Source organism: Macadamia integrifolia, unplaced genomic scaffold, assembly GCF_013358625.1.
Source record: "Macadamia integrifolia cultivar HAES 741 unplaced genomic scaffold, SCU_Mint_v3 scaffold2601, whole genome shotgun sequence".
Taxonomy (NCBI): Eukaryota; Viridiplantae; Streptophyta; class Magnoliopsida; order Proteales; family Proteaceae; genus Macadamia; species Macadamia integrifolia.
Window position 1 is genome coordinate 3043 of NW_024868825.1, and position 54515 is coordinate 57557.

The 54515-nt window shown below is 38.8% G+C and overlaps 1 protein-coding gene, 1 long non-coding RNA gene and 1 other non-coding gene across 4 annotated transcripts; 1 reads left to right on the forward strand and 2 right to left on the reverse strand.

Moving 5' to 3' along the window:
• The first annotated feature begins 2139 nt into the window (after positions 1 to 2139).
• On the forward strand, positions 2140 to 4253 carry LOC122066815. The gene is made up of 3 exons (XR_006136477.1): positions 2140 to 2254; positions 2857 to 2945; positions 4022 to 4253. It is a non-coding gene; the product is annotated as an uncharacterized LOC122066815 (long non-coding RNA).
• An 11145-nt stretch (positions 4254 to 15398) lies between these two features.
• Positions 15399 to 41326, reverse strand: LOC122066816 (serine carboxypeptidase-like 20). Of its 2 annotated transcripts, XM_042630648.1 has the most exons (15): positions 41199 to 41326; positions 40247 to 40338; positions 40001 to 40146; positions 39653 to 39729; positions 39330 to 39452; positions 38896 to 38998; positions 38780 to 38817; positions 38589 to 38690; positions 38334 to 38414; positions 37985 to 38227; positions 20323 to 20388; positions 20085 to 20203; positions 17221 to 17334; positions 16909 to 16954; positions 15399 to 15615 (listed from the first exon to the last, which is right to left on the reverse strand). In XM_042630648.1, exons 1-15 carry the CDS (start codon positions 41232 to 41234, stop codon positions 15532 to 15534), a joined length of 1470 nt encoding a protein of 489 aa, XP_042486582.1. In that variant the 5' UTR covers positions 41235 to 41326; the 3' UTR covers positions 15399 to 15531. The 2 variants fall into 2 exon arrangements, with proteins under 2 accessions (XP_042486582.1, XP_042486581.1); XM_042630647.1 differs by lacking the exon at positions 41199 to 41326 and having other exon boundaries at positions 40247 to 40413.
• On the reverse strand, positions 25592 to 25698 carry LOC122066817. The gene has a single exon (XR_006136478.1). It is a non-coding gene; the product is annotated as a small nucleolar RNA R71 (small nucleolar RNA).
• Positions 41327 to 54515: the final 13189 nt, after the last annotated feature.

The following is a 54515-nucleotide window of genomic DNA, read 5'->3' on the forward strand; positions in this document are numbered from 1 at the left end:
TTTAGGATTTTAATTTCGATCGTTACATTATTGCTATCCCTTTCCCCCAAGGTTCATGGCTAGTGTATGTGTTGGCTTTGCCCCTCCTAGCCATAGAACCATCAATTTATTGTTTTTATTTTAATTGTCTCCCTTTCCCTAAAGCCAAGTAGAGTAACCCTTGTAAGAGTGACTCTCTGGTCAAGTAGAGAAGCTCATATTATGATGCATCCCTCGGGGCTAAGTACAGAAACCTACTTGTGAGTCTCTCTCTAGCTTTCTCCTCTTTCTTTTACTTTATTTTTATTTCAGCATTTTTTCTTTTATTTTTTTTTAAATTGCGTGGGTTGTTTGTTTTCAGTTAATTATTTATTTAATTTTAATTGCGTGGCTTGTGTCTTTAAATTCTTAGATGACAAATGATTAGGACGTTATTTTAGATACATATGTTTAGGACGGTAATTAGAATTAGATTACAACCATTAATCGGTTTACTTTCGCATTATTAAAAGAAGTAAAAAAATAAAGTGGCTGCTCTCCCTGTGTTTGACCCGTAGCTACACAAATCCGTACGCTTGCGGTTACATTTAAAATCTCAAACATGTACCAATTATCATCATCTCTGATCGAGATCCCAGATTCACTTCCAAGTTCTAAACATGTGTCCAGAAGGCTATGGGAAAACAATTAAACTTCAGCACTGCATTCCACCCACAGACCGATGGACAATCAGAGAGGACCATCCAGACATTGGAGGACCTACTTCAAGCATGTGCCTTGGACATGAGTTACCGTTGGGATGAGCACATCTCTCTTATTGAGTTTCCCTACAACAACAGTTACCAGGCCACTATCAGTATGTCTCTATTCGAGGCATAATATGGTAGGAGATGCCGGAGTCCTTTGTATTAGGGCAAAGTTGGTGAACGACACATTCTAGACCCGGGCTTGATACAGGCCACTAGTGAGAAGGTGAATGTGATCAAAGAAAGAATCAAGGCAGCTCAGTCAAGACAAAATAGTTATGCATATGTCAGGAGGAAGCATCTGGAGTTTGGGGTTGGAGACAAGGTATTCTTGCAGATCTCCCCAGTCAAGGGAGTGATGCGGTTCAGTAAGAAGGGAAAGTTGAGTCCAAGATTTATGGGATCATATGATATGCTGGAAAGGATTGGACTAGTAGCTTACAAGATAGCTTTACCACCAGAGTAAGTGGGTACACATGATGTCTTCCATGTATCCATGCTGAGGAAGTACATTCCCGACCCCACTCACGTCTTGACTTACATACCACGTGAGTTGGATGAGATTTTGCTTACGTGGAGTATCCTAAGAAAATTATTGATTGGAAGGACCATGTTCTCTGCAACCGCATCGTTTCCTTTGTCAAAGTAAAATGGATGAATCACCCAGATAGAAAGCATCATGGGAGCGAGAAGATGAAATAAAGAAGTAATACCTCTGATTGTTTGATTTACCAGGTACGTTCAATTTCGAGGATGAAATTCTTGTATGGTGGGGGGAATGTTACACCCATGTCCTAACTCGGTCTAATTTGAACTGTTGTGATAGGTCTTAGATCGAAGGTGGAAAGTACTATCGGGTTTTGGCTCACGGTTGCCCATTGCAAAAGGGGGAGAGATGACCCCACATGCTCATGTATTGCTTGCCAATCCAACTAGAGGCGATTCAGACCTTCCGATCCGAGACAGTAAGTGACTCGACACACCACACCCGAATCTTGGTATGCACCAAAACTATCAAAATACCATGAGCACAGCCTAGGGTAACAACCTGTGCAAGACCAATGGATGGATAGGAAGCAGTCAAGACAGAAAATTGTCTTGACCACTAGAAATATGCCACCGAAAGCACTTGGGCTTGAATCCAATGGCTATCTGTGTTGCTGAACTGGCTTGATGCCTGTGGACCCCACCCCCACATCGGGAGTAGCCCTGGATGAAAACATACACCCACTCACATTTTCCCCATGACTTGTGTTTCTTATGAGTCCAAAGAGATGGGCCCACATGTCCCAAAAGTTGGATTAACCTACTTGGACCGAACTAGGACAAACCAAACAGGCCCTAAGGACATAACTTTATAGAAATAGGAGAGGTGAGTTCATTTCTCACCTCTCACTTGTACAAGAACGTGGGAGGGGGAAAGAAGAGGAGAAAAGGGAAGAGAAAGGAAGAAGAAGAAGAGGTAGCAGGAGGAAGGAAGCTCACCTTGGTGCCGGGTGCCTGCCTAGTTGTCAGAATCCCTGCCGGAGGTAAGAGCCACCTCTCTTACCACTCTCTCTCTTCATTTTGAGCTAGGTTAGGGTATGTATGGATGTGAACCTTGACCTCCCCACACCCCAAGCTTGGGGAGTGCATATTCCACCTCCCTGATGTGAATGCCAAGCTCAAACCAAGTCCGATGAGCTCCGGCAACGCCTGTGGCCAAATAACCATCTAGGGTTTTGATCCTTCAATCGATGTATCTCCCAAATGGCTTGATGGAATTGAGATTTCTTTAGCACAAAATGATGCTAGAAACACCCCTACAAACTCCATAGAACAAATCCCAGCAAGCAGACCCGAGCCAAAAAGCCCCAAAAGCCACGGGTAATTTGTGTTTGCCCCGAAAACACTGGACCTGGATCTGGTAGCTTTTTTGGTGAAGTGTCTGAGTTTTAGGAGCTCTCTGCCAAGGCCACCTGATTTACATCTGATGAATCCGGTGGGTTCTAAACTTGTTTCTAGTGACTGAATCTGGTGACCCTCCTAATGCTGTCAAATTTGACAATGGTTGTACCCTTGGGGGTAGACCTTGTGGGTCCCCCTCCAGTGTTTTTGACACCTGTTAATATCCGATTACCTTTATATCTAGGACAAAGATGAGCATGTACCTCGAGGCCGAAATTGAATTGAACACTCGGTGGCCGTACTTGGAACCCGATCCGTTCGAACTTAAACAAGGTGAGGGATGGTCAAATTTTATTTTGGGATTGTTTAATTATTATAGAACTGCTCACATGTGTAGGATTTTCATATGATATTTAAAGTGCTTAAATGATGATGATGTTCTTTAACATGTTATATTTTGATGAAAATGGTATGAGATGAATGTTGTGAGGCGGAATCCTGTGTGGCTGAGGTGGTATCGGTATTGCAATTGCCGTACGTTTGTTGCATTCATTCATGTATTGATTATGTACACTAGAATTAGTTGTAATTGTGGATTACACTTTGTGGCCGATGTGTTCCCGGTATCATGTACTCTAGGACTGCATTTGGAAATGGATACGCTTCGTGGCAGATGGGAATCCTGGTGTTGCGTAGTCCATACTCAACTGCTATGCATGCTAGATAGGTATATAGTCGTGGGTTACACTTTGTGCCCGATGTGTTCCCAGTATTGTATACCCTGGGACTATACTTGGAAATGGACCCGTTTCCTGGCCGATGGTGATACCGATGTTGCATGGTCCATACTAACTGTATCATTATGAAAGGCATGTAGAATATTATGGTTAGGTGACATTCCCCATGCTACATCCCCTTGCTAACAGAGGGTAAGGTGTAGAATAACCCAATGGTGGTATATTCGATGAACCTTCTCAGAATGCCACACCCACAGTACGATGTGATTGTTGCCAGAGGAAGGAACCTGTTTGGCATGGCCGATGGTGATACCCGTGTCGTGACTTCCAGGAGGGGGTTCACAGAGGTTTACTAGGTGACCGATGGTCACATCCCAGGCTAGACAGGCTTCTAATCACAGCTAGGGTTTGTATCACTATGTAGTCGGTAGTGGTTTTGAAACTAGGGATATAGCCTAATGTGCCGTAGTAGCATTACCCGACTTAGTTGTATTGCTAGGTGGATTAATAATCAAATGGACTGCATTATTCACATTATGGGCTATGTGTTTAATTTTTGTAATCATGTTACCATAAAAATTATATATGTGAATGCTTGTGCTTGATTGTGCATGAACCCCACCCCTCATTGAGCAAGTAAGAAGGTCACCCCATGTATATGCCCCCTCTTAGATGATGATGTAGGTACGGTTATGCCTATGGCTTGTGACTCTCTTTCCTCTGGACCCGAGTACGAAGTGAGCGACTAGTGGATGCTGGGAGCAGGGGAGCACCAGGACTGTGCTTGCGATTATTGTGCATACGCAGCACCATGAGATGCCCAAATACTGAATTGTGAATGGTATATTTTGGGCTTATTATTTATAATTCATGGATAATTGTAATAGAATAACTTGGTTATTTATATGATATCACTAGATGTTTCCCCATCTTAAAGTTATGATTATGCTATTATACTCTGATTCCGCCACTATTGTTTGGTTTGTGTTGTCAGATTGATTATGTTAAGGTGCTGCTATCAGAGATGTTGATAGGTTTGTAAGACGGGTACGCGTCTTACTCACACCACCGGTATTCCTAATGGTAAGTTGGGTTTACTGGAATTGTGGTGTGACACTAAATTTCCAGAAAATGATGGAATATAAAAGGTCCTCTCCGGATCCAGGATATGACAGTCTGCAGAATAAATCTATAGACACCAACAACCTCCACTTGAGATCGTATCCTATTTCCAGAGTACACCTGAGTCTCATTTATCCTCTGTGGTCTTGTCTCTAGAAATCCATGCATAGTATTGACAATATGGATTGTACAATCTGAATCAATCCACCGATTATGATTGAAATCAACAAAATTAGGTTCAAAGCAAACATAACTAAATGACATACCTTTCTTCTCCTGCCACCCCTTGAGTGCCAAATAGTCCTCCTTGAAATGGCCTATCTTCTTGCAAAAGAAGCCTTTCGGTTCCTTCTTGCCTTGTTTCTTTTTAGGCCTTTCCCCTTTCTTCTTATGTAGAGTTTTTCTGGACTACCCTTTTTCATTTGTTGTCAGGTATGTACTTCCATCTTATCAGATTTCAGCCTCTCCTCTTGAACACACAGTCAATAATTCATTATTGACCATTTCTCCCTTTGTATGTTATACGAGACTTTGAAGGTTCCAAACTCCTTCGGCAGAGAATTGAGAATAAAGTGCACAATGAAAGATTCTGAAATGTCTATGTTCATAGTTTTGAGTTTAGCTGCTATGTCTCACATCCATGTAATGTGCTCACACACTCCTTTACCTCCATTGTATTTGAGAGAGCAAAGTTGTAACATTAGGGTGTTTGACAGGGCCTTCTCAGAGTTCACAAACAGGTCCTCAATAGCCTTTAGGTAGTCCTTGACATTCCCATTTTCTGGTATTGAACTTGTGATGCTTTTGCTCTCATTGCCCTTAATAAGCATCAGACTGAGATGGTTAGACCGCTTCCAATGTTCATAGTCGACCTTCTCTTCTGGCGTGCTGAAGTCTGTGGGAGCTTCAAAATCATCAACATGGAGCACCGGATCAAAGTCCATACACCCTAGGGGTTGGAAGAGCTTTCTCTCTCCAGTCGTTGAAGTTATCGCCAATAAGTAGAGGAAGTTTAAAATGGTTATCAAGCAAAACTACATACAATGCAAACAAAATGCATTTTATTTACATGGTGTATGATGGAAGAAACTCAATAGAATGGTTGCTAGCTTCGAGGGTAGCTCCTCCAGAGAGAAAATAAGAAGAATGAAAGAAGGCAATGATATTCTCCCCATTTCATTATGCCAGATGTTCTCTTATACACATTCTTTTTGTCTTTTACTACATGTGATAGCCAATCATAATTCCCCATATCCCAACAGAATTATTCCCCCATTTTACACATGGTTCCTTAATGTTGAAGGATGTTTCTTCTCTCTTGAAGAATGTCGTGTGGGTCCTAAAGCTGTTAGAGACTTTGCCACATCTTCTGTTGAGGTGTCCAGCCCTTCTTCTTTAAGAGGAATCGTATCATTGGTATCCCCATCAAGAGGAACCTTGTCCTCAAGGGTCAGTTGTGAGTATAAACGTTGTAATACCGATAGATCCTCCCAAGATGTGTCCTCTATGGGTAAGCCTTCCCACTGTATCAATGCTTGAGAAACTTGGTGGCCACATTGAAGTAGGGTTCGGTAACTCAAAACAGCAGCTGGCGTTGGGGTCATAGCAGGGTACGATAAGATGGGCGGTAGTGGTTTCGGCTACAGTGGTGGTGACCCAATGTACCGTTTAAGTAGGGAAATATGGAACACCGGGTGGAGGCATGCCGAGGTGGGTAATTCCAGCTTGTAGGAAACTTTCCCTACCCGAGCCACGATTTGAAATGGCCCAAAGTATCACTTCCCCAGCTTTTGATGTGTTCTCAAGGCCATAGACTTCTACCGACATCGGTGGAGCTTAACCAGGACCCATTCTCCTTCTGTAAATTCCTCATCAGTTTGACTCTTGTCATCTTGGATTTTCATCCTTGCTTAAGCTTGAACCAGATTGAGTTTGAGGGTGCACAATACTTTGTCATGGGAGTGTAAGTCTTGGTCCATTGCGGCATTGAGGGACGTATCTGGAATATATCTCTGTAAGGTAGGGGGTGGCCGGCTATAAACTACCTAGAAAGGGGTCATCCCTATGGCTGAATGAAAAGAAGTGTTGTACCAGTACTCGGCCCAATGAAGGAATTTGACCCAAAGCGAGGAGTTGTTCGATGCAAAACTGCACAGATACATTTCAAGGCATCAATTAAGGACCTCAGTCTGGCCATCGGTCTAGGGATGGTAGGTGATGAGCACATTTATGTGTGAAATCTAGGGTAGTAAAACATGCATTTTACATATTTATAATGGAGCTACCTTGGTTTTTACTCTCTTTTTGCAGGTTTTATATTTTCAAGGCCTTAAGGACTATCGGGCGCTATATCTTCAATTTTACACGTAAAGAGGTCCTATTTCTTTCCATGGTTGCGAAGAGGACGAAATTCTGAGCAAGATGGACGTGTTCAATTAAAAGTACACATTCGTTTGGTCACCCGTACAAATGATTATTCTTTTTCGGGTCAGAAAAAGAATAATGGATCAGAACTGAACCGAGATGCAGAACCAGCCCGTTTGCAATTGTCCCAGAGGTACAAGGAATACTCCAAATGCCAACAAGGATCGACGGACCACATCTTTAAGTGATTAAAGATTTGTTTTTGGTAACAACAACTACCTAGCTTAGTTGGTGAGCTATGGTGTACAAAATTCCCTTGCTCACCAAGAGGTCTCAAGTTCGAATCTCATGGTTGTTTTTTTTAGAGAATTTGTTGAAGATTTCCTGCTTTTCACTCACTTAAAGCACTAAGGGCATGGAGGGGATTTCCACATCAAATTAGAAGCAAGCAAAATCGTGGAAGGGTTCTTGCACAAGAGAAGAAAAAAAAAAAGGAAAGGAAAATCGTGGAAGCAAGAAGAGAAGAAAAAAAAAGGGAGAAATAGAGATTGTCCAAATCTTCTCTCTCCTCCACATCATCACCAAAGATTGTCCAAATCACACAAAGGAAGAAAAAAAAATCGTCCCTAGGAGAGAGAAAAAAAGAAAAAAAATAAATTAGAAAAAAAAAAGGAAAGAAAATAAGCAAAAAATTATAGGAAATTTCTCAAAATTTATTTTTCTCTTCTCTCTCCTCCATCTTAGCACTTTTGGACTCAAAAGATCTCACAATCAATTGTGGGTTTCTCTCTTTTAGGAAAGAGAAAATTGTTACCCTACCTCTCCATTCCCTATAAATACAACTCATGTAAGAGAAGGAGACACAATTCATTCTTCTTCTAGTTTTTTTTAGTTGCTCTCTCTCTCCCTCTCTCACTCTTTGGTTTTAGTTCTTCTCTATTTTTTCTTTAATCACTTTTGTAATAGTTTTTTTTTATGTCAATTAATGCAAGCACTCTTTTATTTTTATTCAGTTCTTTTTATGTTTATGATTTATGCAATTGAGTTGTAATTTTTTAAGTTATAGTTCTAGGCTTAAATCTAGGTGACAAGATCACGAGCCGTGGAGCAACTTTTTTTTCAAGTTCAAGCATTGATTCAAGTAAGTAGGCTCCTTCAGTAGTCTTCTCTCCCCCCTCTCATTCCCTCTTCTGACTACCATTTCTTTCTTAATTTAGGATTTTTATTTTCAGTCATTACATTATTGCTGTCCCTCTCCCCTAAGGTTCATGGCTAGTGTATGTGTTGGCTTTGCCCCTCCTAGCCATAAAACCATCAATTTATTACTTTTATTTTAATTGTCTCCCTTTCCCTAAAGCCAAGTAGAGAAACCCTTGTAAGAGTGACTCTCTGGTCAAGTAGGGAAGCTCATATTATGATGCATCCCTCGGGCTAAGTAGAGAAACCTACTTGTGAGTCTCTCTCTAGCTTTATTCCCTTTCTTTTACTTTATTTTTATTTCAGCATTTTTTTCCCTTTATTATTATTTTTTTTTAATTGCGTGGGTTGTTTATTTTCAGTTATTTATTTATTTAATTTTAATTGCGTGGCTTGCGTCTTTAAATTCTTAGATGACGAATGGTTAGGACGTTATTTTTAGGACGGTAATTAGAATTAGATCACAACCATTAATCAGTTCACTTTCGCATTATTAAAAGAAATAAAAAATAAAGTGGCTGCTCTCCCTGTGTTCGACCCGTAGCTACACTGATCCGTACGCTTGCGGTTACATTTTAAATCTCAAACAGTAGGCAATGCTCATAGCCAAGGTGGTGCCTCATAGTCGGAAAAACTCACGCCAAAAGCTACTGATAAATAAGGGGTCACGGTCACTCACGATAGAGTGAGGAAGCCCATGTAGTTTGGTGATGCTAGCGGCAAAGACTTTGGCAACCTTAGTACTTGTAAAATTGCTAGATAGAGGACAGAAATGAGCATACTTTGTTAAACGATCCACCACTATCAGGATGGCGGTTTTTCCATCGGAATTGAGCAACCCAACAATGAAGTCCATTGAGAGATCTTCCCATATTTGTTCAGGAATCGGTAAGGATTGTAAAAGCCCTGTAGGGGAGGTTGAGAGAGATTTCATCTGTTGGCATATAGTACAAGAAGCAACATATTGCTTGATATAGCTGCGCATTCCCCACCAAAAGAAGTTGGTAGCCATTTGTTTGAATGTCTTGAGAAACCCAGCGTGCCCTCCTACAGGAGACGAATGGAACTCCTTGAGGAAGCCATCACGAAGAGGGGAGACAGGTGGTAATACTAGTCGTCGCCTGTAATACAGTAGTCCGTTTTGAGCTAAATACCCCTTGTAAATAGTGGGGTTGGTGAATAAATCTTCGGCGATGGCACGTAGTGCTGGACTGGCGGCTACCTCTACACCCAACTATTTTAAAAAATCAGGTGATGGTGCAGAGAATGATAAGAACACCGTGGCATGCAATGCACTCTGGGACAACGCATCAGCGACAATGTTGTCCTTGCCGGGGTGGTAACATATATCAAATACAAAGCCGAGGAGTTTTGACAACCAGTGCTGCTGCTCTGGGGTCTGAATGGTCTGCTTGGTCAGCTCCTTCAGACTTTTTTGGTCTGTTTTGATGATAAATCTCCTTCCAAGTAAGTATTGGCGCCACCGCATGATGGCTTGGGTGATGGCATACATTTCACACACATACGTGGAAGTGGCTTGCATCCTTGGTGACAGTTTCTTGCTAAAGTATGCAACAGGGTGATTTTCTTGTGATAGAATAGCACCTATACCAACCCCTGAGGCATCATTCTCTACTGTAAAGGGAATGGTGAAGTCCAGTAAGTGCAAGATCGGTGCCGACATCATTGCTTGGCGTAGGATTCCAAAAGTGGCCTGAGCAAGTGGAGTCAATGAAAATCCCCCTTTTTTTACTAGATCTGTAAGCGGTGCTGCCTTGTGTGCATAGCTGCGCACAAACCGTCGATAATAGCCCCTGAGCCCCAAAAAGCCTCTGAGTTCCTTTACTGATCGGGGAATGGGCCAATCCATTATGGCCACTATTTTATTAGGATCCATTTTCACCCCATGGGCTGACACTATGTGGCCCAAGTATTCTATGGATCTCTGCCCAAATGCACATTTGGATTCTTTGGCATATAAGTCATGGACCTTAAGAGTGTGGAGGACCTCTCCCAAATGTTGTATATGGGCCAACCATGATGGACTATACACCAAGATCGTCAATAACCAACATGAAACGCCTTAGGAAGGGTCAGAATATGGAATTCATGGTGGCTGGAAAAGTGGATGGGGCGTTGGTGAGGCCGAATGGCATAACAAGGAACTCAAAATGCCCATCATGGGTTCGAAATGCCATTTTATACATGTTCTTTGCCTGAATCCGAATCTGGTGATAGCCCGATCTCAGATCTAGTTTGGAAAAATACAGTGCACCATGCAACTCATCCAGAAGCTTATCTACAGTTGGAATAGGGAACCAGTCCTTGACTGTCACCACATTTAGGGCCCTGTAGTCTATATAGAACTTCCATGTCCCATCTTTTTTTTTTTTTTAACTAGCAGTACGGGTGAAGAGAATGGGCTAGTGCTTGGTCCAATTATACCGTCAGCCAGTATGTCTGTCACCAGGCGCTCGATTTCCCCCTTTTGAAAATGTGGGTAGCGGTAGGGCTGCACATTCACTGGCTATGTCCCTGGCAATAGATGGATGGCATGATCTTGTGACCTGGTGGGTGGTAGGCCATGTGGCGTAGCAAACACGTAGCATATGAACTCAATAGGTCATGCAACTCAGTATTTTCACAAGCAGTTGGTGTGGCTGATGGTTGCTACAACTCTAATTGAAATAGGGTAATGAACGATCCGGTATCCACAATACGTCGCACTTCCTGATAACAGAGCTGGGTGGGTATAAGCGACGAGTTGCCGATCAAAGTCACCTTCTTATTGCCATCTCTAAACTCCAAAGTCAGTTTACTATAGTCAAAGAGTACTGGACCCAGTTGGGCAAGCCATTGAACTCCTAGCACTAGGTCTGCACCAAATAGAGGTAACACATATGCATCAATTTGAAAAGAGTGATGATGTAACTTAACTGGCAATTTTCTGATCAGTCCTTCGCAAGCCAGTTGGTTGCCGCTACCAACCATGACGATGATGCTTGGAGATGCTTCAATGGAAAGGCCCAAATGCTGTGCAAACCGGCTCTTTATGAAATTGTGAATACTGCCTCCATCAATCAAGATTTGAATAGGGTAACCATCAACATACCCCATGAAACGGATCGTAGTCGACGAGTTTCCCCCTATCAAAGAGTGGTGAGATAGCTCAGTGGTGGTCTCTGCTATTGGAAGGGTAACTCCGTCGGAAATTTGCTCATCCAATTTTTTCGGAGACTTAGCCAACGTATCACCCTCATCATACTCTAGTAAGAAAATTTGTCGAGTCTTACAGCAATGTTTTGGTGAAAATTTCTCCTCGCAGTTGTAGCACAACCCCTTTTCATGACGCTGGTGGTAGCCTCTTGATCGGAATCCGAGTTTGTGGGGCAGGAAGCGCCAAAGGCGCCTGCGGAGGAGCAGGGAGTAATCCTCTTGGTGGTGGCAATCGAAAAAAATTTCGTTGTGATTCCATCAGTTTAGCCTCTTGAAGGCAGGCAAGTCCAACTACCTGGGACATAGTGGTTGGCTAGAATGCCATTACCTCATTCCTAATGTCTGTTCACAACCCCGATATGAAGTAGCTCACCAAAAAAGAAGGTGGAATAGCAATAGTGCGATTTGCTAATGCTTCGAATCGAGTTTGGTAGTCGGCGACGGAGGTTGTCTGAGTAAGCTTGGCAAGAGTCGCTTGAGGATCATCAAATTCCGTTGGTCCAAAACGTACCTCTAGAGATCGGGTAAATGCAGTCCACATCGTGAACTGGTTAGAGCAAAACATCCATTGGAACCACTGGAGGGTCGGGCCATCCATGTGAAAGGAAAAAAACAGTCAAGCGTTGGTCATCTGGCGTGTTATGATAGTCGAAGAACCTTTCGGCCTTGAAGATCCAGCCACGACGACCATCGAAGCATGGGAAATCCAGTCGTATGGTGCGCATATGGATGGGGTTCGTCACATGTGGAGGAATCGTTCCAACAGATGACAGTGTGTTTGATGTTCCCAAGCGTGGTTCTCGGAGTGGGGCGGTAAGGCGGAGAGCCTGCTCCAGTCTTCCGTCTATGGTAGTGAGTCGTAAAGCGAGCTCTGAGATAGAACGTTGCTACTCTACAAAATGCTCAGTGAAGCTAGTCTAAAGTGAGTCCAACCGCCCTCCTTGTGCCGTAACCGTATCTCCCAATGTCTTGAGGGTTTCATCCACCTGTCGCAGCCAAGTCCCTTTTGCCATGTTCGTTGCGACCTTCAGAGGTTCTCAGTGAAAGCACCATATTGATGGAAGAAACTCAATAGAATGGTTGCTAGCTTCAAGGGTAGCTCCTCAAGAGAGAAAATAAGAAGAATGAAAGAAGGCAATGATATTCTCCCCATTTCATTATGCCAGGTGTTCTCTTATACACATTCTCTTTCTTTTACTACATGTGATAGCCAATCATAATTCCCCATATCCCAATAGAATTATTCCCCCTTTTGACCCATAGTCCCTTAGTGTTGAAGGACGTTTCTTCTCTCTTGAAGAATGTCATGTGGGTCCCTAAGCCGTTAGAGACTTTGCCATGTCTTCTGTTGAGGTGTCCAGCCCTTCTTCTTCAAGAGGAATCATATCAGCGTACTACTAATTTTACTAAAACAATCCATGTTATTTTTATCACAAACAAGTGTCAACTATAGCCTTCCTTTGAAGTTGACTATAATTAACAAATGTTTGCACTTTATTAATAAGACTAAGATACTATACATCTATGTAGGAGAAACCCGTACCTGTGTGCCATGAGAATTCCCTATCAAGACTCGATCCATTTTATTCCAACTTCATACATGAAAATGAGCACTTTTCTGTGGGGATTGTGCCCTTTTGCACACATTAGTTGCAAGTTTTTGACACCAAGTCCCTATACTTACATAACTACCAATTATTTGGTACTTAGTGTGCTGTGGCAACTCACAAGGAAATTTTGTAAATTTGGTATCCTACTCAATTTAATTAAAATGTCATAGAGACATCATATAATTGAGTTCACATTAGTCTATGATATTGTGTCCAATGGACAATAAATAAAGCTCAAAACAATGAAATCAATACTGAAAACGGATTTCATTTTGGCCTTAAAAGACCCTTAAAGTGAGGCTTATTAAAATGCCTTAATAAAAATTCAGAATCCAAACAAGCCCTTGTTGACCATTTCAAAAACAGCAAACAAACAGAACCTCAAGCACTATTCACAAAAGGGCTAGGGAAACGGCCCTTTAGGCCTATATTATGTAAGAACTAGTCAAAAAAAAAAAAATCCTTAAACAGAATCTGAAGGACATAAATGGTCCTCCCATTAATCAACAAATTAATTTATTTATTTATTTTTTGGTCTGACACAAATTAAGTGCATGTGTTATCAATATATGGGTGCCTCACACCATAGCAAGATTCAAAGCAATTAAAAATGCAAGGTACATGACAATTGTATACTAACATAACACAAAAGCATTAAATGTTTCTTACTGTTTTGCTGAATGTTAATGCCACAGTGAGGTGTAGGTGTATGATAGCACCAGGGTTAGGTGTAAAATAGCATGAACCATTCATTCATTGATTTAATAAAAAAATATAAGTATGATTTTCAAAACTGTTTAAAAAAAAAGGGTATTCTATGGTAGTGATCATAGCCCCAGGATAAGCCCCCATACGATGTGATGGGTTGAGGGCATTTTCATCACCACGCTACCAATCCCATTGGTTGGTTTTCAAAACTATTATTACCATGATAACATCAAAACCAAATTGCACAAAAATAAAATAAAATAAAATAAAAACCCAAAACCACTTACAATTCCAAAGTTTCTAAAGACGGTTTTGATAAAATAAACAAAACAACATTGCAATATAACAACTCGTATAATGGTATAACATCCCAATACTTTAGCAAAAGTGGTAATTCCAAAAGCACTATTTTTTCTTAATCATAATTGAGAAGGAATCTAAGGGAATATTCTATCTTGCCTTCCCAAAAGTCCTCATAGTCCAGACAACTCAACAAGTCATAAAACGAATAAAACCCGCCATTATTTGCCTTTCCACTATGACAACAACTTGCGCTACTAGCAACCGCTGACCTTGTAATGACTAAAGCCATTAACCGATGATGGTGTTTGGCCTTGACCACTCTTTGGCAGATAGTTGTTCCCTTTTTTTTTTTTTTTTTTTTTTAATCATAAATGATATGGATTTACAAGGATATATCTATTGGATGCCGTAGCTCTTGAAGCTGTTCAAACAAGACAGCTCCGACGGCAAAAACTCTTTGCACAACTTCGATCATTCATGCTATTACCAAAACTTAAACAAAAGAAATAAACAACATTCTCATTCTTGTTGTACATAGTAGTGGCCGCACAAAACTAGTTTGACTGTGTGCACAGGCTACTGCCATGTGTACAAGGCTTTTCGGCCATAACAGGGGCTACCATCTTGTTCGCTGTTTTCTGAACAATTAATCTACGATTTTATCCATTAACCGATCATGTGTTCAAAACACTCTCGGCCAAGGTGAACGAAAGGTGAAGGGCCCGCTCTGACACCACCATGGAAGTAAATATACGATACAAGCAACATGGTATTTCTTTGCATAGGAAGGAATTAATTCTTCTTGCATGAAGATATAATTGCATTATTCAGTATCTATCTTTGCCATGTTAAACAGTAATAATCTTATGTGATCTCTCTTGGAAGGGAAGTGGGTATTATCGCTCTGTCAGTATAAAGTTAACCAAAATAAATAAATAATAAAGTTAAGTTGGTTGCAAACCAAATTTTTTAGAGAGATGGAGTAAATGCAGCCATAAGTACTATCAAGTTTCCCACATAGTACAATAAGAAATTTACATGTTAAGATTTTTTAAAGTTCAAATCAATTTACTACTGTTCTTTCTCCCAGAATCTGCTTTTATTTTTTTGCTGTTTCTTCATACTTAGATTAGCAATAATCTTCTCAGCAGTGATATGAATAGTATTCCTATGATATAATTGCTCCAACGTTCCATGGAACTTTGGGTTTATATGTGTCGAGTACTGATCTGCTTTTGTGCAGTCCACCAACCATAAAATGGAAAACAACATGCATATCCTTGTTTTGGATGCATGAGGGTCAAGTTACCCTTTTATAATGCTGTTTATTCCCTATCGTTTGCAGCTAGAGCTCAAGAAAGATCTGCTAAGTAAATTGACCACATGCACGCACAAAAGACACTAAGCACGCACTTGAAAGGAACATCTCTAATGTTCAAAGCGGTTCTATACATTTTCTGATGCAAACGTGACAATCCAACCGATTGTATCTAACATGTGTATTCATTGGTTGCCTAGATAACATGGAGTTTTAATCAAAAAATGAATCTCTTTATTCATTATAAATCAAGACGTCTTCTTCCATACTCAACATAAGGATAACAAATACAGGGAGAACATTAATAATACTGCTCTCCCGTATATCCAATTCTTCAAATTTGTTCATATTTTTTGTCCTTCCAACCAACGGCTATAAAAGGCCAATGCCTCTACTGGCTTGTATTCAGGTACAGTATGTCCAGAGCCCTGCAACAAGAGGAAGAATTACAGTCACGAATTATATAAAGATGTTTTGAACAAAAAATAATACTAAATTATCGCATTTTTATTTGAAGTGCTAAAGTCATTCCAACCCTGTTTGGGTCCCCAAAACTTTAATTTCAATAATAATGAAGAAGAAAAACTTATGTAATTGTCTTATTTTACTAGGCTAGCCACTTGCAAATCTTTGTAAAAATATTGTGATTGCAGTAAGTATCATTTTACTGGAAATTGAAGAACTATAGTATTTCAAAATATGAATAATTAATAAGGTCAAACTTATGTAGGGGTAACCCAAGGAGTAAGCCAGCCAAACAGAAAGAAAATATCCTAACAGATTGCTGTGAAACATCTACCAAAAGGGTTTCCTGGTAATTATGAGAAATTTTTCCAACAAACAAAAAAAAATCCAATTATTGTGCTTCAGAATATTGAGGGAAGTTCAGATATTATTGTCATTGGCGAACCTATTCTCAAAGATATCCTGTGGATGTAGCTATGGAGGGTGATCATTTTGAGATACTGAAGAAATGCTTAAAAAGTTTTTAAAAAAATGGTTCAACTATAACCTTATCCCAACTAAATGGGGTCGGCTACATGGATCCGGTAGCAACATAAATAGTAAGAAAAGAAAAGGCAATAAGAGGTAATAAAAGAATAGTGAAGAAGTAGAAGAAGTAAAAAAGAGGTAAAACACAAAAGTCCGCAGCATCTTGGGAACATCCCCTTAAAAGGGGTTGGTTAAGCCCTAGATTTTACATATCTTTTCTTACCACTTCACCTATAGTCATTTTAGGTCCACCCTTTCTACTTTTAGCTCTTCCATTTGAATATGGTCACTCTTCCTTACTAGTGCATCTATGGGTCTCCGTTGCATATGACCATACCACCTCAAATAGCTCTTGCAGAGCTTGTCCTGGATTGGTGGGACCCCCCAATTGGTTATGATATAATCGTTCTTTACTCTATCTCTCCTTGTCTTATCGCACAATTTCCCTCAACACTCTCATCTCTGCTACGCCTAGTTTGTTTATGTTACTCTTCTTGACTGCTCAACATTCTGCCCCATATGTCATACCTAGTCTTACCACTGTCCAATAGGATTTTTTCTTAAGCTTAATAGGCAAGCGTTGTCACATAACATTTCCATTGCACCTCCCTACTTCATCCAACCCACTTTACTTATGTGGAAAGCATCATCCTCTATATCCCCCTCATTTATTTTTTTGATAATAAATTTTTATAAGATGATTATTAAGGAGATTTCATTGTACAAACCTTTATAGTGAGAAATGTGAGGTTTTTGGCATAGCCTTGGGTGTACCTACAAAAGATCAATTCAATCCAATTGTAAGAAAGAAGATTTATATGCAGCATCATTGGAACTTGACAGGCCAATGGTATCATATGTAATGTAGAAGCCAGTTCCAGTGGTTGTGATATAATTTCACAAAATCAATTCTTAGCAACCAAAGGTATCTATTTAGAGTAAAAGTCAGCGTGGTAGTTTCTATAGATTCCACCCTTGTTCTTCCTACTCAACAGATCAATGACTCCAATATTGACAAAGAAAAGTTGATATTAACTAACCCGGCAACTTGCTCATTGCAATACCAAGGCCTCCATTCATCTATAATTTTATATCCAAGTGATCTAGTCCATACTTCGCTCCCAGTATATGGAACGCACATATCATGATCTCCACTGCTAGTAAAAAGTACATTAGCTAAGAAGATTATAAATTATTGAAAGTAATCCTACTAATTTTAGAGGGTTTCCAATGAACAAGGCGAAACAATTGTACAATATTTCCATAATTTATGTGGAAACAAAAAAATAGATCATGCATTGTAGCATGTCATGCCCAAGAGAAGGTCCAGAAAAAAATAATACAGATATGATGCATAATAATTGTGTAAATTAGTAGCAACCTCTAGAAAAAAAGCTGTGTGAATGTAAAATATAAATAAAAGAGAAAGGGTTTCAATCAGTCACAGAACTAAATTTAGCTAGAGAAAATTATACTAATTTCAAAGGTTTCAAACATAAAAGGGAAAACATTTGTACAATATTTCCATAGGATGCATAGTACTTGTATGAATTAGCAGCAACCTCTAGCATAAACATATCTCAATGTAAATCACAAAGTCACAGAGAGACTGGGTCTTGATGAGTCCCAAAACTAAATTTACCCAAAGAGAATTATTCATGTATGGTAACTTATAATGCATTCACTATAAAAATTAGTGTTTTCATCCTTTTATGAACTTAAAAATCATGATACCATGCTATTACTGGAATTCATTCCTCCAAAATCTTTGAGTGATTTGAAGCAAGTAGGGAAAAAAAAGCATATCCTAATTTCCTAATTCAGAAATGGGTTAGATCTAACTAAAAGTCATGCAACACATCACCTGGATTAGAGAAAATTTACAGACTAAAATGGTAACTCTATTTAACTATCGAATTATTAATTGTTGTACACTTGCCATTCCTACGTATCATTGTTAATCAATTATTGTCTGAGAACTGCTACATTGTTTTTTCTATTCATCTCCATATACACAACGATGAGGGAACTTAGTTCAACTAAGGATTTCTCTCTTTATTTTTATTTTTTTAATCCCCCCACCCACCACCCCCTCCCCCACAAAAAATCTTCAGTCAGAGTGTTTCTTTCACTATAGGAGAACTAAAATTTGAAAACAATTAAACTACGAAAAGGGCATCAAAAGGTGAAAAAACTACTTCAATTTTTCATTTTTCTTTTGTTTCTTTAAATACAGAAAGCCTGTAAGATGTACTGTTGATGTGGATCATGAACATTGTGATACCAAAACAATCACAATCTTGGTCCATTAGAAACATCAAGCAGTCTAATGGAAAGATTATGTTTCTAACTACAAATAGAAGATCCACCTTCGTATAGGAAGGAGGAAAAACATTTGCATTATTACCTCTTTTAAATTGAATTTAATAAATTAAAGATTATCATTTTCCTGTAGTTTAACTTTCATACTTTTATTTCTTATTATCTTCCAAAAATTTATGAATAAAATAACCCAGATTACAAAATTAAATTAGAAAACTTTTTAATTTTCTTCCATATGTAAATAACACATAGGGTACCTAATGTTTCAAGAAATTGTAGCTAAGGTATCCAATGTTTCATATATCATGTTTGGGGTACCTTCGTCTGTCATCCCATGAAGGTGTATTTCAAATAACATTCTTCTTCGTAATGAGATTGTCAGAGGTTTTGATAGAAAATCCCACCATTTGACGGCCCTCATGAAGATTGACATCCATAAAGCCTTTGACTTCTTGAGTGGGATTTTATTTCTATGGTTATGCTTAAGATGGTGTTTCCCCATGTAAACTTTGTTCATTGGATTATCTATTGCATTTCCTCTCTTTGCTTCTTAGTTTTGGACCATGGCAAACCAACTAGATATTTCGCCTCAACTGTGGGGATCCTTCAGGGATGCCTTCTATCTCCTTATATCTTCACATTGGCTCTTAAATTCCTCTCCCAGAGTATATAAAGTTGCACAGATCAGCTATTCATCTCCACACAGATGACCTTATGATATTTTCCAAAGCATATTGCTTCCCTGGAGACCATTATGTCATGTCTTTAGTTTTTGAGAATCTATCATGCCTCTGCATAAACCCCCAGAAATCCCTTTTGTTTATCTATTGCTCAGGTCTCACAAAGCAGTCTATGGTAGCTAGGGGTGTAAGTTTGGCCCTGATGGCCCAAACCCACCTTGGCCCGCCCTGAGCCGGAACAGGGCTTGGGTTAAGATTTCTGACCTTAAGGGTGGATTAGGGTTGAAAAACACTGACCCTGGGTTAGGATTGGGTCAGGCTGGGGTTGAGGCATAGGCGCAGCCGGCCTGACCCAACCCAACCTAGATTTTAGCCATTATTTATGTAATATAATTTAGGGCCATCACCATATCCTTTCATTTTGATAATGAAATTTGGGTCAATGATTCTTATGGTTAGGAGTCCTGAACATCTATTATTATGTTGAACTTCATAGTTTTGGGGATCTAGGGTTGGGCTAGGGGTTTAAGAAACACGGCCCTATTTCACCCCTAATGGTAGCTAACATCATTAGCCTTGGTTCTTCCCCCCCCCCCCTCGGGGCCTCCTCTGCTTTGCTTGCTAATATGTGGAATGCCTTACCTTCTATTGCCTTAAGACCCCAAGGTAGGTGAGACCAATTTTTAGTCTCCTGTCCCAAAGAGCTGCCCAAGGCTATACCACGTTGAAGGTAAGTAAAATGGATGGAACATTTGTTGTTGGAGAGACAAAAAACAGGAAAATATTACAAGGGGTAAAGAGAAGGGTTAAAGAAAAGAAAAGAAAACTTCTAAAGAAATTCCCCATTTCAAGCATTCCGGCCATGGCCTAACTCAGCTAAGCATCATAGTTATAGAGGATACCTGTAAATAAGAGCTCGATAACCGAGAGCAGTGAGTTTCTTGTGATACTTGATCATGCTTCCAGCATCATGAATATAAATGAGATCTACACATAGTGCCCATGCACCAATGACGCTCACCTAACGTACATGAAGAGATATATAAAGAAGTTTAGATGGTGGGGCATGCCAAAAAACAACTTCTTTCAAATTGAGGTGTAGATGATGCAGAGACAAATCACTATGAACTATGAGACTACCTGTTCAGCATGAATTGCTTTCCTTACTGTTGCATTGTTCAGCCATTCAGTTGCAACACTAGCATCCTATATTTTCAAAATCATCAATAATATTGGAAATGACAATGGAGTTAAGAAACTACACAGCAAAATAATTCATGTCCTGTGATTTTCCCATATTTATTCTACAGAAGAATCCAGTAACTATTAACTATATATAGTTAGGATATTTGCATCATAGGCATCATCTCGAGGACTGTTGCACCTTTCAAGTGATGCAAATTAATAACCAAAATAGGCTTGTTTTATTAGGAATAAGCCTAGGGTTGGGTTCCATACATGTTGGGCCTTTGATCCCATGTGTTTTGAGTGTAATAGACCACTTTTATGGGTCTAAAAGGAGTCTCTAAGGATGCATATGGAATTACTAGTTAGTTTTCATTTTTCATTAGTTTCCTTTCTAGTTGGGTTGATTTGAGTTATATTTGTATCCTTAGGAGGCAAATTATTAGTAGTTAGTTTCATTTTTCAACTGGTTTCTAATTTCAATTTTTAGTAACTACTTTATTAAGATAATATTTGGTTTCTTTTTTAAGGAACCTTCTATTTTGTAATTCCCTCCCCCATCAAAATTATAAATAAAGAGGAGGAGGCTCCTAAAAAAAAAGAGATGATTTTAATAAACAAATTAATGGCTGCTACTATTGTCTTCTACATGGAGATTTGTCTTGTGTTTGATCAAGGCTGATGGAATTGGTGTTTGATCCAATTGACTCTTTGCGGTGTGAAACCCAAGAAGTTCCTTTCAAGATTTCTTCTCTTTCAAGCTATTTTTCTTGCCTTTTCTAAAGTATACAATGTGTTAAGGTGTTGGTCTACTATTACAGGTATTTAAATGAAATTTTTATCAGTTTTGTCCAGCGATTGAGAAAGTTCTGTGAAGGATTCTCAGATTCTGTCCAGGCCTATTCCCTTGTCCGTTTGGTTTGAAATTTTGACTAGATATTCCCCTCACTTGGGATAGAACTCGATCCACAGAGGTTACTATTCTGATCAGTGGTTTGCATGATATTGGAAATCACCATATTCTATTTTGTAGTGCTAACGATTCTGTTTTTAGACTTGAAACAGAGATCGTTGTCCGTTTGGTATGAAATTTTGGCTAGAGATTCCCCTCACCTAGGACAGAACTCAATCCACACAGGTTACTATTTTGATCAGTGGTTTGTATGATATTTGAAATCACCATATTCTGTCCTATAGTGCTAACGATTATGTTTTTAGACCTGAAACAGAGATAGGTTTACTAGTCTACTTACCTCTGATTATCAGAAGTCCGGTTATGTGTGTTGAGTGACATTTTGGACTTAATATTTTGTACCCTAGCTACCCTCTTTAGCTAGTCCTATTCCAGTCTCAGAATCCATGATTTCTGAACTCGACAGAATTGGTTTCCAGATCTGAAATTTAATTTGATTTAATTTTTTCTTTATTTTTTGGTAATGAATCTGATTAAATTTATGCTGCTGTTATTGGCTATTCTTTGATTTAAAAGTTTCTGCAGTTTGAGACTTGGTTAGACTCCCTATCCTAGTCTACATTATCAACGCTTAGATTGAGCATACATTTGCATAAAATTATACAGATGCATATAGCTACAGCTTGATAGATCCAAGTGTGAAATGTTATTCAAGGAAACCAAAGGAAGAATCCACAAAAAAAAAAAAAAAAAAAAAAAACAGAACTGTGTGTGGGGAGTTGGAAACTAGAAGAACATGCCATAAACACTTGAGAAGGGAAGGTTTAAACAGGGGGGAGGCTGCCAGGGAAGTTGTAATCTACTCAATGATGGAGGGCCGGTAGAGGTAGGGAAGAATTCCCTGAGATGGGTCTCAGAGTCGCAAGGGAGAGGGAGAAGTCACATTAAGAAGGGGGGAAGAAGGAGAATCGCAGACAAGCCCGTAGGCATTACTCAATTCATATTTTCTATTCTCTATCTAATACTTAGGTTACACGCCTTTATATAATAAACTCACATTAAAAATTGCCTAATGAAAATCTAAGACTGAAATAGCAACTCCTAATTTGCTTCCTAAATTCTAACTAATCAAATTAGAAGCAAAATAAAATTTAAATTGGTAACTCCCTAATTGACTAAGAACTACCTAAAAATAAAAGATTACATATCTTCCCAAATTAAAAAACTAAATACTTCCTAAATAAAGTAACTCCTAAAATATCCTACTGATTTCAAAAATCTAATCGGACTCGACTCGTCTCGGTCTAGATTGCCCAATGGATCAACCCAGTTTAGCCTCGATTCTGCATAAACTTCCCCGATGTTAAGAAAAACTCATCCACGAGTTTTAAAGAATAATGCTCATCATCTGCATCATGAATGAAATCTATAAGGTGAAGCTTTGGAGGTGCAGTCAAGTCAAAAAAATTATGAGAAAGAACAAATTCATGATAGTGAACCACTGGCACTAAATTGATGGTCGTCATTACCTGATCCATGATTTTCTCACTTTTTGTTGTCATCTCTTGTTCCACAACAGGGTGATCGTCCACTTGTGTTGATACCTCTGGTTCAACTTGTGGTTATATTAGGGGTATCACTTTCTTTGATGCGACCAATCCATGAAGATAAAAATTTTTATGCATGAGTGAGGAGCACATTTATGTGTGAAATCTTAGATAGTAAAGTATACATTTTACATATTTAGAATGGAGCTACCTTGGGTTTTACTCTCTTTTTGTAGGTTTTATATTTTAAAGGCCTTAAGAATTATTGGGCATCATATCTTTCCAACAACAACTACCTAGTGTACTTGGTGAGCTATGGTGTACAAAATTCTCTTACTCACTAGGAGGTCTCAAGTTTGTATTTTTTTTGGAGAATTTTGTTGAAGATTTCCTACTTTTCACTCACTTAAAGCACTAAGGGCATGGAGGGGATTTCCACCTCAAATTAGAAGATTGTCCATCTTCAAAGCAAGAAAAATCATGGGCGGGGTTTCTTGCCCAAGAAGAGAAAAAAAAAAAAGGAAAGAAAAAAAGGGAGAAATAAATCTTGTCCAAATCTTCTCTCTCCTTCACATCATCACTAGAAGATTATCCAAATCACACAAAGCAAGAAGGAAAATCGTCAAGGGAAAGAAAAATCGCCCAACAAGGGTTGCGTAAGATTTGAAGAGAGGGAGAAAAAGAAGAGAAAAATAAATAAAAAAAAAGGAAAGAAATTAAGCAAAAAAATTTTAGGAAATTTCTCAAAGTTTATTTCTCTCTCCTCTCTCCTCAACCTTAGCACTTTTGGTCTCAAAAGATCTCACTTACTAATTGTGGGTTTTCCCCATTTAAGAAAGAGAAATTTATTACCCTGCCTCCCCATTGCTTATAAATACAACTCATGCAAGAGAAGGGGAGAGACTTCATTCTTCTTCTAGGATTTTTTTTTAGTTGCTCTCTCTCTCTCTCTCTCACACACACACATACACTCTCTTTAGTTTTAGTTCTTCTTTGTTTTTGCTTTAATCACTTTTGTAATAGATTTTTATTTTAATTAATGCAAGCACTCTTTTATTTTTATTCAGCCTTTTATGTTTATGATTTATGCAATTGAGTTGTAATTTTTAAGTTATAGTTCTAGGCATAGATCTAGGTGACAAGATCACGAGCCATGGAACATCTCTTTTTCAAGTTCATTTTTTTTTTCAAAATTTGTTTTCTCCAGGCCTAGAAATTTTAGATTTGGTTCATTCCAAATCTGGTTTTTAGGGTTGGCAGTATCTCAAATCACCCAAGCTCTCAAGTTCAAGCATTGATTCAAGTAGGTAGGCTTCTTCAATAGTCTTCTCTCCCCCCTCTCATTCCTTTTTCTGACTACCCTTTCTTTCTTAATTTAGGATTTTAATCATTACATAATTGCTTTGCTTTCCCTTTCCCCCAAGGTTCATGGCTAGTGTATGTGTTGGCTTTGCCCCTCCTAGCCATAGAACCATCATTTTATTATTTTTATTTTTAATTGCCTCCCTTTCCCTAAAGCCAAGTATAGTAACCCTTATAAGAGTGACTCTCTGGTCAAGTAGGGAAGCTCATATTATGATGCATCCCTCGGGCTAAATAGAGAAACCTACTTCTGAGCCTCTCTCTAGCTTTATCCCTTTTCTTTTACTTTATTTTTATTTCAGTATTTTTTTTTCTTCATTGCTTTTTAATTGCATGGGTTGTTTATTTTTAGTTATTTATTTATTTAATTTTAATTGTGTGGCTTGTGTATCTAAATTCTTAGATGATGAATGGTTAGGACGTTATTTTAGATACATATGTTTAGGATGATTGTTAAATTAGATCACAACCATTAATCGGTTCACTTTCGCATTATTAAAAGAAGCCAAAAATAAAGTGGTTGCTCTCCCTGTATTCGACCTATAGCTACACTGATCCATACGCTTATGGTTACATTTTAAATTTCAAAAAAGTTTTTGGCACTGTTGCCGGGGAGAGAGTTCCATATATTTTTCGCTTTCTTTTGGTAAATCGGAGTGCTTTGTTTGCTTTGTTTTGTTTTTATTTTTTTTTCTATTGAATTCCTGAGAAGAAAAACTTGCAATAATAGTTGTATCGGTGGAGGTCGCCAAGCCTCACATTATGATAAAGATAGGTTTTGCCCTATAGCAGTACCTCAAAAATTGACCTAAGCAACCCTGGATCCCTGCCGGTAAGCTCCCAAAAAGCCAAAAAAAAAAATTTCTTTATATTCTTTTGTGCTTGTCTTACTTTAGTTATGGGTAGTTTTCTATTGCATGAGTATTAGGTGGGTACGTAATACTAAGAATCGGTTAGAAAGAAGAGATCCAACAAGTAGTGACCTTATACGTTTGCTCTCTTTAAAACCTTTCAATAGGGGAGACCAACAATGAAACCCTCCACCTAAATCTTTGAAAGATAGGTTCTACCCTGCTAGAACAGCCCAACCTTCCTGCATAATTCTACTATAAGCCCAAGGTAATAATTTTGAGCTCAAATCTCAATATATCACATGTTGTCCCACTTCCATGGGCTGACCTTTGAGGATGCATACCTATTTCTAAGGGAATTTGAAGAAGTATGTATTGTAATTAAGATCCAACAGTTTTCTGATGATGCTGTTAAGTTTAAGTTCATCACTTTTGCATTAAAAGACCAAGCTAAGAAGTGGTTGTATGGGTTACCCATAAATTCCATAACCATATAGGAGAAATTTATAATTGCCTTCCTCAAGAAGTTTTTCCCAACTCACAAGACCAATAAGCTTAGAAGTGATATCGTTTAGTTTAGGCAAAAGCCTAATTAGTCATTTTTCAAACTTATGGAGAGATTCAAGGATCTACTCCAAGAATGCCCTCACCATGGCCTAGACTTATGGCATTTATGTCAAATAATTTATGAGAGTATTGATTACCCAACTAAACAAATGATAGAGTCTATGTGCCTTGAGGGATTCACATCCTTTATAGATGAAGGAAAGGTATGGGAATTCTTACTTGACTTAGCTGACAAAATCTGTGGGTGGGAATCAACCCAAGAGAGTGAAAGAACCATAGGAGGGAAAGGATATTTTGTGGATGGGATAGTAGCCAAGGAAGCCCATTTGGATAGCCTAATCAAGAGGATTGAGGCTATTATTCCTAGAGAGTCATCATCAGTCAATTTGGTTAAGATTTGTGCTTGGTGCCAGTCCCCTGGACATGTCATAGAAGAATATCCCAACACCTCTGGGGACACTTCCAATGAAAGTGTGAATGTCTTATATCAGAATAATCCATATAGTAATACTTACAATCCAAGATGGAGAAATCACCCAAATTTCTCCTGGAACCAGAGCAACCAAGCAGAGCCTTCCAATTTTCATAATCAAGGTCAACTTGGAGGCCTCCCTTTGTACAACAATTTTTTTCCCAAAATACTTTTCCTAGGCCAAATGCAGGATCTCAGGCTAGTTTTTCTAGGGCCCCTCTCCTATCATCTTATCAGCAACCCCCTGGGTTTACCAACATTGGAGAGGCAAGTAGAATAAGTGATTTGAAAAAAAATATGACCCTCCTCATGACAAGCCATCAAAATCTTATGAGAGAACTCACCCAAGTTATCTCAATTATGCATGAGAGGGAGAAAGAAACTTTACCTAATCAACCAAAGCCTAACCCTAGGCATCATCAGCCTATTAGTTCACAAGCACCAACTAATGCACCATTGAATATAGTACAAGGTTAGGCCCAAAAAGGGCCCTCCAACCAATGTTATGTTGTTTATGCCCTTAGGAGTGGTAGAGAGTACCAACAGAATGTTCTTAAATCTTCCTCATCCATTACTCCTACTAACTCTCCTTCAGTTGAGGACACAAGTGTGCCTCTTATTCTAGGTTCGTCTGATGAACCTAAAGATTCTTCTGAAACTAAAGATGGCTTGATTGAGGAAACCAAAAATGATTCTTTTGAAAAATGACAAATCCCTAACAGTATTTATTTTCCTCCTATCCCATTTCCTAATTGCTTGGTAAATAAAAAGAAGATTGCTTCCATGGATAAAATTTTAGAAGTCTTCAAAAAGGTAGAAGTGAACATCGTTCTATTGGATGCCATATCCCAGATCCCCGCCTATGCAAAGGTCCTAAAAGATTTGTGCACTCACAAATGTATCAATATTATGCCCAAAAATGTGTTCTTGGCAGTAATATTACTCAGCCTATAGCAGGCAAGTATAAGGATCCAGGGAACCCTATCATAGCTTGTGTCATAGGCAATACCTACATTGAGCATGCCTTACTTAACCTTGGCATAAGTGTGAATCTTTTGCTTTACCATGTGTACAAGCAACTAGGATTAGGACAATTGAAAGCCACTGGAACTACTCTTCAATTGGTAGATAGGTTTATTAGATTCCTAAAGGGATGGTTGAGGATGTCTTACTAAATGGGGGAATTTATTTTTCCTGTTGATTTCATTGTGTTAGATACTAAGCCCTTCTCAACTAATGATGAGATCCCCATAATCCTAGGAAGACCATTCCTTGTTACCAGTAATGCATTAATCAATTACCGAAATGGTTTCTTAAGGTTATCTTTTGGCAATCAAACTGTTGAGTTTAACATGTTGAGGATAGACAAGCAACCACCTATGGAAAAAGAGATCAATATGCTTGAGGTATGCATGTTAGGCAATGATAGTGAAAATTACCAACTTTGATATTGATTTTGATTCAGAATTCTAAGAGTGTATGGATGAGTTAGGCAATGATAGTGAAAATTTCTTTTCTGAAGTCTTGAGTCTTCACACACCTGTGGAGCCCTTAGGACCCCTTTCCAATTCTATTCCCAAACCTTTCTTAGTTGAGTCCCCAAAGCTAGATCTTAAGGAGTTGCCATCTAATTTCAGGTATGCTTTCCTAGGGCCTGACCAGACTCTTCCTGTAATAATTTATTTAAATTTGATTTTTTGCTAGGAAGAGGAGTTATTTAAAGTGTTAAAAGACAATAAGGAAGCCCTAGGTTGGACCATGGCTGATATCAAGGGTATATGTCCTTCTATTATGCAACATCAAATATATCTTATGGAGGATTCCAAGCCATCCACGAAATCTCAAAGAAGTGCTAACCCTGTGATGATAGAAGCCATTAAGAAAGAGATCCTAAAGTGCTTGGATCATGGAATGATTTATCTTATTTCTAATAGCCAATGGATAAGCCTAGTTCATGTAGTGCCTAAGAAGTCTGGTGTTACTATAGTTCCCAATGCTAATAATGAACTGATTGCAATCCATGTCCAATCAAGTTGGAGAGTGTGCATAAACTATAGAAAACTTAATGTGGCAACCTACAAGGGCCACTTTCCATTGCCATTCATTGACCAGATGTTAGAGAAGTTAGCGGGACATGAATATTATTGTTTTCTTGATGGATATTCTGGCTATAACCAGATCCCAATTGCTTTAGAGGACCAACATAAGATCACTTTTACATCTCCATATGGAACATTTGCTTACAGGCGTATGCCCTTTGGGTTTTACAATACTCCCTGCTATGTTCCAACGATGCATGTTAAGTATCTTTTCTGACATGGTCAAACAATTCTTAGAAGTATTTATGGATGACTTTTCAATTCATGGGAATTCTTATTCCGAGTGTCTTCACCATCTTTTCATAGTTTTGAAAAGGTGCATATCTAGGAATTTGGTTTTGAATTGGTAGAAATGTCATTTTATGGTTAAATCTGGTATTATTTTAAGCCATGTAATATCCAAGGAGGGAATTAAGGTAGACAGAGCTAAAGTGGATTTAATTGATAATTTACCACCTCCTCAATTTGTTAAGGATGTCTAGTCTTTTCTAGGGCATACGGGCTTCTACAGAAGGTTTATTAAGAACTTTAGTCAGTTAACTTGACCTCTCACTTCACTACTTGCCAAGGATCAAACTTTTGAGTTTTCTAAAGAGTGCCTAGAATCCTTCAAGCAACTTAAGAATGAGTTGACCAATGCACCCATTGTTCAATCACCTGTTTGGACTGAACCTTTTGAAGTGATGTGTGACGCTTCAGATTTTTCTATAGGAGCGGTTTTGGGTTAAAGGATTACTAAGTTGCCCATTGTCATTTACTATGCTAATAAGACCCTAAATGATGCACAACTCAACTATACAACCACTGAAAAAGAATATTTAACTTTTGTGTTTACGGTAGAAAAGTTTCAGTCTTACTTAGTTGGGTCACATGTGGTAGTGTACATTGATCATTCCACTCTTAGATACCTAGTTCAAAAAAAAAATGCCAAAGCCTGTCTCATTAGGTTGGTTTACTTTTGCAAGAGTTTGTTTTAAAAATTAGGGATAAGAAAGGAGTTGAAAACCTAGTTGCAGACCATTTATCCCGGCTCCCTAATTCCTTGACTGTCGATTCTCCAGTCAACGAGAATATTCCAGATGAACAGTTACTTGTAGTGTCCAGTGAACCATAGTTTGATGACATTGTCAACTTCTTAGTTTCAAGTATGACTTCGGATCACTGGTCCACCCAATAAAGGTATCGTTTCCTTTCCCAAGTTAAGCATTTCTTTTGGGACAATCCTTATCTTTTTAAAGTTTGTCCTGACCAAATTATTAGATGTTGTGTGCCTGATCATGAGCAACACTCACTCTTATCTTTTTGCCATGATCATGTATGTGGTGTACACTTTTGACCTAAAAAGATTTCCGCAAAGGTTCTCCAATACGGATTTTATTGGCCCACTCTTTTTAGAGATGCTTTTGATTTTTGCAAGGTTTGTCCAGCCTGCCAGTCTTTTGGCTGTATCAATAAGAGGAACATGATGCCCTTCAACCCTATTTTGGTAGTTGAGATCTTTGATGTATGGGGCATCGATTTTATAGGACCATTCCTTAATTCTTTTGAAAATTTGTACATACTTTTGACTGTTGATTATGTTTTTAAATGGATAGAGGCCATACCTTGTAAATCTAATGACCACAAAGTGGTGGTCCAATTTCTCAAAGAAAACATCTTTTTCTACTTTGGTACACCACGTGCAATAATTAGTGATCAGGGTACTATTTTTGTAATCAGCCTTTTGAGGCTTTAATGAAAAAGTATAGGATCATCCACAAGTTATCTACCCCTTATCACCCCCAAACTAGTGGCCAAGTGGAGGTGTCTAATAGGCAGATCAAACAAATCTTGGAGAAAACTGTTAATCCCAACAGTAAGGATTGGTCTTTTAGGCTCATTGATGCCTTGTGGGCCCATCGGACTGCATTCAAGACCGATCTTGGTTAGTTTCCCTACCATTTGGTGTATGGAAAAGTCTGTCACTTACCAATTGAGTTGGAGCATAAGGCCTTTTGGCCATCAAGAAGCTCAATTTTGATTTGTCTGATGCGAAAATTCATCGTAGGCTCCAACTATCTGAGTTGAAGGAACTTAGGAATGATGTCTATGAAAGTTCTAAGATTTACAAGGAAAATACCAAAGCCTTTCATGATAAGCACATTCTACGTAAATCTTTTACAATTGGTGATAAGGTCTTATTGTACAACTCTCGATTGCATCTTTTCCCTGGTAACCTTTGATCCCAATGGGATGGGCGTTTATTTTTCATAATGTATATCCCTATGGGGCTGTGAAGATTCTGAATCTAAGAATAAGGGTAATTTCAAAGGTTAATGGTCAGTATTTGAAACCGTTCCTCGAGTTTTCTACTACTGGTAGTGAAGAGGTTATGGATCTCCATGAACCTTTTTACACTGATGACTAGCTTTTAATCAGGTATGACCCCCTTGCATTGTCTTCGCTTTTAATTCTTTTCATGCATTGAAGATATTGCATGACTTACGTGTGGGGGAGGGAAACCAGTTTTTGCTTTTTTCACTTTGTCTTATTTGTTTTTCTTTTTGTTTTTGAGCTTACTAAGGATGAAGTTCTACTTTAGCTTTTAGCTAATGATCATATCATTCGGTTGCTTGATGTATGAAAATAAAATTTTTAATTAAGATATCCATTTTAAAAGTATAAAAACCCTGTTGAGAAGAAGAAAACAAGCCTGTGTCTTGAGATGAGACTTTCTTTTGAAAAATAAAAGACCCTTGTTTTATGGTGTTGGACCATATGTAAGTCTGTGGGTTTCTTGTACTTTTGATTTGGAGTTGACAAATGCATAATTTTAAATGAAGTATGAAATGTGGTATAAAGAAGAGTAAGAGTTGATTCCCTTGGAACTAGACAGGGCATTACGCCTTAGGAAGTGTGGTGTCTTAATCGAAATTCCTAAGGAGGAAGCTTCTGAAAGAAATCTAGCATCATTGTCTTTGTGGGCATATGCAAAAAGCGAAGCTACATACTAACTTGGGTGTTAAGTGTTTGCTCAACCATATCATTCAGGCCAAAAGTAGTAGAGTAGAATAGAGTTTATTAAGCAAAAAAAAGACAAAAAAAGACAAAAAATGTGCAAATGTCATTAATGCATGGTAATATGTTTGGTCAAAAACACTCCAACACCTTAGTCCTTGGTTTCCTATTTCTTCACAAGTGGTTTTGCCTTAAGATAAGGATGTTTTGGAAGAGACGAGGTGAGTTCCAAATTAAGAAATATGCTAGTGCCTGGAATTGATATGGGGCAATAAAAGTTCAAGTGTGGGGGTCCCTTATAAGAGGAATTATCTTTGCTCCGGATCAATATAGCCCTTATCTTTAGCCAAGGTTGGAATTTATTTATTCTGAATTTTTGGTGTATGTTCACTGCAAACACCCACGAGACACAACTCATCCACTAGGGGTGACCTAGGGGTTTAAAGGCCTGTTGTACATGCTAAGTGAAACCGTGATTCCTATGGAAGTGAGTTAGGTTTTTTGTTTTGCTCGAGGACTAGCAAAGTCTAAGTGTGGGCCAATTCTGATGAGAGCATTTATGTGTGAAATTTTAGGTAGTAAAGTATGCATTTTACGTATTTAGAATGGAGCTACCTTGGGTTTTACTCTCTTTTTGCAAGTTTTGTATTTAAAAGGCCTTAAGCATTATCGGGCGTCATATCTCTCCAACAATAACTACCTAGTGTAATTGGTGAGTTATGGTGGGCAAAATTCTCTTGCTCACCAGGAGATCTCAAGTTCGAATCTCATGGTTGTCTTTTTTTTGGAGAATTTTGTGGATGATTTCCTACTTTTCACTCACTTAAGCACTAAAGGCATGGAGGTGATTTTCACATCAAATTAGAAGATTGTTCATCTTCAAAGCAAGAAAAATCGTGGGAGGGGTTTCTTGCGCAAGAAGATAAAAAAAATTGAAAGAAAAAAAGGGAGAAATAAATCTTATCCAAATCTTCTCTCTCCTCCACATCATCACTAGAAGATTTTCCAAATCACACAAAGCAAGAAGGAAAATCATCAAAGGGAAAGAAAAATCGCCCAACAAGGGTTGCGCAAGATTTGAAGAGAGAGAAAAAGAAGAGAAAAAAAAGGAACGAAAATAAGCAAAAAGATTATAGGAAATTTCTCTCTTCTCTCTCCTCTTTCCTCCACCTTAGCACTTTTGGTCTCAAAAGATCTCACCTATCAATTGTGGTTTTTCCCTTTTAGGAAAAGAAATTTGTTATCCTACCTCCCCATTCCCAATAAATACAACTCATGTAAGAGGAAGGGAGACTTCATTCTTCTTCTAAGGTTTTTTTTTTTTTTTTTTTTTTTCAATTGCTCTCACTCTCACTCACTCACTCTCTTTAGTTTTAGTTCTTCTTTGTTTTTTCTTTAATCACTTTTGTAATAGCTTTTTATTTCAATTAATGCAAGCACTCTTTTATTTTTATTTAGCCTTTTATCTTTATAATTTATGTAATTTAGTTGTAATTTTTAAGTTATAGTTCTAGGCTTAGATCTAGGTGACAAGATTATGAGCCGTGGAGCATCTCTTTTTCAAGTTCAATTTTTTTTTTTCAAGATTTGTTTTCTCCAGGCCTAGAAAATTCAGATTTGGTTCATTCTGAATTTGGTTTTTAGGCCTGACAGTATCTCAAATCACCCAAGCTCTCAAGTTCAAGCATTGATTCAGGTAGGTAGGCTTCTTCAATAGTCTTCTCTCCCCCCTCTCATTTCCTCTTCTGACTACCCTTTATTTCTTAATTTAGGATTTTAGTTATTACATTATTGCTTTCCCTTTCCCCCAAGGTTCATGGCTAGTGTATGTGTTGACTTTTCCCCTCCTAGCCATAGAACTATCATTTTATTGTTTTTATTTTAATCGCCTCCCTTTCTCTAAAGTCAAGTAGAGTAACCCTTATAAGAGTGACTCTCTGGTGAAGTAGGAAAGCTCATATTATGATGCATCCCTCGGGCTAAGTAGAGAAACCTACTTGTGAGCCTCTCTCTAGCTTTATCCCCTTTCTTTTACTTTATTTTTATTTCAGCATTTTTTCCTTTATTGCTTTTTAATTGCGTGGCTTGCGTATTAAAATTCTTAGATGATGACTGGTTAGGACGTTATTTTAGATATATATGTTTAGGATGGTAGTTAGAATTAGATCACAAGCATGAATCGGTTCACTTTCGTATTATTAAAAGAAGCAAAAAATAAAGTGGCTGCTCTCCCTGTGTTCGACCTATAGCTACAATGATCCGTACGCTTCCGATTACATTTTAAATTTCAAACAATGTGGTAAGGCTGGAGGGTGCATGCATTGTTGTCACGATCAAGAATACCTTCCCATTGTTCCAACCAGCCTCGACCCAATTTAATGATGCGTTAAGGAGAGTTAAACACTTCACAAAAAGCACCATCATAATGAGGAACAGAAAATTCAACATATACAATATCCTCTGACTCAAAAATAATATGACTGATTTTTGATAACATATCCACCACAGATTTGGAGACAAAATTATCATTTAGTCACTCATCAATTAAGAATTTAGCAGACTTTCCATTGGGTAACCATACTCCAAATTTGAACACAAAGGACTCCATGATTGGATCACTTGTGGACCCTCCAATTCACGAATACTCAATTCCCAAGCAAGGAGTGGTAGATTTGTAAATAAGCTGAAGTCCTTAAGTGAGTGGCAATGATGTAATATTGAAGGTTCAAGTAACAACTCACAAAACGTATGGAAAAATGTAATATTGGAAGCAAGTTAAAACAAAGAGAACTTATTTTCTCATTTCTGGTTTGGTGTTCTCTCTCTACTCTCTTCTTCTTTTCTTTTTTTTTTTTTTGGCTAAGGAAACTCGAGGGTGAGTGAATGGGTCGATCAAGCAAAAAAAAAAAAGGAAGTGGGGCGGCGGAAAAGGTTGCTCTGTGAGTTTTTTTTTTGGCTGTCGGAACCCTATAAGAGGGGTCGATCACAAAACTTGGGAGAGAGTGGGGGTGAGCAGTGAGACAGGGTTTAGGTAAAAAAGAAAGGGGAATAGGAAGAGAGCGAATAAAGGATCCTTTGCCTTTGTTACCATTTGATGGAGGGCCAGTAGGGGTAGGGAAGAATTCCTTGAGATGGGTCTCAGAGTCGCAAGGGAGAGGGAGACGTCACACTAAGAATGGTGTAAGAAGGAGAATTACACACATGCCTGCAGGCTCTCAAACACTTTACTCAATTCATATTTTCTATTATCTATCTAATGCTTAGGTTACATGCCTTTACATAATAAACTCACATTAAAACTTGCCTAATAAAAATCTAAGACTGAAATAGCAACTTCTAATTTGCTTCCTAAATTCTAACTAACGAAATTAAAAACAAAAAAAACTTAAATTGGTAACTCCCTAATTGCCTAAGAACTACTCAAAAATAAAAGATTACATATCTTGCCAAATTAAATAACTCAATACTTTCTAAACAAAGTAACTCCTAAAATATCCTACTGATTTCAAAAATCTAATCCGACCCGACTCGTCTCGGTCGAGATTGCCCAATGGGTCAACCCAGTTCAGCCTCGATTCTATATATACTCCCCCGATGTTAAGAAAAACTCATCCACGAGTTTTAAATAATGATAACAATAAGAACTCACAAACAGGGGTGAATTCCTTGTCGTCTGCATCACGAATGAGATCCATGAGGTGAAGCTTTGGAGGTGTAGTTAAGTCCGGAAAATTATGGGGAAGAACAAATTCATGATAGTAAACCACTGGCACTGCATTGATGGCCGTCATTACCTGATCCATGATTTTTTCACTTTTCGTTGTCATCTCTTGTTCCACAATAGGACGATCGTCGACTTGTGTTGATGCCTCTAGTTCAACTTGTAGTTGTATTGGGGGTATTATTTTCTTTGATGCAACCAATCCATGAAGATTAAACTTTTTATGCATGTGGTAAGGCTGGAGGGTGCACACATTGTTGTCACAATCAAGAATACCGTCCTGTTGTTCCAACCAACCTTGACCCAATTTAATAATGTGCTGAGGAGAGTCAAACACTTCACAGAAAGCACCATCATAATAAGGAGGAACAGAAAATTCAACAAATACAATATCCTCTGACTCAAAAATAATTTGACTAGTTTTTTATAACATATCCACCACAGATCTAGAGACAAAATTGTCATTTAGTCGTTCATCAATTAACAATTTAGCAGACTTTCCATTGGGCAACCGCACTCCAAATTTGAATACAAAGAACTCCATGATTGGATCACTTGTGGACCCTCCAATTCACATCACTTGTGGACCCTCAAATTCACAAATACTCAATTCCCAAGCAAGGAGTGGCAGATTTGTAAATATGTTGAAGTCCTTAAGTGAGTGGCAAAGATGTAATATTGAAGGTTGAAGTAACAACTCACAAAACTTATGGAAAAAGGTAATATTGGAAGCAAGTTAAAACAAGGAGAACTTAGAATAGGAATGGAAAAGAGGGGTAATAAGGGAAGATAAAAAAAAATAAAAGAAAAGAACTAAAAGAAATCGTATGCGGGGAAGTACCGAGAGAAAAAAAGGGTTTTCTTCTTTCTACTTCTTTCGTGGAGTTAAAAACCAACGAGTGGGAGGAGAAGCTTGCTAAAACCAAGGGAAAGCAACGACTGTGAAGAGGACTCTCGACGGGAGGCGGACACAAGTATGATTCTCGGTCTCTCTCTCTCTCTCTCTCTCTCTCTCTCTTTCTTATTCTATCCTTTTTTTTCTCGTTTCTAGTTTGGTGTTCTCTCTCTACTCTCTTCTTCTTCCCCTTTTTTTTTTCTTTTTTTGGCTGATGGAACTCGAGTGTGAGGTGAATGGGTCGATCGAAAGCAGAAAAAAAGGGGAAGTGGGGTGGCGGCAAGGGTTGCTGTGTGAGTTTTTTTTTTTTCTCTGTTAATAAACAAAGTTGATGCACCTTTTTTTTTTTTTTTTTTGGCTGTCGGAACCCTATAAGGGGGGTCGATCACATAACTTGGGAGAGAATGGGGGGTGGGCGGTGAGACAGGGTTTAGGTAAGAAAGAAAGGGGAATAGGGAGAGAATGAAGGAAGGATCCTTCGCCTCTGATACCACTTGATGAAGGGCCAGTAGGGGTAGGGAAGAATTGCCTGAGATGGATCTCAGAGTCACAAGGGAGAGGGAGAGGGAAAATTCGCACTAAGAAGGGGGGAAGAAGGAGAATCGCACACAAGCCAGCAGGCTCTCAAGCACTTTACTCGATTCATATTTTCTATTCTCTATCTAATACTTAGGTTACATGCCTTTATATAATAAACTCACATTAAAACTTGCCTAATAAAAATCTAAGATTGAAATAACAACTTCTAATTTGCTTCCTTAATTCTAACTAATGAAATTAGAAACAAAATAAAATTTAAATTAGTAACTCCCTAATTGACTAAGAACTACCCAAAATTAAAAGATTATATATCTTCCTAAATAAAATAATTCCTAAAATATCCTACTGATTTCAAAAATCTAATCGGGCCTGACTCGTCTGGGTCGAGATTTCCCGAAGGGTCAACCCAGTTTAGCCTCAATTCTGCATCACTCAATCAATATTCTTTAGAAGCCTGATTTTCACCACTCAATCACTCATACATCATACAAGCAAGAAATATTGTCCCTTATTATGATGCCAGGCAACCACCCAAGAAAGAATTCTGAGTAAGCATGACAATATAAACATGGGATAGTGATTTAGGTTACTGACCTTGTGACAGATGAAGGATGGTGATAGGAATCAGAGGGCTCTATTCTAGGCACTAATTGATGATTTCAGAAAAAAATGATACAATGAGGCCTTTCTTCATGCTACTCTTTTGACAATGCTCAAATGGATATGGAGAACTTAAAGTTTTGGTTTTCCATTGAATTTTTTATTTTTTATTTTTATTTATTTATTATTATTTTTTTTTTGATCTATAATAAGAACAAATATATAAATTCCAGAATCCAACAAAGATACAAGGATACAGGGTTTCCAAAGTGGTACCCATTCGTGAAAATCAAATAAAATTGTATAGGTAACAGAAGTGTAAGTGCTAAAGCTTATCTACGTTTCCAACAAGGAAAAATGTCCGAAACTAAGGAAAGAAAAATCGGAAGTTTTACAAGAGGAACAATATGATTTCTGCAAATGCAACCTATGCCACACCTGAATAATCTTTTTGAATACAATTGAAAAAAAATATATTTTCCATTATTCAACAGTTTGCAGTCGGCAGAAACATATCTACAGAGACAAGTGGGTGGATGTAGCCAAGATTGTGATAAAATGAGATTAAGAGAAACATTAAAGAAGACATGATACAGAGGGAGGTGGGTTAGCCAAAATTCTGATACAGTAAAAGAATAAAGTGAAATATGCACTGCATATGAATGAGGAGCTAGATCAAAATTTCTAGAGTAGATTAAAGATAAGTGAGAAGATGCTGATCGACCAGTTATAAAAATGAGAGGTGGCTTTAGAATTGAGTTATGAATTCGCAGATCTATCTAGTAAGTAGGGTGACACTTCGGTATTTCGACTTACACTTTTGGGCTCTTTACCTTTCTATTGAAAAATCAATATCTAGAGAGGCTACCCTTTTGTCGCCTATTTGTCAAGCCGTTTTTCATATACCCAGAAGACAAAGGAAACTGTCACTGATTGTTATATCTAGGGCCTATCTACTGTGGTCTTCATGCGTGTTCGTGATATTGAAGTCTTATAAAATGCCATTCTAGCTCACATTCTAGTGGTTGGAAGGAAAAAATATTTGATACTTACAGTGCATGGAACATTGACACCATTCAGGATCTGTGGCCATGTCAGAACTAACCCATCTCTCACAGGAGCTCCATATGGCCAAGCACGACCAAACATCCTCTTCCTCACAGCAAGAGGCCTCTCAGTCTCACCTAAATGCTTGAAGCTATCAGGTAACTTGATGTTACCATCTGCGATCTTTCCAGCTGCTGGGTTGTGGTTGCAGGGCTCAAGAATGTCGTATATGTTTAGGTCCATGATGTCCTGGATTTAAATCAGAAATATCCCATTCAAGGACCAAAAAGCAAAAACATTAATTTATTTTGAAAAATTCAAATTTCTCCACATATTAAGCATGTGAACACCTTACATCGTTAATTTTTAGAAGCAAATCTCCACAGGCACCATAATAAGGACTACTGTAGTTTCCTTTACAGGTTTTCACGGTTTCCTGCAATTTTTGCCATGAATCGTCTCATGATATACACTTTAGATAAGAAAACTACAGAAAAAAGTTGTTTATGAATAACTCATTAAACCGCTATTTTAGCAGGGAAATGTAGGCTCTTATTAATATAATTTAGCATAATAATTACACTAGACCAAACTGAAGTGCTTGTCCTACCTCATATAGATCATCTGAGATGAGACCCATCCCATGGGCAAACGGTACAAAAGCATTGCCATCAATTACTTCATCCGTGACAGCATTACCAATCATGTAACCCTGTATCAATTGAACCATAATTCAATATTAAGTAACAATACAGTCATCGGTTTTATCCTCAAGATTTGACTGTGGACAGATAAACATACCTTGAAGTTGAGAAAGGGCTTCAAACCATCTCTAATTCCTGTGTGTAGAATTGAAATATGCATGAGGATTACATCCCAAAAAATAAGAAGGTAATATAAAACCAGTAAAAAAATACCTTTTGCAACTTCAGAAGCAAGAGTTGGCACATAAACTCCAGCAAATGACTCTCCAGCTAGGTAAAATGGGTTAGAAAGGAACTCTGGGTATTGCTCAAACCACTAGTTGCACAGAAAGAAGTTGAAGATATATATTTATGTTAGATATATGTACAGAATTCTCTCTCTCTCTCTCTCTCTCTCTCTCTCTATCCATCAAAAAAATTTCAAATTGTCAACCTGCTAGTCTCGGGCTACTAGGACATCCCAATGCAGAGTTGATATACTAATCGATTTCTATTCTGTGCCAACCATTGATTTTATAAAATTTGTAATATTTTTTGTATTGTGTTTACACATTTTAATCGGAGTTGTATCTGTAATTCTATAACCATACAAACACCAGTGCAAAGTTTTACTGCTACACTTAGTTTCAGTATTTTACTTAATATACCTTTAGGAGAAAGCTGTGTGAATCAGATGCAGTCTTTAAGTCTCCAGTTCTATAGTCCTCCTTAAAGTTGGAGTAAGAAAATCCAACTCCTGCAGGAGAATCCAAATAGATGATGTTTGATACCTGACATGCAAGAACAATTAAGCATTAGAGTTCTGAATCTTCTGACTATTAATGACAGACAAACAACAATTCCAAATGCAGGAATATTTTCCATTGCCCATCCTTGAAATTGAACACGTAAATATTTACACCAAGATCCAGGTTTCAAGGAATAACTAGGAAAGAAATTAACGATCGTCTAATAGATAATGAATTTTAACCTTGGACCAGCTGTGTGGATTGAGATGCAGTCGGGGTAACGCTCCAGGCTTATTTGCTTTTTGAAAGTTGAATGGGCCTGCAAAAAAGCAGAAGAAAATCTTGCCATTAATTTCACCAAAAAAAAAAATCCTGCCATTAACATCTCAGTTACGAATCATATAAAGATCATGATAAAAAAATAAAAAAATAAAAAAAAAAAACCCTGCTTCTGTGCTCTCAATTTCAAAATCTAATAAATGGACAATATTTCAAAATCTAATGCAAAAGTGTTTGTCAGCAAATTTACTATCAAGATGCAGAAATAACTGAAATAGGTTAGGACTGGGAAAGTTTAATGAGTTAGTTACCATGCTCATACACAAAACCATCCATGCTAGAGCAGCCTGGTCCACCATTAAGCCATAGAACAACTGGATCCTTCGATAGGTTCCTCTCCGAAGTAACAAAGTAGTAAAATAGTTTTCTCTCATGACTCTCATCCACAGTTATATACCTTCAAAACCCATATCACAAATCCCACCAAAACAGCAAAAATGACTGAAATTCATCAAAATTAAAACAGGGTTAGAGAAAATAAGAAAATTAAGACTAACCCAGAATAGTGTTTGGAAGGAAAAGTGCCATTGAATCCAGGAAGATGGGTGACTAGAGCACTCTCAGGGGCTGCTCCAATGACTGCAAATATCTGAAATAGGTAAGCAAATAAGTTGCAGAAGAATAATCTACCAAAGGCCATTGCCATTGCCTTTGAGAGAGGGAAGGAGAAATGGGATTGGTGACCTCAACTCCTAAAGTGACAATATATATACAGAGGGTGTTAGTTATTGACACGAGACTGATGACTAAGTTAGGAAGAACAGACTGGTCCTGAAGTCGTTAGATCTTGAGTGTTCAACAGATTTGTTAGAAAGTGGAACGTAGGAACGGTGAAGATTCATTCACTTTGAAGCAAGAGAAACTAAAAGAAAATTCAAGACTTGTAGTTTTAAATGGAATCTAAAAAAGGAGACCATATTTGGAAAACTCAGAATTATTAGTTGTAAATGCATAAGAAATCTCAGCATTTATGGAAATTTTTAACAAATTCTTGGTTTTCAGATTGACGACTGAAAATCACAAAAAGAAAAGAGAATAAAATTTTGGAAAAGAACCAAAATAGAAAGAAGAGAACCTCTACCACCAGTGCAGCCTGTCTCCTCTAAGAACCTGCTAAATGTTCCATTTGTTCTTCAGTTTCTATCTTTGACACGCAAGAATAAAAAAGTGTATACTTTTAAAGATCAACAAGGGATCTCCCGCTGGATTGAAATTAACATTGGTGACAGGCTTCCATATTCCTATCCTATATAAAATCCTTAAGGAAAGAACTGCGCCATTGGTTTCCAGAACTGCATGATCCTAAGGTTGATGGAGGCGAAATTTTATTGAATACCAAACTTTTACATTTTGGGTACGGAGGAGAATCCTCTTCAAATGATCTTCAAATTTTTTAGACGGATGGAGTAAATGCAGCTATGAGTACTATCAGTCCAATATGAAACTTACATAGCAAAACGATGACTTCTGTTCTGCTGCATCCATCGAAGAAGCAATTGGAGTTCTCTGAATCAGATCATCAAGAGCTGTATACCTCTGATTTGCTTTATAGATACGCTGTGATATTTTTGTGCATCTTTATGCAAGTGGCTTGGAACTGGTGAGGGATCAGTAGTAAAATTGTGGAAAACCAAAAGTGGAAGTATGTCGAAGGTACTTCCAACCCATAACTCAAATTAATAAAATTCTTAAACTACAATTAAACCTTTGGAGAATGGACATTGGAAGGGCCTAGGGATTAACGTTTATAGGTACAATGGGGAATGTGTTGGTAGTGTTGGTGTATCATGTCTTGTATTTCGTCACAACTTAATCCAGGGAGTACTAGCGCAGGCCCCCCAATAGAACGGCATAGGAAGTATGTAGATACATAAATTAATCATTGTATTCATATGATTTTTTATTTCATTATAATTTTTATATAACCTGAGTTAACAAGACGTGGGAAAATCTAGAAATGGTTGTCAGCTCAAAATACACTTAAACATGGTTTTAAGTAATCGTATAAATCAATTGTCATATTTGGTGAACTATAAAAATTTGATAATCTATCATTTCAATATGTATGACTTTCACCAATATTTTTTCAATTGTTCAACTGTCCTTTCTCGCAGAAACTACTTTTGTAGTAGAAACATTCTAACGAGTGGATTCATTGATTGCCCAAACAACTGGAAATTTGAATCACAAAATGATTCTCTTTATTCGTTATAAATAGTGATGTTTTCTTCCATGCTCAACATAAAGACAACAGATATGGAGATAAGGACATTGACAAATACTGCTCTCTCTCTCTCTCTCTCATATTGATTGTCCTACCAATTAACGGCTAAAAATGGCCAATTCCTACTGGCTTGTATTTAGGGACAGTATGTCCAGACCCCTGCACCAAGAGGAAGAAATTACAATCAGGGACTTGACAAAATATGTTTTGAACAAACAAGATTACTACTAATAATGTCACACACTGCCTCCAAATGGGGCCAAGGCATGCGGCACTGGACACCTCACCGTATCCAGTCAGCCTATTTACCCAGGATCTAGACTAGAGCAGATCATAATACCACAATTGCACTACTAAAGATCAGAGATCATATATACATGCATAATCCAACAATAAAATATTTTACAAAAACCCCAGTGCCAACTAAGTGATAAGATATATTTACAATTATCCAGGTGAGAGTTACACACCTTACAAAAGTGAATATTTACACAGTTACAGTATCTCAGTAGTAGACTATATACATCAGAGTACGCATCAACAGAAATACATACACAAAAGACATAGGAATATTCTATCCTATTCCTCAAAAGAAATGGCCTCCGTAGGCATAGTCATCGCATTCGTAGTCAGGTCCATGGTCGATTTCATCTTCTTGAAGATTGGCCAAGTCATCCATGGCCACTATCTCATGATCAGAGCAGGAAGTCAGCAAAATACTGGTCTCGACATAAAAAAGGAGTAAATAGATGGGGGTGAGCTCGTCATACTCAGTGAGGGGGTGGAGGCATGCAAGCAAATACAATACAAATGATGCAATGTATACTCTACAACTTATATGATGCAATGTATGCTCCACAACTTATATGATGCACATGAGTTCATTTAACATTACACTACTTCCTACTCCATTACTAAGTCTGAAATCAAAGGCATAGTGCTACGCAATGTAGGTGGCATTCCCTACCCTGTATGTTGGGCCTTAGGAATACAAGCTCGTTGTAGGAAAGAATCAACCAATCCCAGAAAGAACTCGGTCCCCTAGCTAACCCCTAAGTTAGTAACACCAGGAAGTCAAGTGTATAGTACGTTGTACCCTGTTGCTATCCATCTCTGGGTGCAGTACATCATACCACAGAAGTGTACTACTAATTAGGCAGCCACATATGTCGGGATTAGTATGTACCTATCCCCCTAAGGACAAGGGGTTGTAGCACTGGGATGTGATCCTAACCATATGCATCTACATGTATCCATAGCATCTATAACATCAAATCACATATCCGTGGTCACAACTGTAATAATGACTTTTGAGCCCATAGTACCGGAAAGAACCTCAGCCACATCATGCCTCAGACCTTCAATATTACAATCATCACCCACAAAACTATCATATTACACATCCATAAAACTTCAATCACATCAAGTTGGTAAAATCATGCAACATGTGAAATATATAATTTTATATAAAATAAATCCATAACACGGTAACCATCACACTCCACTTGAGCAGGCATAAACACAAAAGTATAGAAACACTATAAAATAAAACAAACACCCACTAACCCTAGTGTCCGAATTCCTGAGAAATTCACTTCTTTGGTTCACTTAAGTGCTCTTACTACAATTTATTTCCTATTTCATAAGATATTCCAAATCATTATTTATAAAATAAATTTCTATAATTCTACCCCACCTTGCCTAAATATAGTATCTCTATTCCCATTCAAGTTGGGCATTCACCTGTTCTTCAATGTATAGTTTAGGTTTCCACTTTTCTTCATTACTGGGGATCACATATAAAGGGAAGCCACTAATGGGTCCCACAATTAGGTAGGATGTCCTAGAATCACATCTACAGTCCACTTAGGATTTTAGAATTTTAAAACACTATACCCTACTCCCCTGAGTTCCATTTCATTGGAAATTCTTAAGTACACAGTTCCCACACAAGGTTCAGGGCATGCTGACCTGTCACACAACACAATTGGCCACTAGCACTAAAATCGGTAAATTCTTGGGCAGCAACCCACTGGCTGGTCAAGACTTGTTGGTTCCCTTGTTTTCTGCAGAATCTGATTCTGCCTTACTGTGTTCTGTTGTCCCAGGTACTATTAGATTGAATTGAGCCTTTTCCTCTCTTCTATATCTCATTTCAGCATACTAGGCAAGAAAAGTTGGGTAACTGTCCCTCAATGACCCATATTTGGGTTTCCAATTTTTAATATTAGAATCAATACATTCGATTTTGCAGAATTTTAGTATTTAACAGAAGGTATATCAAATCTGCAAAAAATTGATTCATTTCCCCATCAATTTTTCCCAATTTAGAATTAACATATCAGCCCACACATATAACAGATAATATCCAAATTCAATTTGAGCACATTTGAGTATCTTAGGGAAGGAATTTATATAATTAAAGTCTGAAATTAATTCCTATTATGAGGTTTTAACAGTATTCTGCCTTGGCTAATTTGGGCTCCAATCTCTTTCCTGAAGTTCGAAGTGGTCAAGTGGCATTTTGAAAGATCAAGTTGGGTCTCCTATTGACCCATTTCTTGCGTCCAAGTGTTGGAATCTGGGTGATTAATTTCAGTTCTACAGAAATTTTAGGGTTTCACAGGGACTTCTACAAATCTGCAAAATTGAACCCTTATTCCTAAGTTTACTTCATCAGTTAAGGTTGGAATCTAGAGTTTAAGATCATAGGGTTAAATTCCCTCCATAATTAGATTCAAGTAAGACTTTTAGGGAAGGAATTTGTAACCCTACTAGCTGAAATAATCCCCTACCTTAGGGGTTTAGTAGTATTCTACCTATACAACCATAATTCTATTACAATTTACACTATTCCCTACTGAATTGGTAGAAACCTTAGAGCCTAGGGTTTATCAAGGATGGAATTCCTGCAAATTAAACCCCACATCCCTTCTAAATTTAGGGCTTTCTTTATTGGGCAGCTTCTCAGCTCACAGGGACTTCCTGGAAATTCCCAATTGAGTTGAAACCCTAACCCTGATTTCCTAATTAATGTGAACTACCAATTACTTTATTGTGGTGGGTAATAGGACTCACCTGTGGACTGTGCTGATCCAAGAGCAGCTCAAGTGAAGAAGCTCTCTCCACACTTCTTTTTCTTCCTCTTCTTCCTTTTCTTTTCTTCTTCTTCTTCTCTTTCCTTTCCTTTTCTGCTCACTGTGATAACAACCACGATTTGTGTCACATCCTGCCTCAATTTGGCCAAGGTGTGTGGCACTGGATACCCACATCCAGTCAGCCTAACCCTCCAGGATCACAGATGCAGTACCTTAATTTCATAAATGCCATCAAGATCACAACTAAGATCAGAGTACGCTAATAAAATCATATAAATAACATTGGTGATGTACTAAAATGATAAATTACAAATATACCAAATTCATTTGCTAACAACCCACATGTGTAATACTTACCTCTTACATATAACATCAATGTACATAAAAAAAAATTACCGAATAACAGTAATTAAATCCATTAGCAACCTAATGTCTCATAGACACGAGCCTCACAACCGCCGCCAAAGTCCAATCCTGCTTCAGGACCGGTTCCACCATCTAAAAATAGTAATCAACGAGGCATCAGCTTCACAAGCCCAGTGAGGGGTGTGCATGCAAGCACACACAACCTCATGGAACCAACACACACTCTAAGTAATATCTCAGATGCACAGCTACATGATCCATTTTATTTATATTTATCTATTCTAATTACAAAGTCTCAATGCGTATGGGTATAAGTGCTATAAGCAGCATAGGTGGCATCCCCTTCCCAGTATGTCAAGCCTCGGAGATACAAGCTAGATGCAAGCAAGAGTTAGCCAGTCTCGGAAAGAACCTCGGTCCCCAGCTAACCCCTAAATAGTAACCCTTGAAAGCCATGTCCCGGAATCCCACACTGTCATCGGGCCCCCTGTGATACCCTACTTTTTAAACCTGGTTTAATTACACGGTTGACCCGATTTAACCATGCAGGACCCAAACCAGAGAGGGTTAAGGTGGGTTCCTTATGGACCATGATGGAAAGGGTGACTTTGAACACACGTTGGCCAAATAAGTCCCAGTCAATGCCAGAGGAGACGGGTGTACCCAAGCCGTGTACATGCATGTATCATAAGGCCATATATGGGTAACGCCGGTATGTAGCCATATCCTAAAGTGTATACATATAATATACCTTGCGCCAAGAGTGAGATACATGCCGAGAGTCGAATTCCATCGAAATCTCACTTATTGGCTAAGTTTCGACCCACAGGTGGGCAGTCATAGGCAGGCGCATCCGCCCAGCTAAGTGACCCACCCATGTGGTTACTAGATATTTTAAAGTATAAATAGCACTAATTATGTTTCTCCTTTTCTCATTTATTGCATTAAAGAGTTGGTGAGAAGAGTAAAGAAGAGAGAGAAAAGAAAGGAAGAAAAGAGAACGAAGAAGAAGAAAGGGAAAGAAAGAGGAGGAAGAAATGGATTTAAGCGATGCCGAGGTTTGATCTTCTCATTCCGATGCTGGAAGAGTGATCCCCAACACGAGATCTATCATTTGAGGTGAGCAAAGGCTATGCTTCTTAGACTTTCACCAAACCTAAGTGAAACCCTTGATTTGGGTAGAGTTCCTTGAGATCTTGTAAATCCCACTTGAGATGATGAATCTAATGTTTCATAGATGGTCTATGTGTTGATTTTGAAGGATTTGAAGAAGTGTTTATAAGATTTGAGAAGCATTGGTGATTTTTTGAGGTAAGAACTGATTTTGAGATTTTGAAAGAGTTTTTGAGCAAAGAAGGTAAGATGGCTTTCTGATCCTTAAATCAAACTTAGATCTAGGTTAGAATCATCTTATAAGACCTTAGATGTGTGGAAAATATGATTGGAGCAGCCTCATTTAGTTTCCCCAAGGTTGGGAAAAGTTTCAAGGAAGAAGGCAAATTTTTGTCCCCTCAGGTGGGCGAGGACCGGCGGGCAAACCGGCTGGCCTGAGAGGGCAGCCCCTCGGTTCCCACCGGTGGGTGAAGACTGGTGGGCAAATCCGCCCACCTGAGAAGACCGGTGGGTGAGCCTGCCCACCTAAGAAGACAGGTGGGCGAAGACAGGCGGGCTGTCTGGCCCACCCGTGGGCCCCCCAAAGTGATTTTTGTGTCCGAATTGATCCAAAATGGGCGGGCAACCTTCTTGTGTGATTTTAAACATGATTTAAACATCAAAACTTGCTAGTTTTGACCCTAAAGTGGTGAAATACTAACCCCATTCACTTATAATAGGTTTCACTAGAAACTTACGTTTCCCGCACCGGATCTCACCTGTACCGAGCGTGAGTTTTTGTACACAACAAGTAAGTGGGGAGAGGACGTTTGACTTTATTTTAAGGCCTGTTTGGCATCATTCAATTGTATCTAGACTAGCCATGTCATCATGCAAATTATGTGTAGATTAGTCATCCTTATATGATTATGATCTGTGTGTTGTGTTTCTCAATGTAAAATGATTGATGTGCTTATGTGATGAGTGATGGGATTACGGTGCATGATGCATTACTAGACTAGACGTTGTAGTCGGCTTGGAAATGAGTGCATTGGTGGCCCATGGAATGGGACGCGGTGGTACTATGCAATCGTACTTTGTCATATAAGAACATGCGGTTTAGGATTATCATTTTCTCGTGCTACGACCCTTCCCAATAGGGGTTGAGGTGTTGGGTTATCACTTAGGGGGAAGCAGTGGTCGCGGTTGTCAGATCACTGTGGTAGTTAGACATATGCCCAGCTGGTCATTAGGACAGTCGACAACCTCAGTGGTATATTCAAGACGGCCAATCGTACTGCTTTTAAATTGCTGAAGTCAGCACCTTTACTTTTCTATCATTTACTTTTATGTTGAGAGCTGGTGGTGGGCATGCTTTACTTTTCTGAGTACTCACGGTGGGCCTTCTCCGACAACCCTATGGGCATATCGCGGGATGGAGTTCGCGGCTCATACCCGGGGTATACACGCACTGTGGTTGTAGTAGCACAAAACCAAAGACTTAGTAATATGTTTAGGTGGATAAGATTTAAAATGAATTGCATAGCATATAGTACATATGGACGTGATTGTTGTGTGGTCCTTCTTTTCACTTACTGAGCTAGTGAGCTCATCCCACATGCGCACCTCTTTTAGATGATTTTGTAGGTCACCAGCATGAAGATCAAGGGTCGGGCCCCACTGTCGAGTTTCTTGATGAGGATTAGTGGGTCCCTGAGGAGTATGAGCATGGTGCTGATTGTATGTGCGAGGGCTGTGCTGTGGGACAACAGTAATGGCACCGTACAGGATTTTGCTTTTTGATTCTTTTGATGATCTGCCTTTCTGTGTATTTGATACATAAATTGTTATTCTTTTTGTGTAAATATCATGCCTGTGGGCCCACATGTTTTTATCTATATACTACAATTTGGGTATCAAGTATATTGGGGATATTAACAGGTAAATTAAGTCTTCCGCTGAACTTTTGAACATTTATCTTAGATGTGGGTATGCTGTGGTGGGTACTGTATCAGATGATCCTGGCAGGTTTGGGTTAACCGGAGTTAACCCGGTCACCGGTCCGGTTCTGTGTGAACGGGGTGTGACAACAGTGGTATCAGAGCATGATGCTTTATCCACTCACAACATACCATTTAGACCCCATAGAATCTATAATAGGAAATGGGATTGGGTAAATGTAAAACACTTGTAAGAATTAAAAGCCAAAAAAAAAAAGAGGAGTTGCATTTATTTATTGCATTTCATGGCATGCATGAGAGAAAGTTGCTTGAAATAATAAAAGATTAGTTAATTGATTTCATAACCCATCGAGTACGGATTTAACAAAATTTTGGCAGCATAACAACGCTAAAACAAGATTTCCCAAATTTTTTTGAACATAAGTACCTGATAAACAACATATATATATGAATAAGCATAATCGATAAAGACTAACTAATGTTGTTACAACCAAATTACAATAAGTTTATCAAGCATACAAAACTAACCACAAGTCACCAACAACATCATAACACTATACTACCAAGTCCAAATTACAGAAAAGAGTACAAAAAAAAAATAGTCCACTATAAACACATAAACAACATAGAGATAAGTAAAAAGTTGATTAGTATAGGTAAGCTAAGTCCTCAGAGACCCTCGTCATCATGTAGCTCTACTACTCCATCCCTCTTAGGCCTCAATCTAACATTGAACCGGCGGTCGTAGTAATCAAACCTTGAATTCACTAGTTGCACATCCCTCCGGAGTTGGGTAAAATCCTCTGAAATAGCGTTGGCCGTTGTGTCCAAATCCTCGCTCAATCTTAGGAAGGAATTCTCTAATGTAACCTGCCTTTCCAAGATATTTTTTGCTCTGGTAGTACTCTCATCTAGTCTTCTCAGAAGCTGATCTTGCCCAACTTTTAAGGCCCTCATACTAGTCATCATACTCTCAAAATCAAATGCGCCACTCTCAGGTGGTGGGGCCCTATGCTGTGGGCCTGCAGCTTTAGCAAAGTCAGGATCAGCATCTCTCAAATCAAGAGGCTCCTCCTCAAGGATATCCTCATCCAAAAAGTCCTCCTCCTTGAATTGAGGAACATAATCCTCATCCTCCTCACTATTTTCCTCCTCCTCTATGTGGACATCCTCCCTGTGGACATTCCCTCTGTCCCTGCCTCCTTGAGCTCCTGCTCTCTGAGGTACATCCATAAGAGCTTGTAGACCCATCCTGCGTAGGTTTCTCCTATTAAATTTGTCTGTTGGAGTCTTTCCCTCCTCACCACTCAAATCCACCCCAAAGAACTCAAAAACCCTGGTGAGGGTCCTACCATATGGGAAACCTCCATCCTCAGGATATGTGGCATGATGCTCTATAGTCTTAAGTATAACGTAGGGCAAGCATAAATGCTCGACACCTCCCTCCAAGGCCTTGTAGATGCAAAAGGCTATGTAGGCTGCCATGAAGCCTACTTGGTTCCTGTAACCTCCTCTAGGGAGTAAATTAAACTGAACCAAGCGAGCAAATACACGAGCCTCCGGGTGAAATGTCATCTCAGAATCCAGACGCACCTTGCTGCCACAAATGGTCTCGTAAATGTGGTCCTGCATCCCCGAACTTAAGGATGAGCCCACGGGCTTACTCCTTGGGAGGCTATAGAATTGATGCCCAACTGATGAAATATCTAAAATACTAGCAAGAGTGTCCACAGTCAAACGAATATTCACTCCCTTCACCATGCTGATGATTGAGCACTCCCTATACTGGTAAGAGACCTCCAAATTATAGTAAAATCTTCAAACCAGGTGTTCATAGCAGGGGCGGTCAATGTTAAGGATGGACTGCCAACCCAGTGCAGTAAACCTCTCTTGAAGTTGAATCTTGCTGAAATCACGAGTTACCACGGTTTTCTCCATCATCACAGACTTCTTTAGAAAGGTCTGCCAATTAGTTTTCACCCTCAAACTCCGAAAGAGTCCCTCATCATAGTCTAAAGGATCGATGGGGGCATGTCCTTGTTGCCTTGTGTGAAGGGATGGGGAACTAGTCCCTACACTTTTTTGTTTTGAAGTTGTGGCCCTACGTCTATTGGAAGAAGATGCGGGTTCCTTGCCCTTGCGAGAAGACATTCTAGTAAGAAAAGAGAAGAAATAATGATAAGTAAGGATGTTGCACAACAAAGGAAGTAAATAGATGGGTGAACAAGCACATGTAAATGCACCTAAATACATAATGTGGATCATTATAAGAAAGGGGGTGGTTAAGCCATGGGGAAAGGAATAGGAGGAAACCCCCAAAACATGACATCCACTAGCATGTTGCAAAATAGAAAAGTAACAAAGGAGTATAAAGCATGGCAAGTGAGAAGTCATGGAAAGCCTCATAAGAATTTCCTCAAGTGGGGTAATTGGTGTCAAATGATGGAAAGCCCCAAATTCAATGTGCAAGTTCAACCCATGGGAATGAAAAAAAAAAATCCCATAATAGTGTAGAACTTGAAGCTTACATGTCAATGATAGTAATGCCTATCATTATACAATCAAGAATATGCAAAGAAATTTTCTATTATGACATAGAGGTGCAAGGAATGAGAGAGATTCAAAGTTGTTCACAAGTATGGAATGAAGTGAAGAGAATCATAGAAACCCCATAAATTTTTTCAAGAAACTTAACACAAAAGAGATGGATTTTCATGGGAAAGAGATAAATTTTCATGGAAAAGAGATGGGATTGCAAGCATATACAAGTTTCCATGATCTTTCCAACATTGTAAGTGCAAATCAAGGATAAGAAATCCCATTTGAGTTCTTAGTTGGGGAAGAAAAGGGTAGAGATAGAAGAAAACCCCAAATTTGGAGAAATTAGGGCATGGTTTGGGATTTTCTCTTATAGATTGGGTAGTAAAGCCCAAAACTATGAATGAGTCACCAAAGAAGCATCATATTCTCATGGAATGATTATTCTATGGAAAGAAGCATGAAAAAAATCAAGTATTGGGGAGTATAAATGGATTAAACCTCCAAAATACATGTTCCAAGAAGAGAAATGGAGAAGAGAGTTACTTGAGAGTGAAAGGCACTTAGATCTTCCAAAATCTGTGGAATCATTGAGTGAAATCGCGAGTGGACGCGTCAAGAACCCTCCAAAAATTGCCCTGAGTGAGCAAAGGGAAGAGATGGGAGAATGAGGATGAAAAAGGGGCTTAAATGCCCCTTTACCCTTTTCCGCCTCAGGTTGGACCGGCGGGCCCGACCCGAGTTGCCCGCCAGTGGCTGCCCGCAGATGGCAGCCCGCCTATTGGGAGAAAGAAAAAAAAGGGGGGGGATTATTATATATATATAATAATGATATTATTATAAAAAAAAATCGAGTGGGACCATCATCCTACTTGTCGAAGCGCTCGCACAATACTTTCGGGGCTAAGCTGTGGCTAGATGCAAGACATCATACACTACAATGCCCTGTGTGTATGATTATGTGCCTATGCAAGTTCTAAGGTGCTTAACCAATGTTTTGTGTATGGTATGTTTCAGGTGCAAGGACACAATGGTACGCACTAGTTCCGGTAGCAATGTGCAAGGTACGTCACGTGGTCCTCATCCTATCGGTTGACCACCAAATCCTCAAAGGTCTCGTTCTGTGGAGAAAACCCCACTTCCACAACCTCAAGAAACCTTGATCAGGGTGTGGCACAAAGGGACCCACCTGTGACTACACTTCCAGATCCTCCACCTGTCATCTCTCCGAGTGATGTTGCAACCATAGTCCAGTAGTCACAACAGGCCTTCCAGCAACAAATGCTCCAGCAGCAGTAGGCATTTATGGCTGCTATACAGCAACAGTTAGACCTTCCTTAATCCAGTCAACATCCCCGGATAATTACTCCACAAGACCCACCTATAGGGTCTGGTATGGGGCCACAAGCCGGAGGTACACCTCCAATTCCGCCACTCAACACTCCTCCATATATGGTGCCCCCTCCGTACCCTTACTATCTGACATATGCACCCAATTTTCCGTCGACGAATAATAGTCAAGGGTAGTGGAATCTTTGAAGAGGAACTTGCCACCTGTATTCTCTAAGGTGGGGAGTGATCCTCTAGAGCCGGACCAGTGGATCCAAGAGCTGGAAAAGATATTTGAGGTAATTGAGTGCACTGAGGCACAAAAGCTTATTTATGCGGGGCTGCAACTCAAGAATGAAGCCAACTCTTAGTGGCAAGCCTCTAAGCCTATATTGTTTACCGCACATCCGAAACCCATATGGGAGCAGTTCAAGGAGTTGTTTTTGGCAAACCATTACCTTCGTAGCTTCAGTGACCGTAAAGAGACGGAATTCATGGCCTTGACTCAAGGGAACAAGACTATCCTTGAGTATCAGTAGCAATTTGAAAGCTTGTTCCATTTTACCCCTAGGCATATGAGGTCAGCTGAAGAAAAGGCTGCAAGGTTTCTGAAGGGATTAAAGGCATCTATTGGGTCATTGCTCGAGGTCTTAGATTTGACAGATTATGGCCAGATTGTACAAAAAGCTAAAACCATGGAATATAAGCAGAAGGGAGAATAGTCCCTCACACCTAGATTGTGGAATAGGACTAATCCATTTTCGGACATGGGCAGCTCATCCAAGGTATACCATGGGTTGTATAGTTTTGGGCCTATATATAGACAGCCCTATAGGCCATCTGACTACCTTCCTCAACCAGCTGGTGGTTTGGGCTCTACGTCTTTTTGCTCGAACACTAGTACGGTGCCTACAGTCATAAGGCCACCCCGTCCTCCATCTACAGCAGGTCAGGTACAAAGGGGCCCTGCCCCAGTTTTGACGTCACAGATCCATTGCTTTAATTGCCACTCTTATGGGCATTATGCTAAAGACTGTCGAGTCAGACCAGCCTTACCCTCCAGTCAGCCCTCTATGTACAGACCTCCCTTAACTCGGGGGAATCAACCACAAGGGAGAATGTATACCTTATCAGCTGAGGAAGCTGAGGCCAGCATAGAAGTGGTAGCAGATACATTTTAATTTAAGATTTTTTTCCTTATGCTAAATTTTGATGACCTGCTATACTTATATACATTGTTGCACTAGGTGTTCTACCTATATCGGGTATACCAGCCTATGTCTTGTTTGATTCAGGAGCCACACACTCATTCAAATCTAAGAGATTTGCTGAGAAACTTGGTATGTCACCCAGGACACTAGATTATGAGATGATTGTTAGTATGCCTACAGGAAAAGTTACACAGTTGAAGGAGGTGTATGGGCCATGCCCAATCAAAATCAGTGGAAAGAAATTGGATGCACAACTCATCAAATTCAATATGCAGAATTTTAATGTTATATTGGGTATGGATTGGTTGTCGGCCCATCGAGAAAATGTGATGTGTGCCGAAAAATTAATTAGGGTGACAACTGAAGAAGGGAAGGAATTGGTATACCAAGCCGATAAGATGAAACAGGCTAGAAAGGTCCTCATCTCCGCTCTTCAAACAGTAAAGTTGTTGGAAAGTGGATGTCAGTGTTACTGAGCATCGATACTTGATGTTGATGCAAAGGTTACACCTCTAGAAGAGGTAGAGGTGGTTAAAGAATTTCCCGACGTCTTTCCAAATGATCTGATGCATCTACCTCCTGATAGAGAGTTGGAATTTGTCATAGACTTGATTCCTGGAGCAACTCCAATGTCTAAAGCTCCATACAGAATGGCACTAGCCGAATTGAGGGAGTTACAGACATAGTTGCAAGAATTATTGGGGAAGGGGTTTATTCGTCCAAGTGTTTCACCTTGGGGTGCCCCAGTATTGTTTGTCAAGAAGAAGGATGGCAGCTTGCATATGTGCATCGATTACCGGGAACTGAATAAGCTAACCATTAAGAACCGGTATCCATTGTCACGCATTGATGATTTGTTTGACCAACTACAAGGTGCAAAGGTATTTTCAAATATAGACCTTAGATCAGGCTATTATCAGCTCATGATAAAGAGTGGCGACATACTC

Excerpts from the sequence above, each read along its gene's own strand:
- LOC122066816 (XM_042630647.1), bottom strand. The coding sequence starts at position 40,395 with ATGGCAATGGCCTTTGGTAGATTATTCTTCTGCAACTTATTTGCTTAC. Across the intron at positions 38,999-39,329 it reads CACACAGCTTTCTCCTAAAG|TGGTTTGAGCAATACCCAGA; the intron begins GTATATTAAGTA and ends CTGTGCAACTAG. Across the intron at positions 38,691-38,779 it reads AGCCCTTTCTCAACTTCAAG|GGTTACATGATTGGTAATGC; the intron begins GTATGTTTATCT and ends CAATTGATACAG.